We start from the raw sequence: 70,676 nt of genomic DNA, 5'->3' as shown, positions 1-70,676 counted from the left end.
TGTGCCATCCTCTAACCAACACTACCATCCCAATTCCTTCTCTCTACAGTTGTATCTGATTTTAGCAATGTTGGGAAAGTGCAATTTTTCTGCAAGGTTTCGTAGAAGAACAAGTTGTCTTACCTGAACCTGTCAAATATTAAAATGCCGCTTTATTTTGCTTTTATGGGTAAGAAAATGTCTATTCCACCTGCCAGTTCCTGCCACAGAAATAATAACTGACAAACCTCAATGCTCATGTCTGCTATCAAAAGACCTGGTCACTGAAAAGATGAAAAATGTGGTTTAGAATGGAAAAAACATTCAGCAATTATGACAAATATAATCGAGGTAGACTTTCTTTCTGAGTCCCCTGATGAAGCCTTTAAAATGTTATTTGTTAACTAAACTAAATTTGTCTTGTTGGTGTACACATTCAAAGGTAGCACCTAGGTCTGGCCTAAGGAGGAAGAGGTTGGTTCAGGAGGGTAAGGCCCAGCTACAAGAAGCAACAATGGAGATTATTACTCCCTCTGAGGACAGGGGATGCCTGCAGAAGCCACAGAGATTTCTCCTTTTTGTCTCCAGACAGATGACGAGGACCAGGGTTCTTTCACACGCAGAAAGAAACAATTGCTGGGTGCTTGAAGGAAATTCAGCTGAGCCCCAGATACTGTAAACTACGGATCTTTTGTGAATGCAGCAAAAAAAATATGATGGTTGCAAGTCCCACATATATCAATATTGAGTTGTTGGGGCTTTTTTCAAATAATCAGGCAAAAGTTTTCTCTTTTTTTGTGGGGTTCCTCCCACGAAATGCCTTGGGAACTTGCTGCAGATCCCAACTGCCAAGCAGTTGCCCTTTTTTTTCGGTCTAAAATACATCTATATTTTTCTCCTCCCCAATTAGATTATCTTTACTTCTCCATTCACCTCGGGCCTAGCTGCATCACTTTGACCTCTCTGTGAGGCCTGGGTAAATCCTGGAGGTGCTGGGCCACAATTCTTAAGAAGGAAACTTCAAGTTCTTTCCGCTTCAGTTGCCCTTCACATGTGTGAGGCAGTTAGGGCTGCTGGCCCACAGTCTGCGTGGCAGGGGCTGTGTGCTGGCTGTGGCACCCATTGTCTGCATTTTTCCTCTCGTTAGTCCCCTTGACCTTTCATTGTCTTACTCCTGCAGTGTCAGGTCAGACTTACTGTAGGTCTGCCTTCACTAAGGACCCCTTTCCTTTCGTGGATCACTAAGCAGGACAATTGCTCTATCCATCTTTTCAGGGCCTATTGTCGGGCCCCCCCTGAGCTGAGAAAAGTTTGATTCACTGGGAAACCATTTTGGTCAAAGGGAAACCTGACTATGTGTCCTTTTAGGAACTCTGTCTTAATCACTGACTTTTTTATCTGGGATATGAAGAGGATTCAGGAGATCAAAAGGTTTGGGAGTACATGGGTTTGACCACATTTTTCCTGGAAATAATGGGAAACCTCCACTGAAAAATGAGCTCTGTTACAATGGGCAAACAAGAAGGAAAGCCACATAGTGTTCCCAGAGCATTCTGAATCGTCAGACCTTCAATAGCTTCCATAGAGAAGGGAAAAAGTAAACAGAAAATGTAAATGGAATGTAATAATTAATGGGCCTAAAGAAACAGACTCATTTGATTTGCGCATAATCGCTGCCTTTAAAAAAGAGATAAGTCAAAAGGGATCCCCAGAGCAGATGGAGGAGGCTGAGGACTGGAGGTCCAGCCTGGCTGGGTGTGCAGCGGGTGTGTGTGGGGCTGCTCAGGATTAGCAGCTTGTCTCACCTCCACCAGTGGTTCCACATCCAACAGTCCCACATCCTTCCCAGGATGGAGATCCTGCTGGAACATCACTATGGAACCGTGATGGGTTTGAAGGGCCTGCCCTTGGTACCAGGCATTCAGCCAAAAATCCTTCAAAAATGTTGGATGCCTCCAACATTTCCTCCTGTGTGGAAACCCTGACCATTACCAGCAATTATGAAGCCATATGATATGAGACAATCATGAAACTTCTACACTTTTCAAGATTAGCAGCTTGTCTCACCTCCACCAGTGGTTCCACATCCAAGAGCCCCACGTCCTTCCCAGGAAAAGCCCCGGAGATCCTGCTGGAACATCACCATGGAACTGTGCTGGCTTTGAAGGGCCTGCCCTTGGCAGTCCTGCTGATGCCTCCAACATTTCCTCCTGCGTGGAAACCCTGACCATTACCAGCAATTATGAAGCCAAATTATATGAGACAATCATGAAACTTCCACACTTCCAAGGAAGTTCACCAGCAGCGACCATTCCCATACAGGCAGTTCTTGAAACAGAGATGTAGGAGCCTCTTTATTTTCCAAATATCAAATCATGTACTTCAAGGACTTACTGAAAAACAGGAAGAATGAAAATGCCTGTTTTCCTGCAATGTGGCTGGAACTCTTTTACCTAATTGTGTGCCAAAATGCCTTTATTAATGAACATTTAGCTCTTCCTTCAAGCAGCCATTACCTCTGCACAGAGTCAGCTCAAGCCCCTTCAATAAGCAGAGCTGAAAGTTGCAGTGTAAGATAAAACAGAGGAAATGGACTGGTCTTGGGAAGGCAGGCAAGCAAAGAGAGGAACTCGGGCAGAAAACCTTGGAGAGCTGGACTTATATTCCTGATATCAATAAGATGAAAGAAAAAATGTAAGCAGAAGCCAGTGACTCACCTTTTCCCTTTGACCCAGGCAAAGTCAACAGGGAGCCAGGTTGTTTGCCTTTCTCCAGGGATCTACTTTTCCCAGCAATTTTCTGAGCTTCTCCTTACATTTTGTCCCCAAAATTTTTAGCAGGAGCTAAAATTTAGGATTTTGCTTTGGAAAGTATCCCAATCTGAGCTAAAGTTTGTATTTATACTTCAGTACATGCTGAGACCTTTACCTGGATAAGAGAAAAAATGTCAGTTGGATATAGTGAGGACATCTGCACTGGCTTTTGGATGAGGAACTACTGCTGGCCCTAAACAAAGAGATTAAACAGATTAAACCTTTCTTCTCCAATTAAAAAAAAAAAGAGAGGAAAAAAATCCTTTCAGAAAGACAGAAAAGTCAAAATAATAAAAAAACCTTTCTGCCATAAAGAGTAAAAAGTGGCAAGACCTACATCTGTGGTATTTCAGGTGTACATAAGTGTAGAATTCAATGGATATGAACTGTTCTGGTTTTCTACACTGAAACTGCTGAAGCTGGCATTTCTTGGATGAAACACAGACATAATCCTTATGATATTTACATGAGGTATGATGAGGAGAATTATTTTTTTTCTTTACTGGCACATATTGCCATGGAAGGAATGACAATATTTACAGTAACTTCAGTGTCACCCTTATTTGCTGCTGCCATTTGATTTCCCAGTGTCAAGCGATCACTTGAGGTCAGCAGTGTCACTTTCTGCCAACATTACCAAGTGGAAGTGTCCAGGATATTAAATATGCTTGCATTTACATATGAGAGGAAGGGGAAAAGTGATACAAGCATTTCCTGTGCTGTAGAAACACTAAAACATCATTTCAGTTGAGCTGTGACTGGCTCACTGACAAAATTCTGCTCCACAAATATCTTTAGTCCTGATCCTTAATGACACTAAATATCAATTTTCTATTAATGAGGTCACAAATATAAGAGAGAAAATAAGTGATTGGTGAAGGAAAACACAAGTATTTCTGCTGATCTGGTGGAATCAGTGTAGCTGCAGCTTCAAATTCCCAAAATCAAAGAGAAATACTGTGGGATATACTCCAGCCATTCCAGGGAAGTCCTTGGCAAAATGGAAGTGCCAAGGTGGTTAAGATAATCTGGAAATAGTTAAGATTATCTGGAAAACTGTTGAGTTTTATTGCACACTTTAAGCTTGATCAAGAGAGCTTTGCTAAACAGCTCTGAGGATCTAATGACTGCCTTGTGTATTTACAGAAACTTTGTCCAAGAACATCCTGGAGGAAATACCTTTAAGTGGGCATGAGGAACTGTTTTCCATTTTCCGGGTGACTGCCCCTCTTTGCCTGTGGAAACAGCAAGTTGTCACAGGTACCCTCACAGCTTGGTCTTTCCTGATGACCTAGCTTGGGGAAAATTTGTTGCAGCTCCCAGGAGAAATTAATTCCCCTAATTAGACTGAGAATTTAACTTCACAGAGCAAAGTAATTTGCAAAGTTTCATTTAACTCAGAACAGCTAAGTAATTTCAAAGTTTCAATTCATAGATTGGTGGAGGCAGGACCTCCAACAAAGCCGTGGCAAAAGGAGGAGGGTCACCTTTTCCATTTGCTCAGTTGGGTCAGGAAGAGGATGATTTACCCTCCCCATCCTAAACTCCTATGGAATTGAACAGTCCTGTTCCTCACAAAGGACTGCTGCACATTGAAGTGGAATGGCAATAGGGTCACTTGCAGAGCTGAAGACACAAGGTTTGTAATACGATTGAGCTAATTGCTTCCAGAGGGAAAGAAACAGAAAGAAGCTATAAAAAGGTGTCCAATATTTGAAAATCAGATTTCCCCAGCTCAAACCCCCAGCTAATTATGTTTGCAGAGCTTTAAATGTCAGGTGGAACACAAATTATTAACTATTTTTCTTGTCATCACATGCACTTTTTGTCTTTTTAAAAATCTTTTCTCTGCTATTGGCTTATGCTAATAACTCCAATAGTAAGATACACTACAGACAGGTGGGCAAATTATTTTTAAAAATCTTTTAAAAAGCTATTGGCTTATGAATAGCTCCAATGGTAAAATACCCTACAGACAGGTGGGCAAAATGAGTGTGCACTCTGACTAATTAGATTCAATAAGCAATAAACTACTGGTGTTTTATTAAACCTTACGATCTCCTAAATGAGACACTGAGTAAGTGCAAACTTATATTAATTCCTCTTTGGTAACAGCAGGGCCAGTAGCTGGTTAAAGTCACAGGAAAGATTCCCATTAAATTCAGTGTCTGTGAATCAAGCTCTTGATATATATAGAAGGCCCCTGAAAACAGAGTTTGTTTTTTAATGTATTGTCTCATTTGTTGAATAGCATGGCTTGCTGCCCAGTGTTATGGCAGTTCACAATGACTATTCTTCCCACCCATTCTCCTTCTCCTCCTTCCATTAATCAGTGATGGGTCAAATTCAAATGTTTTGGAAGTTCTGTCTGGTTTTGATGTGACGGTACATAAAAATATGCACAAAGTGGTTATTAGGGTGCTTGGTGTGGCTGCATTTGTCCCGGAGAAACCTCCCCCTCCTCTCTGAGGGCACCAGCCCATTTTGTGGCAAGGTTGGCAGCTCTACAAGGTCTTCTTTGAGGCAGGCTCCACTCCCTCTGCCCCAGTGGTACATCCATCATTTTTGGTTTTCCTTTCCAAAAATGCTTTTCACAAAAGTCACTTCCTCGTTTCGCATTACTGCACGCTCTGTGAATTCAGACTGAGACATGCTGAGAACCAGATCCGTATCTGGGGTAAATCAGCATCATCCTGCTGCTCTCAGTGCAGCTGCAAAATCCTGCACCCATGGAGCATCTTGCCCATGAACTTTCTGCCCAAAGGGGCAGTTGTGGTGGAGTGAAAATGGGTTTGTGTGTTTTGCAGGGAGATGTTGGCAGGAACACCAAATTGCAAATCTCACCTAAACCATAGGGTGTTGAACTTCACAACAGATTTTGACATCTCTGTTCTGCCTAATGAGATGATTTTTTTTTCTCTGAAAAAAAAAAAATGTCCTTTTCTGGATACTAGAAATTGGTGCAAAGCAAAAAAAAAAAAAAAGAAAAAATAAAAAAGGACCATGCTGATGAGAGGTCAAGTAGCATCATAAAAGAACCCTGTATAAAAAGATATTTTGCACTCCCTTTTCCCTATATAACCCACCACCCCAAGCACCTTTTTTAAAAAGTTCCTCAAAGTTTATTCAAGGATGCATTTTGGTTAGGTTTACAGGATTTGCCACTAGCTGGCCAAAAGTGACAGAAGGGATTTCAGTGTGCTGCTCTTACCCTGGTGACACTGCCTTTAATTTGGAGTAAGTGATTATACATGTTTGACTGTCAAATCACTGCATGCAGCTTTTGTGGTCGGGGGCTTGTTTTATCAAAGAATTCTGCTGAACCTCTTCCAAACCAGAACTCCCATGTGTATAATTATATTGTATTTTCATTATATAAACTTTATTTTTAAGACTGAAAACATATGAAATGATTATGGGAATGTGCTTTCTACATGACACCACCACGTACTTGTGGGGAGAGAGGTTTGTAACAGAAACCAAATGTTGCCATTAATATACAGGTACAAGATACATCCTTGTGTCTCAGGAAACTGAGGGTGGGATAGAGAAAATATGGGCAATTGAACTTCAGATTGAGAGAAAATCCTTATTTCATGTTAAATAGCACCTGGTACTCTCTGGAAGTACATCTTAAGGATCCATAGCCTGCAGCTGAACAGTATTTGTGTAGCAAAATTAGGTTCTTCAAAAATACCTTTCAAACTGATCCTTCAAAAATTGTATACCTCCATTAATGTATTTGATTGGTGCAAACACTTCTCTGTTAGAGACCCGCTTTGTTCTGGGACAACTACTTTGGTGTTTTGCCCAAAAACTGTGCATTTGCAGTTACATCTTTAGTTTAATTTCATTGTCTCATGTCACAACCCAATGAGGACCTAATTTCAGTTTGAACAGGTACCACAGAGACCAACATTTTACAAGATCTTCAACAGAATATTGTTTAAGGCAGGATCCAAAATTATCTCCAGCAGCAAGGTCTGGCTGGGAGGGATAAACTGGGTAAGTTCTGAGTAAGTTGCCATCACCTTCATGTCCACAGTCCATATTCATTCGTATGGATTCATAGATTTTATTTTGTTAACAAGGCTGTTAAGCTTTGTCCTCCTCTCATAAACAAGGAACTGACTCATCACATAGATTAAACAATTTTACATACTGAGCATATCCACATGATTCAGCACTTGAATTTCCACTCTCCTGCACCCTTATCCCACTGTCCTAAATAATAAACTGCCCTCTATTTCAAATACTTTTGGTAGTTTATTTCTGTCTGCCTCAGTAGTTTTTGCTTGACAGTGGTTCTTTAAAACTGTCCTAAATAATAAACTGCCCTCTATTTCAAATACTTTTGGTAGTTTCTTTCTGTCTGCCTCAGTAGTTTTTGCTTAACAGTGGTTCTTTAAAAAACAATCCCCCACATAAATCGAAGGCTATGTCATGAAAGCAAACCAATTCTTTTGTGTATATATATTATATTTATGGGCATATATGCACATGGAGAGCAGGAGAGATGCACTAAGGACAAACCAAAGCACACCTCCATCATCAGAGCAATCTGTGAGTCACCTAAGACAAATGCTAACTCCTCCAAGGCAATCCTATACAATAGATCAGTAAACAATATCTTCAGGCTCTGGCTGGGAATTCCGACCCAGTCATTTACAAGCCAAAAAATAGGTCAAAGAATAATGGTGATAACTTGCCTTATCATCAGGCAGGGTGTGTGACAAGCTTGCTCACCTGGCCTCTGATTTGTCTGTCAGGGTGACAGCCCAGGAGCCATTGGTGTCACCTCAGTGCTGCAAACCTGAGTGGAAAATCGGAGACAGGTTTAAAAAAAAACCACCTCTTACAATCATGTATAATTTATAAGGTAAGATAAAACAAACTTTTAAAAGGACAGCAAAAGCAGAATAATACCTGAGTACAGGGCTTCTTAAGCACCAGAGAAGCCACCTGAAGAGAGTTTTGCAGCTCAGTGTGACAAATTCCTGCACAGCACTCTCCAAGTCCCCAGCCTGAGCCACTTTGGGCAGAGAGAATTGGGAAGCTGGGGAGTCACTGCTGAGCAGCAATGTATGTTTTCATAATCTTCGCTTTCAGGAATGTCCATTCAACATCCCAGCTATTGACCAGTTGATAAGGGTGCAGATGGAATGTGGTTTCCACATTTGGAAGCAGGCAGGGGGAATCTGCTCCTGAAGTGTGTTTATGTTTGAGGGACTTTGCATGCAGGCTATCTCCTCAGCAGCCTGTTAAACTCTGCTCCCCAAAGGCAAGAGTGCAAGAGGCAGTGTGGAGGGGGAGAAGAATCCAAGAGGATGGAAAAGCTGCAAGACACATTCATTTTGGAACACTGAAACTGCATTTTCAAGATTTGAAGAGCCTTTCTCATTTAAAGGAAAAACAACAAAACTCCAATAAACTTGCCACAAGTGATGAAGTGCTGGGGGGGTCTGGAGCTGTAAAACAAGACACTGTATATTCAGCTATCTCCACAATGAACATAATTTGACAGAACATCACATGTTCAAACACTGGAGTCTCTCAAAATGTTTGCAGGTGATTTTTGCAGTTTTCAAAGCTCTCCTAAATTTACACCATCTCCTTCCCTCTTTCCATACCTGCGTGTGGATGCTGTCACTTAAAATTTGTCTCTCACAGCCTCATTTTTGAGGCAATCATTTTTGGTGTAAGGGAAGGGCTTGCCAGCATTCTGTGGCATGGCATTTAGGCTTGGCTCCCACTGTGTGCCTATTTCCACTGAAGTCAATCAGTTCACATCAGGTGTTCTGCAGACCCAGCACTGCAGTTTCTTATCGTCTGTCGGGAGATTAGAGATAGAAACTTAACCACTGGCTTGAAGATGACACAGAATTATCCCCGGATTTGCTCCCAGACTCATGTAAATACCTTCCCCACTCCCAAAATAACTCCCGAGATACCTTTCACCCGCCTCGCACTCCTGCATCCCCCCGCACTTCCCGAGCGGCGCAGGGGCGTTTCAGAAATAGCCATCACAATGGTGTTTCCACTCCGAAAGAGGAAACGCGGGGTGGGAGGAGTTTTGAGAGGAACAGAGGAAGCGGAGCTGTTTCCACATCACGCCAGGCTGCGCTTTTGCAGCAAAGGGCTGGGAAAGCCTTTGGGCCAGCGGAGCCCCGAGGATGCACAGCCGGGATGCGCCCGCCGGGAATGCGGCCGGCCCGGAGCTCGCGTGTGGCTCCCGCATCACCCAGCCCAGCTGAGGCTGACAGGCAGCTCCGAGCTGCTGAACAAACTGAATGAAGCGAGGTCAGCCCCCGGCATCCCTCCCTCCCGCCCCGACTCGCTGAGACATGAAAGGTGCTGCGCGGCTCCTCCTCAGCCGGGGCTGCTCCGTCACACGTCCTGTCAGCCGGCCAAGGTTTTCAGCTCTGCACTCCTCCGTGGAGCCAATGGCGATGTTTTCCGGCTGGCTCGGCCGGGGCTGTGGGAATGCGGTGTCGAGGCAGGCTGTCCGTGCTCGGGGATTGCTTTCATGCGTCTCCACCTGCTGGCTGGCATTCCGCTCATTGCAGCCGCCGGGATGACAGCGGGGACCGGGCTGACGTGGGAAATGTCGCTCGCTCTCGCAAGGAGATGGGCGGACAAGAGCGACAGGAGAGCATCGCTTTCTTAATTTGGCAGCGAGCGACATCCTGCATAGCAGGTGACAGGTAGAAGGCCACTGAGATATTTCACTCCAAGCTTTTGAACTTCTTCAGCCCCACTTGAAGGCTTACTGCTTATAACCAGTAAGAAAGATTTTTGGGGGGAAGGAATTCATAAAGTGTAGAACCATCAGAGTTTTGTTTCCCAACCAAAACCAGATGCTGAGAATGTTAACGTGCTTTCATTGACACAGTGAAGGAGGGAAATTGTTTATTAATATCTGGAAGCATGAGCATTCTGGGGCCCACAACTTAGTTGCTGTGTGGTTAGAAAAAGCAGTTACTTAGCAAATGCAGGCAGGCAGCTGTTTCAAATGGAAAGGAATAGAAATGATTAATGACTTCTATGCTTTAAAGAAACGAACCCACAGGATTTCTTTCTTTTACTGTGCTGTCCCACTTGGCCATTTCTGTCATGTGCCCTGGGACTTCCTTTGGAAGTTTTCAATGGTCTGTCGTGAGCTACTCTTTAGAAACTTACTGGACCAGATCTGGAGCCAGACAGATGCCAGCTGTGGATGTGACCCATTTGTACATACATTTACAGACTCTGAGCACAGATTATCAACACTTGATATTCCATGAACTTTGTCCTGCAGCAGCAATGGGTTGTCCTGCTTTCAGGCACTGCAGTGATGAGCACAGCACTGACTCCTGTTCAGAGTAGGATCAGTGTCACCTTTTCCCTCTTGCAGCTGCATTTTATCCGGGCTATATTGTACAAGGGAGCAGGCAAGGGGCACTCTCAGGAACCCAGACAATACAAGGAATGAGCCTTTCCTTTGTTAGCCATGTCAGATATCAGCATGGATTATTGGTATTTCACCATCTTCTGCACTTCCAGCAGTGGCTTTTTTTATCCTTCATCACTCTGCCTTACTCTGGTTCTTAGGTCTTCACTGTGTGGCATCACAAGGCAGAAAAGGCTAAAAAGGGGATGAGGAAGAGAAAGAGGAATATGGAGAAAAGAAAAAGGAAGGGCATACAAAACAGATAATATTTTCACTGAACTGTTCACAGTGAATCATCAAGTCAATTTTATGATGTTACTTATTAGGGAGAGTAAGTTCTCCCCTGACTTGACTTAATGGAATTATTTTGAATTTACTTCTGTTCAAAAGGGAACATACCTTGGTCCACTAATTGTTCTGTTGCCATATTTTTGACTGAGTATGTGTTCAGAAATTTGAATGTTTGCTCTTCCAAAGTATTATCCCCTGTCAAAAGGGACATGGCTAAGCACTGAGAACAGGACAGGTACTGCAGAGGGTGGTAAAGGTGCCCACTGCATATCTGTATGATTAAACACATCCAAGCAAATTTATTACATACCTACACAGGCAACACTCCTGGCAGGTCCAGTATATCCCATTTTTGTTAGCACCAGAGGTATCACTAAATCAGCTGGCTGTGTGAGCTCAAACCCACCCAGTAGTTTAGAAGCTGTATGAGCTTAATGCATCCTGAATGTGCCTAATAACCTGGCTGAGCACAGGCAGTCAGCTGAGGGGGGTTCTCACAGATTAGTCTGAGAGCCAGCAGGACTGGAAGGTGATATTTCCTTGTCCACGAGGATATCGCTCTCAGGTCATCGCTTCAACACAGGAAGTCATCTGCAACCTGGGGCAACAATGTGCACCAGGACACAATTAGCCTGCTGTCTGATGATATTTAAGAATTAGCCACATAAGGCTTTCTTACAAAGCTGTCAGAAAGGCTCAACTGATTGTTTTAACTAAGCCTGTTTAAAATAACTGAATAAACCAATGCAAAACAAAAGCAACTTTTTGCATGTTTGAACTGCAGGCTTCCTTTACATCATTTATTTTTGGTGTAGGAATAAAGACCAGCTCAAGTGAATGGTGTTTTTCTTTCTATATCTCTCTGGAGATCTCTGTCAGGTACCCAGGTGAATTAGCACTGATGCCATTCAGAGCTGACAGCAGAAGGATGAGCTTTATCCATGTGGGTACCTCAAATCCCACATGGAGGTATAAATTCAGCTCCATGCTTCAGTCCACTTTGCTGAAAGCAGAAGTTGCTCCAATAGCCTGAATCTTCTTTCACGGGCTATTTTTGAAACTGATATAACTCAGGCAGGAAGTGTGTATCTGTGCTGCTGAACACCACATGAGGGCCAGATCTGTTTTCTGAAGTTGATTCTTGCTCCTGGTTTTGCTTCGTTGTTTTTTTGTTGTTGATTTTGGGTTTTTTTTAACTGCAAAATACTTCCTGAAAACTTATCCCTGGTAATCCTACAGGGTTTAATAACAAGGTCTTATTCCTAACTGGATCATCTAGCTGTTGTGTATATGGATAAATTTCTCTCTTGTTTTCCTGGCCCCTTTTATCTCGCAGCATTTAGCCTGTGCTCTCAGTTGACGCTATCTCAGTTACCACAGTATTTTACTGCCACATTAAAAATTCTTTTTAAACAATGCTCAGTTGAAGATCCCTCCATAGCACAGCATTTCTGCCATTCAGGAAGAAGCACATTTAAAAGAGGCTGTGAATTCTTTGATTGTTGTTATTTTTATTTTATGTTTTTCTCCAGAGCACGGTGATGCTGAGCAGAATGTCAGGCAGGTGAAAGAGTCACGTGCATCGTTTGCAAACAGATCCTGCATCACTGGATGTCCTCAGGCCTCAGAGCTGCACTATCAGTGAGGAAATGCTGATTTTGAACATTTTCACCAGGAATGCCCCAATCAGTGTTTCTGTTTTTTATCCCTCTTCTTTCTGTCCTGCAAGCTGAGGCTTGTGAGCACCAGGGGAGAAGCAAGCTTCAGCCTAGCAGCTCAAACCCCAAAGTAACTTACTTCCCTGGCTGGAACAAGGAGGAAATGTGGAAGGAATTGCAGTTCTCTGAGTCATACTTCCTCTTTGGAGTTTCTCTTGGAGTAGTGCAGCCCTGCACCATGCCTTAGGCTGACTCCAGAATCAAGCTTGTCCATCACAAAGTGATAGAGAACAGGAAAGACAGTGAGGCACTGGGTTATCATACCCTCACATCTCCCAATTGCAGCTCTAAATATAGCCAAACATGTAAAAATCTGTTTCTGGAAATGGTACAACTATTTAGTTCTCAACCCTTCAAACAACATACACACACACACAAAAAAAACCAAAAAACCCAAAAAACCAAAACAAAAGCGCCACCCCAAAACCCAAACCCCAAAAAGCCCCAGCCACTTCTCTCCCCCAACCAAGATCCTGTGTGTGGAGCCATGTTAAGCACATTCTGATCTCCAGCCAGCAAGTGAAAAATTCCCAAATGCCACACCTATCCAGGGTGTGACTAGAGACTATCAACCAGTTTATATTTGCACTTTGATATAGAGCACATGCTTAATATCCTATGGTGTATCCTTGGAAAAAAAGTAGCAACAAGTTTCAACACAGAAATGGTGTTAGATTAGGAGGCCAGAATAAATAAGAGCCAATGAGTTGTACAATGACTTGTGGTGGTGTATAAGTTCTCATCTTAAAAAATAACATGAGGGCAGTACCTTGCAGATGAAACACAGAATGAAAAAAAAAAAACATTCCAAACTCCTCATTTGAGAATAGATTACAAATAAAATAGGCTCGGGCATGCCAAGGGTAAAATCTTTGATATGGAAATGCAGTAATGGTTAAATGAAATAGGCTGAAAATCTATTTATCAACAGTGTGTAATGCCTACTTGGATCGTCCCATGAGAAAAGCAAATAAGGAGTAGTAGGAGAATATACAGACACTGTTAAAAAGTTTACATACCTCCTGCCTTCAAATCTCACAACACAGCCCTTCACCTGGAATGGAGATTTTGAGAAGTTACAAAGTTGGTATGAGACCACACCTCAAAGGATTCAGGAAATATGCCCTGAGACCCAGATTTCTGGGATTCACCCACTAGGTTCAGGGCATTTAAAAAGACGTGCTCTCTCCACAATGAAAAGGAGCCCTCTGGCATCAGGCACCCCATGAGCATCATTCCCAAAAGCCTCAACCCAGGCCAGGGCGCTCCACAAGGTTGTCATTGATGGAAACTGTGAGAGGGACCAGCAGCCCGTGCTCCCAGTGACACCACCCGACTTCAAGGGGCTCCTTCCTGTCCCTGCTACCTCGGGATCCTTTCCCTTTGTGTCCCTTTGTGCTGGCCCTTTGCTCCATTATTGCCAATGGGCATGTAAGTCATTACTGCGCCTGACATGTGAATCACAAACGCCAGTGCCATGGAAATTAAACTCCCTGACCTGCTTGCATTTTTCTCTTTGATGTCAGCCTGAATAGGCATTTTTGACTGGAACATAGTTTTAATTTTGAGAGCTGGCAAGGCAACCACAACCTTTTCTACAAGGGAGAATTCTTTGTTGTTCTTCCCCAATTGCTTTCCTAAAGAAAGAGTGTCTGGGCGAGCGGCGCTGCAGAAGGCCCCGGATCGTGCTTGCACTGCTCTCAAACACAGGAAACAGAAAACAGCTCCTGTGTTCCTGTTCAAATGCACAGCCCCACACTGCACCAGCCTGAGCAAGTTGCATAATTTCCATTCATATGACACGGAGCTGGAAATGGAAAGTATCTCTCATTCATGGCTCTTCGCAGTGGCCCCCAGTGGGTTTAGGGTTATCGTGGGCAGCTGCATGCTCCAGGTCTGAGCACCAAACCACTGGCACAGGCAGAGGTGTTGGGACCTGAAGGAATTTTGCAAGGGCTCCAGAAGCAGTGCTAGATTTCCCTTTGCAATCACAGGCTGCTCTGCTGAGAGCACTGTGTGGTGGGCGCCTGTTTTGAAATCGCAATTTCCCACCGCGCTCTCACTGACCTGTCTGAAAGGATAAAACCAGAAGGGTTTCCAGGATGGGTGACACTGGGGCCAGGGACCAAAACTTCACTTGAGCCTCTAAAGGCTTTTCCATGGTTGGAAACCTCGTTCTTACTTCAGAGAACTGGTTTGTCCTTCACTCTCTCAGCCAGGAGACCACCTTTGTCTTCAGTTCACAGCAGGATTTCAGGTAAATAAATATTCCAGAACTAGGAAATAAGCATGCATTCAAATATATATCCATGATATCCAAATGAAAATTTTGTTTCAGACATGTGACTATCTGGGAAAAAAAATATTGCTTGATGCACTGTTGTGTAATTTGTCCGTTGGAACTTTCCTAGAACTTTCAGCCTGGCAAAGAGGCAGAAAATAATTTTATGGCCAGGAAGATGGCATGGACATTGACTTGTTGAAGTTCCAGATGGACTCAGTGATTCACATGAAGTCATATTTTATAGCTAAACTGCTGGAAACAGAAATATGCATTACAGAATCACTACAAATACTCCATAGTTAAGATTACAAGAAGAACAGATTATTTATTTCAAGCCAATTTTTCAAACCTCCTCAGACCCAAACGATAATTGATTGACTGCAACATGAATCTATCAAAGTCTGGAATACAGATCTGAGGTTAAAGAATAGTACTTTTGAAACCTCAGATTTTCAGCTTTCTTGTCAGGTTTTTTTCTCTGCAGAAAAAGGGGGAAAGAAACATTGAGAACCATGCACTGCTTTTCTGGAGAAGAAGATGAAATTCTATATTAAATTAAAGCCATCACAATTTTATCATTGATTTTGAAAGAACCAAGGTTGAGAGACAGTAGAGGGAGAAACACAAAATTCTGTAACACCTGAAGATGCCACTATAAGGTTTACAAGACACGTTTGCTCCCCTTGCAGTGAGATTTGCCAAGATTTCTCTACAGAGCTGATTTCCAAGTGTACACAAAGGAGGCAAAGCTGGACTCCTGGGTTTAAGGAAGAATATGCAGGAGCTCTTGAACCAAGTGAAAGCAGTCAGCAGAGATGTGGCAGATCATGGATTTCTGCATTTGAGGCCTTGAAATTTTGCTGAAAAACATAATTTTAATAGGGAGCAGAGGTGTGTTTCACTCTGGTGAGGTGGACAGGACACAGGCTCATCAAAGACCTCAGAAACCAAAAGCTCCTGTTGTGCTTGAAAAGAGTAGTAATGGAATGTAAAGAAACAAGAGTCCAGAGCTGTTTTATGCCTAAGCAGCCTCCTGGATATAAAAAAAAAAAAAAGAGTTTGTGCTAGAGAAAGGGAGGGCAGACCCGTGAAGTGGATACTGATGTTCCCCATTTGCTTCTCATTCCTGCCAAATAATTCTTATACAGTGTTGGGCAAGACAATTCAATTTTTCTGGGCCAGTTTTTCTGACATGGAGGCAATAAAGAATGATTTCTGTCCCCAGTCCTTTGTTCCTTTTGTCTATATGAGCAGCAAGCTGTTCAGGATCAGGGGCTGTGTCTGGCTGGATGTATTTTCAGGGCTTAGCATAGATGTCTCTCAGTCTCAGATGTGACCTCTAGGCACCATGGTGCTACAAAATTAATTACCTGAGCCTGTATGTTTATGTAGCTAATTGTAATAACTTCCATGGGGATACTGGGTCTAATTTTAGCTCAGTGTAAATCAGTTCATATCCATTGATTGGCCTGTCTCTCCAAGCCTATTGCTTGTGAAAATATTGGTTCACAAGCAGGATGTCAACACACACAGGGACCTTTCTATTGTTTGGGGCTTTTGGTTTTGTTTTTTTTTTCCCTGTGAAATGAGCAGGTGAGGATGCCTTACTGCCTGAAAGTTAACAGACTTAGGACATATTTCAAATACACCTGATGCTAGTCAATTTGTGAAGATGCAGAAGGGTACAACACAACTAAACAACTTCAGAAAGCATGCCTGAATTGCTGGAAGGTATGTTGGATATGTGCTGAATCACCTCCTGTGCCTCACCTCACTGTCCCTCTGTCTGCCCTACTGGCACAAAACCACCCTTTATCATCCCAGAGAAAATCGGGTCAAAGTGCAAAGCATTCAGCACCCAGCGAGGCCAAGCAGATTTACTTCCTTGATGACAAGAAGCACAAGGATTTTGAAGACCTTTCCCATGGCTGCTGAGCACTTTCTCTGGAGTCCTGAGCATCATCAGACTCAGCTGTGGTTTTGTGTCTTAAGGTGTGCTCAGTTCTCACTCCTGACATGCATCGAACTTTTTTGTCTAGTTCAGAGGGATCACTGAAATGTTTGATCAGAGAGAGCTTGATATCAGCACTGTTGTCCAGAATGATGCCTGTGAAACTGAAAGAATATAGAAGCTTCAAGAGCAAATTATCAACATGATTAACAGTAGGTTTATTACACGGTTGGTTCCTCACAGCGTTCCAATTTGATGTTGCATCAGACTTGCTTCTTTTTTGGGGAAAAAAAAAAATTCCCAATGGATTTTCCTCTCCAACATTGTTCAGCAAGCTACAAGTTCCACAGAGACATCAGAAGTCTTTAATGCAGGGTAAATGAAACCTTTTTTTCGGTGTGGTTGCCTTTGTAATAACAGTCTTCTTATTTGTTGGATACTTATGTAACATAAGATGAAAAGACATTTTATAGCCTTCTGGCAAGAGGACTGAAAATTAACAGCATACCTGTGGCTGCCCTAAGCCAGGGAGGGAGTCATTTTCAGGCCATGGGAAAACTGCAGGTTTGCATCCTTCCCTTCTCCTGCCTCACCGGTGTTCAGTATTTCCATGGACTCGGTTCTCAATGGAAGCATCACTTTAAAGAGAAATTAAGTAGTTGGTTGTGATGCAAGAGCAGAATACCAAGGTGGCAAGAGACAAGAGTCACCCAGCAGCGCTCCCCCGAGGAATGTGGTGCTTTAACTCATGTTTTGTCTCCTGGCTGGGCTCTCTGCTAGCTCTGATTTCCCCTGGCAGCAAAGCCCGGCAGATGCAGCCCATCCAGAGGGAGGAATCCTCGCCATCCCTGTGCCTTTATGGGCCATATCCTGCAGGCAGGCAGACCCCCTGGATCCAAGGGATGCTTTACAAAACAATCAATGGCTTTTCGCACCGACTCCCTCTCCGCGTGCGGAAAGGAAAACCACAGGAAGATAATGATCTGGGGTTTGATCTCACCCATACCGGGCTGACAGTAGGGTAATCCCATCGACTCCAGCTGATTTATTCCAAATGACTTTCACAGGCTTTGGGCTGGGCCTTTAAACAAATGTAAACTTGATCAGAACCAAGCCCAATCACATTCATGCCCATTCTTGCTTTGAATATTTGTCTCCCCTAGCGCGTTTTCACCTGGAACCCGAATGACCTCAGCGCAAAGCCTCCTTATTCAACATTAAGTTGACAACTTATTTTCAAACAAGTTAATTACTCTCATTATGAACGCGGGGCGCTTTTAATCCTCAAAGCAGCGATGCTGGGAGATACACTTTGCTGCAATCCCCATTGATTACCAACAAATAGATCCCAAAGAAAGGCAGGCGTGGGTGGGGCGGACTGTGGCCAGCAAAACCAGCCAGACTCCCGGAAAAATCCTCGGGATCCTGGCATGTCCCGAGCTCTGGTGGTGCTGCTGTAGAGCCCTGTGCTGGCATTGGAGAAGTCCTCACCTCTGGGCAGATAAAGGCAGGGTTCAGAAGAGTGGCTGAGGGTGATCTTTGGCTTCATCCCAGTGCTCCTGGGGTTAGCAGAGCAAGGGTTGTGCTCTTCCTGCCCAAAACTCTGGAGGTGAGGGATGCTGCAGCCAGCAGAGCATGGACAGAGCATCAGGAGGAGGCTGTGATCCTGCCTGGAAAACCAGCTCTGCTCCCACCAAAGCCCCGTGAAAGCTGTGCATACCCCAGGAGGCCAAGCCCCCGGCATTCCCAGCTTGGGGAATGTTGCCTGGCATCTCCTGGTGATGGGGATCACCCTCAGACAGGCCAGCACTCCTGGCTCTGCAGCTCTGGGGCTGCTGAACTGCTCCTCTGGGCAGCACCATTGCCCACATCCCCGGGATGGCAGCACCATTAGATCAGAACGTGACTCACTATGGAGCGAGCCCTGTCAAGCAAGACAAACACAATTTTGGTTGTTAGCTAATCTATTTCTGTTTGTGTTCCCAATGCATCCAAGGCACTGATTGCATTGCAGTCTGCCATGCTGGCAGGAGGCATGTGCTGCCACAAAGCTCTTTGCTCTGTAAGGAGAGCATTTGTGAACACAATTGCTGTATTTGTCTATCAATATTACATCACTGCTGACGTACCCTGCGCCAGATCTCTGGGTGCAATAATGTTTTTTGGGTTTCCAGGAGTTACGTTATGGAAAGGCAATATTAAGGTGAACTAAGTAACTAGAATTCTCATCTAAGGAGCACTTCTACTATCTGTCACCTTCATCTGCCAGCCCTTTCTTCCTTCCTGCATCTCTGTGACTGAAGTTTTGTGGCTTGATAAAGTGAAGCTTTGGACTTTGATCTAAGAAAGCAGGCTTGACGGGGGCTGTTTCAAAGAGGCCTTGTAGGATGCTTCTGCACCTCCACTGCTCAACTTCATCAATGCAAGCAGCTCTCAGGGGTGCTCAGCTCCTCCTGAAAGAATACAAGCTCTGCATTTGGGTTATTTCTGCACATTGTACTTCCTCTCTGTTTTTTAGTTTTGTAGTTTTGTTTAGCGTTCACTTAGACTTCAGGATGGCTATTTATGGAAATTTAAAATTTTCATGATAAAGAAAGCAGTTTGCAATTAGAATGAGGAGAAACCAGTGGTTTTAAGAACAGACAGGGAAACTTTCTAGCTTGCATGGTTGGCATATCCATTACCAATTGCCAAACTTTGCAAAGGAGTATACAGGCAAAGGTGTATGGCAAAAAGGAGGCGAAAAGCACCATAAAACCAACACGCTGTCTTTCTCCAGGTGATCTTAATGTAAAGTAAGTTGGCATACCATGTAAGGCATTATCTGTCACATTTTATAGAAGTCTTTCCAGACTCAAGTAAAAGACCTCACTGCAATCACTTCATGATCGAGTCTTTTTCTGAGAATGACAGAGAGATAACTGATTATTTGTGGAAAGAGAAAAAACTGTGGCTTTGCAAAGCTATACACATAATAGGACTACAATTATCAAGATTTCTGCTGCTTTTCCTAAGCCTGACTGCAATATATGTGAAAAAGATTGAAACTAAAATATTAGCAATGAATTTACAGCACTTTGGAACCCAGATAGCTGTGGGTAGCTTTTCAGGAGAGCCATGAGCAGGCACTGAGGGTCCATCACTGTGTTTGCCCTCACAGTGGTCATTCAGGCCTTCCACTGCATTTTTACTGATTGTGGGAAATTCCTGTAGAGCCTGCTGGTTAATCATGACAGGTTAAACAAGCTGTTAAGTGATGTGGGAAACCATTGCAAGGATCCTCAGCTGAGGCTGCAAGGCTGAGCCAGGCTGTGTATCACCCCTCTCCATCTGATAGTGCTCTCCTGGTGCTGTGGGCTGTGTGGGAGCCTGCAGCTCCTGTCAGCCCAGCCCGGGGCTTCCTGCCACATTTCTCATGCAGATGGTTCTGCCTCCCGGATTTAAGCCCTAGGCTGGGATGGAAATGAGTGAAGTAACTTGTATTCTCCCTCCTGAGTATGTAATACTGCATTGTGCTGCCTGTCAGCCACCTTCTGAGACAATAGCTAATTTTCCTCACATATAGCATAAGATATTATCACCATTATCGTTACTATTATTGTGTGATATCATTTAAACTAGTCCAAAATTGCATACCTGGGTGTAATTGCATCTTTCTCCTGATCAGCTGAGCCAGACATATGAGATAACCACACCATGAATGGAGCCAGAGCTGGTTGGGCTCCCTCAGCTTGGGAGCAAAGGTGCCAGAGAGGGTTTCTAAACACTGTTCTGTCAGAATAGCAGGAAAGAAGATCCAGCCTGAGCTGAGAATCTGGTTTTCCTGCTAAGAAGATGCACTGGAGCAGAGGAGAGCTGTTTGTGACCATGTTTTCAGCCAAGTCCAATGGAGTGAGCACTGGAAGTTTGGCAGTGCTGTCTGAAAGAGCCCCACAAAATGCTGAGCTCAGAGAGGGGGACAGAGCTGGGCCCTGATCCCTGCCCTCCTCCACCTCCTGCCTTTCCAGTGGGGGAATCTTAGCAGTGACTTTTGCCCAGGGTGACTTGGTGGCTTGTAAAAGGGTGGATGTCTCAGGGGCTGCCTGCAAGACAAGCAGTGAAACCAACATCTGTCTTATCCTCCTTATCTTCAGGCTGATACCATCAAAGGTCTCAGTCTGTCCTGGCTGGGGACTGATTGTCCCTCCAGGCAGCGAATGACTTGTGAAAGTGGGTGAAGTTTGGGTTTTTAGGTGGGTTGAGGCACTGTGACGGCACCCAGTCCCTTTCCATCCCCCTGTCCCATGGCCATTCCTAACTGAGCCCAGCCACCAAATCCTCCTCAGGACAGAAGAACTGAGGCTCCCAGCAGCTCTGTGAGGAGCCCTCCTGAAGCACAGCACCCACCTTTCCTTCGGATCCCATGTTCAGAACTAAACTTCTCCCTTTGCCATTCTGCGTCTTGATCTTCCTAGGACACGTCTCAGCAGAGGTGGGACTGGCTCCTGTGGCTCAGGATGAAACTGTCCTGATCCACCACGCACTCTTGAGGGGGTGGTTTTGGTGAGTTTGTGAGGTGCAGTGGGATCCTGTGTGAGGAAGTTTACCATAAACTGCCTGGGCAGTAATCCTTACACTCAGCAGTTTTCTGTGGAAGAAAATCCCAAGATTTCAACCCAAACACATTTTTTCACCTGCATTTTTTTGCTTTACACTGAGGTCGTTCCAACTGTGGAAGCATCAGCAGGGAGTAATATGACTTAAATTCCTGGGAAGTCTTACAGCAAGGAGAAATCACTGCAAGACCTTTTTTAACAGCTGGACTTGATGATTTTTCCAGCCTAAATGATCCTATGGGTCTATAAAGTCACACCAGCAGAGCCACAATCAGGACATAGCCAAGTCCCCAGTCTTTAGCAATTACAAGCTTAATTAAAGGGTAATATAATCAAGCCAGTGATGAATCATAAACTTTTTATCAATGCAAAATGAAAGATTTTCTCCACTAGAGACTGCAGCTCACATTTTGCTATCACTGTAACTTCATCAAGCCCATGCACTGAATCATTTCCCACCTGAGTCAAAAGCAACTTCATGGAATTATACCAGGGCAAAACCAGCCCAAGGAGATAATGGCAAGGCAATAGAATCCCTTCTTTAAACCCCAATACCTACAGAGAGCCAAACAGATGGATCTGAACCCATATTCCTACCGGGTGATAAGGGATTTTTATGGCACAAGCAGTGCATTGCTTTGTAGATAAACTGCATGTTCCTTAAGGACACTGAATTCATAATCCCTGAGGCAAGGGAGTGCATTATCCTTGCTCCCAAAAGCACAGAGAGTGGCATGAAAGACACGGGGAACCTCATTCTGCAGAATAATGCTGTTGCTATAATAGGAGGGAAACGGAGGGGGGATGCTTTGCCACAGCCAGCAAGGATGAAATGGCCAGCAGTTTACATATCCAGCTTCCCATGAAAGGAAAACAACAGCCTGCCCAATCCCTTCCTACAGCTCTGCTTGTGCCACTGAAGCAACCCCACTGCCAAGCTAAGCCAGCCCCCGTGCAGGAACATAAACACAGCCAGAAATCAGACTTGGCAGCAAATAAAGCCTGGGGTGGGAAATACCTCTCACTTAAAGTATCTGCTGCTCTAAGAGGGTCTCTTTGTAACAAACTCCCACGCTGCAGCCTTAAAGCTTAATGGTCTGTGAAAGTTATTATGCAACATTTTTAGCATTTGATTCCGTTCTGACAGGACTTTATGATCTGTATTACAGGAGAGCACTGTTAAGCCAATCATGCCCATAATGAATCTTTGTAATAGAATAGCTTCTAACATTTTGACTTTTCAGAAATACAGAAACACAAAACTGTCACTGATGTTATTTTCCCCCTGCTTCCCCAAGCCCATCTGTTAGAGCTGCTAAAGATCAAGGGCCATCATTTCTTCTGCAGACTGAATGGTGGAAAAGGCACTTGGCTTCCAAGGGCCTAATTCTGCACTTTTTTATTCCCAGGCACAGACTCTTCAGGCACTATCAATTTGCCTTTTTCTTTTTAAAGCATGCCTGGTATAAGTCATGTCTGAAATATAATTCCTTATTTCTGCTACTGATGACAGCTTAAATGATTAAAAGGAATTTTTAAAGTTCTTTGTAGGTTTCTCATTTTCATATTATTGTTATTTTCCTTTCTGCATTTCATTCAGTTCTGGTAGCAGAACGAACCTTACTGGAGTCACTTTTTCCTTCTGTTCATTAAAACTAATTCCATACCGTTTGCTTTTGATGAGCAGTTAAAAGAAAAGGAAATAAAAACACAGGTCCTAAATAGACTAAAACACTCAACAACTGCACCCTACAATGCAAGAAGGGCCCTTTAAGCTTGAAACAGGAGCAGATTCTTTAAAACTTTCCCAGAGAATAGCAGTGACCTTGCAGATCAGATAACCCATGGTCTCCAAGAGTTCAAATATGTCATCAAGACTTTATTTTACTGCTTGATGTTCCTTGGCCTAGTTGCTTCAACCAGGCTAATTGCACCACTCCCCCACCCAAAAAAACCCCTACAACAGGAGTGCACAACCAGAACCAACGTCAGCAGAGCAGAGCTGGGCACATGGCAGGGACAAGGATAAATGGGACACTGTGTTGTGGAAGGCTGGAGTTCTGCTGAGTGACCCTAATCTGATGGGTGCAACATATTAAAGCCAATGGAAACATTTGATTAAAAACCTGCTAGATCTTTGCTCGGGGTCTAATCACAAAGCCCTCACAGGCAGGCAGGCAGCCAAGTGCTGAGCAGCAGCACAAATGGTCCATGGTGGAAATCCACAGGCCCCCAAGTCCTTCCACAGAAAACCTGCCTGAAGGATACCTGGGCTTCTCAGACCTCTGCTGCCTTTCAGGGTGTGCAGTGAGAGACTGAGGTGCGCTGTCACCACCCTTTAGAACACAGACAGCTCTGAGAGCATCATCTGCCCCAGCCCAGACCTCTTGGGCTGGGTCCAGGAAGCCTCAGCCTCTCCAAGAGGCCACGTGCCTTTGTGTCAGGCCAACACCCTTCAAACTCTGTGGTTTTATTCCAGAAAAATTCCAGTCAGGAATTTCAGGAGACGGGGGTGAGCATCCCAAAACTCCAGCATCTCCTGCATCCTGCTGAGAGGGGTGAGCATCCCAAAACTGCAGCACTTCCTGCATCCCACTGAGGGGTGAGCATCCCAAAACTCCAGCACCTCCTGCATCCTGCTGAGAGGGGCAAGCACCTCAAAGCACTGTCTGCTCTCACTTGATTTGCAGCCAGTTTGGTTTCACTGACACATTTTCCCTGCTGTTCCCTTCCCCCTGGGTATCCCTGGCAGGATGGAGGAGCCCAGGAGCACAGGAAATAAAAGCATGCCAGTCGGTGTGAGAACTGCTCCCCTCTGTTCTGTCTCCAACAGGCTGGAGCTTGTGAAATCAAACAGGGGCTGCGTGTGAGCACAAAAGCTGACTCCAGCCCATCTCCATAGACTTTAGCATTAACTGAGACTTTTACTTTCATTTTTATGAGAAATGGATGCTTTTCAAAGCCGTTGAGGAAGTAGCTGTTATTGTCAACAAGCTGCATTGGTTTTACTCCAGGATGGGCATTTCAGAGAAATCAGCCAGGAGAAGAATAATCACTTTCAGCAACAGCTACTGTCTAGACTAGTTTAGACTTAACTTTAAACTGTACCCCTAGGCTCCAGTTTAGCAATGTATTTAAACATATATTTAACTTTTTAGGCACATGTAAATTCCAGTGTACTTACTTATTTAAATTTAGGCACATGTTTCAGTCTTTTCCTGAATTAGCTTCTAAAACATTCACAATTTAGCCTCACTTCCATCAGTGCAAGTCACTGTGCTACATCATTTGATTACTGCAGAAGTAAGAAAAAATATTCTTGGCAATTTCTTGAGAAAAATTTCCTGCTTTTATAACAATATTCTGCTGGGGGGTTCAGCTTTTTTAACCAGTTTCCTTCTTCAGCCTGAACTCAAAAGCAAAGGTGGGATTTGATGAAATACTTCGGTTGTGAAGGGAATATGCTCCAAGTATACCCAGATTTTAAAGAGGAGAGATAAAGTGGGGGCACAGCTTTATTGGGCATTTCAAGCAAAAATGCAGCCACTCCTCTTTTCCAGACCCTCCTTTTTCCCAGCTCAGTGTTCTGGGATGTTACCTGTTCATTTCAAGGCACGCTGTGGTCAGCACTCACACCATGACACCACCAGCTTGCGGTGCAGAAGACCTCTGTGTGTATTTTGGGTTGATGTAGTTGCTGATCAAAACTGAAATTCATATTTTATTTTCATAAATTTTTTTTTTTACTTTAATTCCTTTGAAATGGAATGTACAGTCAGAAAGATGATTCTTCTTTATATTTTTCTTCTCTGAAAAGAAAAGCATTCACAGTCCAAGGTTGCAAATCTGAGCAGTCTGGTCAATGATGTAAACACAAATGAAAATTAGCCAATAATGAAATTCACTTGAGTTAAATAGGAGGTTGTTATCATACCTTGCATCCTCTTCTGTAACTAAATGGAGAGTGAGTCAGGTAAAGAATCAACCAGAGGGGACAAAGCAGCTACTGCTGGCACTGTGCAGTGTACACTGACACAGCAAAAAGAATATAAAATAAATAGGATACAAAGATGTAATTCTAGGATTATGTGTTTCCCCAAAAATATGCTGTTCCACACTCATTTTTAACCAAATCAGACTGCACCTCAAGTAAATAACAAAATACCTGTTGCCACAAACAGCCCAAATTAAGTATAAATATTTCTGAAGGCTTCGCTAAGACTATCATCTCACCCCTCAAGGTTCTCAATTCTTCACTTCCTTTACTGATTCCTGGAAACAAAGTGCAGCAGATTCCCCAAATCTTGTCACCCTGCACCATTATTTATATTTTCACCAATCTAGCACAAGTGCTACAGATTTGAAATGGCAGCACCCTGAGTCCACTCCTTTGGCACACACAGAAAAGTGCACACACACACACACACACACACACACACACACACACACACACACAAGGCTAAAGGTGGTAGAAAGCCCAGGCAAAGTGAGTTTATTTGATTGCAGTCATTAGTGCTGTACATTAAGGGCTCAATCCTGCTCCCTTTGAAGTTGGTGGAATTACTCCCACTGAATTCATGTACTCTGAAAAATGCCTGAGTTTTGCAAATTTATCATTTTTGTCATCTACGCTTCAGGTCAAAACTACAACGGAGTGTTTTAGGCTTGGTTCTGAGTCAAATGATTTTTCCTAAAGGTTCCAAGAACACTTGTCCTTCAGAGAGGCGCCAATCCACCTTACAAGGAAGGAGCAGGGGGGCTGAGGATCTCAGAATGCTCTGAGGGATGCAAACATCTCGCAGTGACCACAGCAAGCCCAGCTCCCAGGGTCTGCCCAACAGCAGCACCTCACTTTAACTCAACAGGAAGGATGAGAGACCATCCTTTGAGAGAGCACTTCTGCAGTGGGTGTGATGATCCACACTGATTTACTGCCATTTATGGGGAATTACACCTAAAATCACTACAAAGCATCTCCCTGTGGTTTTGTTGCTGTTTCTTCTTGTTCGGTTGTTGATTTTTTAAAGAAAAAAAATAACATTGTGCTTCAAAACCTTCTAAATAAGCAATTCAACAACAAATTTCCAATGGTATTTATTTATTTATGTGCCTCTGGGGTGACAAGGAGCGAGTGCCAGTCTAGGGAATAGAGAAAATGTTTCTTTACATTGTAAATCAAATGTAAATGCTCTGTGTGGTCAAGACGTGCTTTTTCCTACCTCACATATCCATATCAAACCCCGGTGTCTGTGCTGGCCATTTTCATGCTGATATATTACCAAAACATACTGCCAGCTGAGCAAAACAGCAACTGTAGCTGCTGGGTACAGAATCAAAATATTCTTCACTCTAAAACACTTTCGCTTTAGGGATGCTGGTGCTTAAATACATTGTTTATTTCACCTTGTTACTGTCTGCCAGGCTTCCTGTGGCACCTCTCCCCCCACTGGCCCACTTCTGGCACGGCCTAACAGGAGGTTTTCCTTGAAAGAAAGAAACAAAACCTTGCTCCCTGCTTCTTTTTTCCCCCCCTTTTGCGTTTTCTTACTCCCCCAGTATAAATTTGGGCTGAATTCCATTAGCTCGGGGTCTGTCCCTGCTTTTTTGGTCCCATCAGTGACAGCTCCTCATCTCAGGTCCCTCCAACCATCTCTCTATCCTCCTTGCATCCCCAGCTTGGGGATGGTTCCCCTACAGAAAACATCTGTAAGCTTTGCTCCATCAAATTCCTCATTTCACAGAGGAATTCCATGGAATGAGGAACCCCACGGCTGCTCTGGGGTTTTGGGCACCGCAGATGACACTGAACTCCTCCAGGTGGGTTTGGGATGTATCTAGAGACACTGAACACCTCCAGGTGGGTTTGGGATGTATCTAGAGACACTGAACACCTCCAGGTGGGTTTGGGATGTCCCCATAGACAGTGAACCCCTCCAGGTGGGTTTGGGATGTCCCCATAGAGACACTGAACCCCTCCAGGTGGGTTTGGGATGTCCCCATAGACAGTGAACCCCTCCAGGTGGGTTTGGGATGTCCCCATAGAGACACTGAACCCCTCCAGGTGGGTTTGGGATGTCCCCAGAGAGACACTGAACCCCTCCAGGTGGGTTTGGGATGTCCCCAGAGAGGGAGACCCTGCCCTCCTTGGGCAGCTGTCCCGGAGCTTTGCCACCCTCGCTGTGAAGAAGTTATTGAGGTGACGCTTCTCGTGTTTTGTGTTTAGGGCCATTGCTCCTCAGCCTGCTGCTGGGCACCCACTGAAGAGGCTGGCACCTTCCTCTTGGCACCGCTTGGAGGTTTTTGGAGTCACGGATGAGATGCCCTTGCAGTCAGTCTTTCTCAGCCTCTCCTCTCAGGAGAACTGCTCAGACCCATCTCCATCTGCCGGACCCTCTCCATCCGCTCCTTCTCCTTCGGGTCCGGAGGAGTCCGGAGCAGGAGCGGGTTTATTTTTGGGGGGGAGGTGTTCCCTTTGGCGGCCGCCCTCCCGCCCTCCTCGGCGGCGTTCCGGGGGCAGCGGCGGCACGCCAGGAATGCGCGCTCCCGCGGCGGGGCGCGGCGGCGCGCAGCGGCGGGGGCGGGATGACATCATGAGAAAGTGGCGGCGGCGGCCGGGCCCAGCGCCGCGGGGAGGGGAGCGCCGCCAGGCAGCGAGGGGGAGAGAGAGAGAGCCGGGGAGGGAGAGCGGGCAGGAAGGAAGCGCCGTCGGAAGCCCCCGGGGCCCAGAGCGGCGGAAGCGCCCGCATCCCGCATCATCCCGCATCCAAGGACGGGCGGCAGGGAGCGCGCCCCGCGGCTCCGGGCAGGCAGCAGCGGGCGGTGCCGGCGGCTCGGGGGTGCTGCCCGCACCGGGGCGAGCGGGGGCGGCCCGGCTCTGGCGCTGCCGCCCGGCCCGTCCCCTTTGTGTCGGCGGGAGCGGCGAGATCTGCCCGTCCCGCCCGGTAACAGCCCCGCGCCGCCATTGGCTCCCGCGCCGCCGCTTCCTGCGGCCGCGCCGCCCCCGGGGGCTCCCCGGGCCCCGCGCCAGCCCCGCCCGCCGCCGCCGGCACCGCCCGCCCGCCGCGCTGCCCGCGCCCCGCCGCGCCGCTTTTATGAATGGAGCGGCGGCCGCGTGCTCCGAGCGCGGACAGGCTCCGCCGAGAGCCCGCTCCGACCGGCACGCACCGGGAGCGCGGGACCCGTGTGCCCGGGCGGCGGGGCCGGGAGAAAATGATCAGGAGGAAGGAGCTGGCGCGGTCCAGGGGAATGCAGCCCTGCTCACCAGAAAGGCGTTGGGGGTGCAGGGTTGGTACTAAATAGGGTCCCCCTGGATGTGCATGGAGGCACGTCCCGTTTCGACCCAAGAGCGCGGGGTGGTCCGTGCTTCTTCATTTAATGTTAAAACCTTCCCGGCCAGCTAAAGTTGTGGAAACAGAAGTGGAAGTCCTGTGCGTGAGGCACAATAGACAGACAGATGGACAGGGGGACAGGGGACAGCTTCCTCACTGAGGGACCCTCCAGAGTCGCCCCATGGGCTGTGGCGTGCAAAGGGAACTGAGAGCGCGGGGCCTCCAACATCTTCCTCCTCCTCCTGACAGAGGACACAAAATGGAGACAAATGGTCAAGCAAACGAGTAAATGAGAAAAGATGGGCAGACAGTCTGTGCAAAGAGATTACATAAACACACAACTGTGCAACAACATGCCCTGTGATCTTTGGCACTGCTCTCCCAGCAGGAGAGATGCTGTGTCCTCCATGGCCAGCAGCCCCTGCCACTAGCTGGAGTTTCTGCCATCAGTGTTGCACCCCTGGCAGGTATTCAACACCCAGGTGATCCTAAAGCACCGAGGCTGAGGTTAATCCATGCACCCCAATTTACAGCCTTCCTGCTTCTCCCAACACCACTTTGGGGCAGGACAAGGCACTTCTCCCAGGCGTCAGCCTCACCTCCAGTGCTCCCCAGCAGGCCTCAAGCTGTGCTGCCAGCCCCTGGCAAAGTGAGGCTTTCAGAGATGCCCTTTTTTAACACAAACAGCACCAAGCAGCTCAGGTACAGGAGGCTCGGCCAGGGAGCGGGAGCTATTTACAGCAGGGCCCCATCACGAGTGGACAGAATGTCCTGGAGACGCAGATGATGCCCCTGCAGGCTCGAGCACTTCCCTCCCTCCCTCCCCACCAGCTCGTGTCCCCAGAGGTGCTGGAGGGAGCCCTGGCCTCCACTGTGCTGCTCCGCAGGGATATTTTTCCTGGGTGGCGTGCCGAGTGTGGCCTTCCCAAGTGTGCAGGATTAGCTCTCGCCCTGTCCTCTGCCACCTCCGTGCCCCTCTGGGAAGGTGAAACCTTTAAAGTGAATGGAAAAACAAAAAAAAAAAAAAAAAAAGAAAAAAAAAAGAAAAAAAAAAGAGAAAGGTTGGGAAAAGAACCATCTTGGCAGAGCGGTGGGCACCCCAATTGTTTAAAAAATTTGGTGTGCAGTAAAACCATCCTGGCTGGGAAAAAACAGGGCTGAGGAAATGGGAGAAAGGTTTTCCCTTGGGATCAGCTACAAAGAGGAGTCGGCGTTCAGGCTGGGAGTGCACCTTTTTAAAGGACAGCACGGCAGCTTCGTGCCAGTGACAGCACTAATAATAATAATAATAATAATAATAATAATAATAATAATAATAATAATAATAATAATAATATTGATAGCAAACAGCGAGGCACTGGTGCTGCTCCACTCTGCTCCCCTCCCTGGCGCCCCCGTAAAATAATACAAAGTCTCCTTGCATTTCTCTCCCTGATGTCTGTGTGTGGCCTTAGCCCCATTCATCATTTGGCTCCCAGTGCAGAACTTGCTCCATTTTTAAAATTATGCATGATCCACTGAAGAGACAATTTGGGTTTCCCCCACTTCTGCCTTGCCCTTGAAGAAAGCGAGCCCTTGTCTCATTTGCATTAAAACCCTGCTCTCTATAAGCTAAGCAAAGGGGAAGGACTTGAAGCCTATGGGATGGCTTTAGGGCTCTGCCCCTTGCTTTTGGCTCTCTCCCTCTTTCTCATTCTCTCTCGTGCTTTGATCTCTGCTTAACAACAGTAACGTCACAGAGACTACACCAGGAGAGTTTTGTTGGAAGTTAGAAAGTTTTTCAGCCTCCAGAGGGCTGTAGCGGCAGTAGCAGAAGCAGCATCCAAGGGACTCCTGGAAGGGGAAGAGAGAGAGAGCGAGCGAGCGACTGACTCAGTCCTGCTGCAGAGAACTGACTCGAGGCGACGAAGGCAGACATGGAACATCAGCTGCTGTGCTGCGAGGTGGAGACCATCCGACGAGCCTACCTGGATGCCAGCCTCCTCAATGACAGGGTGCTGCAGACAATGCTCAAGGCGGAGGAGACCTGCTCGCCCTCCGTCTCCTACTTCAAGTGCGTGCAGAAAGAAATCTTGCCATATATGAGGAAAATAGTTGCCACTTGGATGCTGGAGGTTTGTATCTTTCGGCGACTTTTTTTCCTTGCAACCTCCGGCCACCGAAACGAATTAAGCCGGGGGAGCCGCTGCCCCATCTCCCGGCCCCCCTGCCTTTCCCCCGGGATCGCTTTCCCGGCTCGGCACACGTTGCCTGCCCTCGGAGACGCCCGCGTGGAGCGAGGGGACGCGGCCCGAGGTGGCGGCGGCCGCCGGCTCCGCGTCCCCGCTGCGGCCGCCGGGTCCCGGCGCTGAGAGGCGGCGGATGAGCCCCCCCCCGATCCCTGCCCGGTGCCCCCGGGGCTCGGGGGCTGCCCGGCGCCTTTCCCGGCCGTCGGGGCTCGGCGGAGCCGGGGCAGAGCCGGCTCGGGGCTCCCCGGGCCCGGCGGGGAGCGGCTCCGGCCCGGCCGCCGAACCCCCGGCCGCGCTGCCGGCCCCTGCTGCCAGCCCGTGTTTTCTGGGGGATTTTTATTTTAAATTAATATCCTTGTACACGTATGCAAGCGGCTGCCCGTGCCAGTATTATGCGCCATCTTTGTTCTTTTATTTGCAAAGCAAAAAGTGTTTATTAATCGGGAGAAAAACGAAGAAAGTCCCGGGGAGCAAAGCCAAGGGTGTGTGTGTGTGTGTGTGGCGGGGGGAGCGGGGGAAGGGGCCGGGGGAGGAAGGTCGGGGGCCGGGGGACCCCGCTGGGGCTGCGGGCAGGGGGACCGGCCCGAGGGGCTCCGGCCTTTCTGGGGGGAGCTGCAGGGTGAAAGTTTCTTTGTTCAGCGTGAAGACAGGCTGGAGCTGCGGTCACCCCTCAAAGGCACGCTTGTGCTGCGGCAGCAAGCGGCAAGGTCGCCTGGGAAAACACAGTTGGAAAGGGCCCGGTCCCTGGCGAGACACGTCTGGGGGGGGTCCCAGAGGGAGCCCCAGGAGCTGGGCTACATTTTCATGCCTTTTCGGAAGCCGTGGGTGCCCGCGATGTATTTTTAATTAATTTTTGAAACCGCAGCGCCCTGCCTTGCTCAGGGAAATGTCGCGCCCGGCTGTGCTGCAGGGCGAGAGAGGGAGGCGGTGGATTTCACTTCGGGGGATCCTCCTGGAGCCCCCCAGCAGCACCAGAGGCACGGGGCTCGGTAAAGGACCCCTGCCGCTTCATTTTCAGCCTTTTTTGAGAGGTCGAATAATTTTTTAAATATTTTTAAATATTTTTTGAAAAGATGACGTCTGGGGAAATGAGGCTGGACGCCACCTTTGTGTCTCGACCGGAGGGGAATCGGCAGCACAACGGCAAATAAGATGAAAAAATAAAAGCGAAATAAATAAACCCGGGGCCGAGCCCGGCTCTGCACCCCGTTACCGACCACGGGGGTTAGCATTTTCCTCCGCTTTCCGTCTTCTTCCCTTTTTAAAAATTTGTTCTTAGGGGCTGAAAAACTGGGCACAGACCTCTTCTTCGATTACCCTCCTCCCCTTTTGCCATGAATCGCCTGCGGGTTTCTAACGCAACATTTCCCCCCACTTTGTCACTCGTGACTTTCGTTTTCTTTGATGCCTCTGCTTTTCCCATATTTATCCATTTTCCCCCAACTGCGTTTCCTCCTCGTCTCCTTCAACCTTGCCCTTCAAAGCCTGGGGGTGAGGGAGGAGGGAGGGCGAGAGCAGCGGGACAAGCCTGTCTTTCGCCTCAATTAAATTATTCTTCAACGATCTCTCTCCTTCTTGCAGGTTTGCGAGGAGCAGAAGTGCGAAGAGGAAGTTTTCCCCTTGGCTATGAATTATTTGGACAGATTTTTGTCGTTCGAACCCCTCAAGAAAAGCCGATTGCAATTGCTCGGAGCTACCTGCATGTTTGTGGCTTCAAAAATGAAGGAAACTATTCCTCTGACCGCAGAAAAACTGTGCATTTATACAGATAACTCCATTAGACCCGACGAATTACTGGTAATTTCACGTTCAGTCGCTTCAGGAATAAAAAAAAAAAAAAAATCGATGCAAAAAATTTAAGAAAAATATAAAAAAAAAAAAGCAGGGGAAAATGACGGCAACGCCGCACGTTGGGAAGCGGCGGGCGGGAGCTGCGGATGCGGCGCGGGCCGGGATGGGGCCGGGATGGGATCGGGAGCGGGAGCGGCACCGGCGGCCGGCCCGGCGCTGGGCGGCCCGCGGGCTCCCCCTGGCGGCCGCGGCGGGCGCTGCCCCGGCGCGGGGGGACCCGGTGCCGCTCCCGGCCCGGCGCTGCCGCTGCTGCTGCTGCCGAGCCCCGGCACCACCGTGTGCGAGCGGCTCTAACCACGCTCCCCCCACCCCACCCCCTGCTCCTTCCGCTTCTCTCCTTCCCCCTTCCCGTCCCTCTCTCTTCTCTTTGCAGCAAATGGAGCTGCTGCTGGTGAATAAGCTGAAATGGAATCTGGCCGCAATGACGCCCCACGATTTCATTGAACATTTCCTCACTAAAATGCCTCTGGCAGAGGACACCAAGCAGATCATCCGTAAACATGCTCAGACTTTTGTGGCTCTGTGCGCTACAGGTATGAGCCCTGCACGTTGCGCAAAGCGCGTTGCTCCCCGACACCATGCGCCCACCCCCTGGCTTGTAAAGCTTCCCATAGCTGTTGGTCTCAGAGCTGCGGGGAGGTAGTTTAAGCCCCGATTATTGCCCCTTGTTTGCAGAAGGTGGATTACCTTGCCAGAGGTAAGTATTTTTTATTTTCAGAAGATATTTCGCCTCTGAGTCGGAGTTTTGTGTGAATATCAGGGAGGGGGACCCCCCATCACTGTCTGTAGCTCAGCACGGTGTGATTTCATGATTTCATGATTTCCTCGCCTCCCCACACTGGGTTTATGTGGGTGCTGCAAAAGGCTCACTGCCCGTGCAGGGAATCCCTCCCTGTGTGGATTCATTCTCTAGGATGAGGCAGAGGGAGATTTTGCCTGTGAATGGCACTGCGTGGGGGTTTTAAACCTTCCCTCTTCAAGCTGCCTCTTCCCCCCTCCCTTCCGTCCTCGGTGGCCGGTGGATTGGAGGAGGGCCACGCGGCACGGAGGCTTTTCCTGGCACAGGACCGAGCCGCTGCCATCTGCACCCTCGTGACCACGTGCTGTGCTGGAGCCATGAGCAGGGCCAGCCTCCAAAGACGCCCAGGAGCCGTGGTATCCACGCTCCAAAACCTCGGCGGGACGGACGCGCGCGGCCGGTGGCACCCGCTAGTGCCGTCTGGCTTGTTCTCCAGAGGTTGGATTTGGTGTGAAAAAAGTGGAAGGAAGATGGCAGGAGCTCAGAAGGAACAAAAAAAAAAAAAAACCCCACAAAGTTTAAAAAAAAAAAAAAAAAGTTTTATTTCACAGAACCAGCCCCGCTGCGAGGCCTTAAAGGTAGAACGACCAAGCCATAAAAGAGAAGTTTATAAACAGTGGCGTTGCTCTTCATCTTGGGCCTAAAATCAGCGTAAGGGGCAGCTCATAGGTGAGGTTGCCTGGAGTAATGCTTGGTGCTGGGAGCGCCACAACCTTCAAACCACCAGCAGGAACGTTTTGGGAAAGTCCAGTGTTGTCCCTCCATGCCAGGTTCTGCCAGATCCGAGGCTGCTGCGACTCTGGAGGCATGATTTGCTAAGTTTGGAGCTAAAAAGAACGGCCACCCGGGCTCCCCTTTGGATGTGGGGATGTTTAACCTAGGTTGTTGTGTTGGCAATGACAGGGATGAAAGCAAGAGTAGTTCAAAGGTTGGAGACTTGCTAAGAGTCCAGTACTTTGATCTACTGTCGGTGTTGTTATGTTTCTTTTAGGAAGCACATCCAGAGCCTTTATTTAACACTGCTGCACACCACAGCTGGAGAATGGATCAGTAAATGAGAACCATGTTCTGGGAGTTTTACTGAGCTTTTAAAAAAACCAGTGCTGAGCTCACCAGTTGGGGCCCTCTGCAGCTCCCTACTGGAGCTGGGAATATTGCCTGGGGAAGGAGCACTCAGGAAGGCTGCCACTAGGCTCTGTGTTTTTATTGTTATTTTTGGATGTCAGGCCTTTCTCTACCTTTTTGCTTTTCTCATGACTTCTTTGTTGGCTAGTGAAGATCACATGTGGCTTAAGCAGCATCTGGACTTTGCTTTGCTGTTGCTGGGTCGTGCTGCATTTCCCCTTGCCAAAATGAACCTAGATGGACTGCAAATGCCTTGTGCTGCCTGGATGCTGTGGGGCCCGATCCAAAGTCCACTGGGGACACTGACAGCTCGTTTAAGTGGCCTCAGGGGCAAGTGCAGTCTCTCCTCTGCCTGTGTCCTCTTCTGTAAAGGAGGTTCTCCTGTGAAGACACTGCAAAATAATGCTTGCTTAGAAAACAAACCCTTGGCCAGTTGGCTTACCAAGGTGAAGCCTGTGGAAGAGTTTGTAGATGAGTGTGTATGTGTTTGCTCCAGAAAAAGAATGTTACACTGCAAGGTGAAGTTGAGGGGAATTCCTCCTAGGCTCCCCCTCCAGTTGTCTGGTTAGTAGAAGCAGAAGTGGATTTGTTCGATTTGGTTTGGTTTTGAAAAATCCATTTTCACCAAAGGATGCCTTTGTGCTGTGGTAGGTTTGGGAGAAAAAGCGAAAAAGAAAGAAAAAAAGAAAAGAGAAAAGAAAAAAAAAATTACCAGGGCTTGTTTGAAGTTAACACATAATTGAGCTTAATGAATGGGACTTTGGCATGGCAGAGCAAGGCAGGGAGAGCTCAAAAGGAAGCAGGCCTCTTTTGGCCCAAGTTAAGACCGGTGTTGAGGGAGAACTGCAGCTCTATACAAGCATAACAATGAATAGCAACAAATATTGGAGCTTCAGCATTTCATTATGTTCCTCTGGTTATCAAAACATACCAGGCTCATTATTATTATTATTATTATTATTATTATTATTATTATTATTATTATTATTGCTGTTATTATTGCTATTGCTTTGGTCCTCTCCAAAGGAGAAAGAAAGATCTCCCTTTGAAATGAGCATGTTACAATTCTCCCATTCTCTGGCCTTTATAAAATTGGAAGTCTCAAGGTATGTGACCAGTTGGAACCTGTTGCATCTTGCAGCAAGTGATTTATGTTCACAGTTTTGATTTGCCTCAATGAAAAGATTTTCATTCATAGCCCCCAGCTCTCCAGACGGATGGAATTGCTGCTCCATTTAAAAAGGAAAAGGGGTGACTCGCCTTGTTAGGAATTTTTTTTTAAAGCGCTGCAGCGCCTATATGCCTGCTTTGTCCTCCCTTCAGGGTGGCTGGCATTCTTCTCTCTCCTCCCCCTCCTCTCTCTCTCCCTCTCTCTCTTTTTAACAACGCTGAAGTTGTTTATTCTTTTTGGATGAAGTCTCAGATAGGCTACTGGGGATGTGTGCTTCAATTGATGGGGCCCCCTACCCCATTGTGGCTGTGTCAGGTCTAATTCATCTCACCGAAGCCCCCTTGTTCCTGAGTGCTCAATAGCGCAAGATGAGGCGATGGAGGCTGACAATGATGCCACACTCTTCACTTGGGGGCATCCAATTACAGGCGAGAGGGGCCCCCTGATTAATATGCTGAAATTAGTGGCCTCTGCCACAAATAATTCCTTGTTGAGTTGCAACAAAAAGGCAGTCCATGCTGCTTGTCTGGAGTGGTTATAGGGACAGACACAAACTGGTCATTTAAACTTCATTATCACTTTTCCACCTTGGAAAGAATGAGGGTGTGACTACGAATTCATGTTCTTGTTTACTGCTCCATTTAAAAGAAGAACACAAATATTAATCCCAAACATGATCCTGTCAGGACAGGCTCATTACAGTGACACATTTTGGTCATGTCCCATTTGTGGAGCATCGTAAACAGTGTCGGGAAGGCACTGCCACTCTATCCCTCTGAGCAACCCCATCCTGGGGGGATCCCTGCTGGGAATCCCCCATTTCCAAAGTCCACCTGCAGTTCTGTGTCACTATTTCAGTTCAGGGCTGGCTTTGGAATGGCAGAGCTTTTAGGAGTTCTTTTGGGAATGACAGCAGCATGCTAGAAGGTGGATGTGTTTACATCTGCCTGGAAACAGGCAGGTTAGGAAAAAGGGGCAAGCCAAATTTATTTTGATGTGTTTATTTTAACATAAACGAGATGACTTTAGCTCAGGCTTGCCTTTTCGCTGGCAGTGCATCCCCAAAGCTTGGCCAGAATTTCGTGTATCAGTTCAGTTTTGGAGGTTTGCAGGATGCTGGGCCAAATGCCCCTTTGAAGGTGGGTATTGGTCAAGGCCACAGTGGAGTGTCAGAGGTGTCTGAATAAACAGATTCAGAGCCAGGACTTCCATGGAGTCCTGAAGGCTTTAGTTCCACTGGTAAAACATTTACACAAAAGTTATTTTATCATAATAAAGGAGATGCATGATTTAATACTTAAACAGTTCCACTGAGCCCTCTAAGCTGTCCATTCCTTTGATTTCATTCAGGGCTTTGACAGATGGTTTATATTTTTCCAACCCAGAGGAAGTTGTGTTCTGATAAAAGCTGAAGGAATGTATCTCAGGTTCTGGTGTACATTGCAGTGTTTCCCTTTCTCCCTCACAAAACTGGACCTTGACTTGTGCCACTTGCTTCCTTTGATCCTGATTCTCCTCCAAGGTGTTCACTGCCACAGATCAAATGCATTCCTGCTCAGCAGAAAAGAGTCTTATCATTAAAATGTAGACTATTATTATTATTAAAAAAAAAAAAACAAACTAGAAAAACCCAAACCAAATCAAACAAACCCAAAGGCAAAACATGCTAAATGGCAGAGATAGCCCCTTAAGGGATCCTGGGAGTGGCTTTGTGGAGAGACCTACAGCAATGCAGTCTGGAAGGGGGCCCAGCCTCTTGTCAGCATGGTGTCACATCAGAATGTAACTGATTGTCCGCCAATTCTTGGGACCCCCGTCACTTAGTTATGCCACATTTACATTAAATCCCTGTTGCCAGGATGGATGGCAGCCACTGACAAGAGACTAGGTTGAGACAAAGCATTTTTAAGATGAAACCTTAATTTAAATATGGATTATCTGCCTCCTGACAGGGTTAAGCAGTCTTTCTCTTTTCTTTCTTTTTGTTGATGTTGTTGTTCATTAAAGCAATATTCCTTTGTGTGTTAGAGCAAAAGTTTCTGCATTAAAGGGGCCCAGGACTCGTTGTTAGAGTGCACCTTGGGTCTGACCATGCAAAACACTGCAGGATGTGAACAGGTTTTCTCAGATGTGCAGTGCCATTGACCCCCCATGGCATTATTCACAGGAGCAAAGCATTTAAACCTGGACAAATGGGGGCCCTGCTTATGATAAAAGTGCCTCCGAGTGATGAATGGCCTCCCAGGCCCAGTGCTAGGAAGGGCCACTCTCTGCAGAGCAGTTGCTCATGTGGATAAGTGTTTGCAGGTTTGGACCTGTAAGAGTTTTACAGCAGGAGGCACCTTTCTGCTCACCGTTCTCACTGCCTTTTTGGATGCAATAGTTGGCAGCTGAAAGCCATGCTGGTACAAAGAGTGTATGTGTATGGACAGGCTTCTCCTAAAGCAATCATTTCAGTCTTCTTTTTTTTCTCTCTTTTTTTTTCTTTTTTTTTATTTTTTTTTTTTTGTTTCTCTCCTTTCTTCATACAGATATTAAATTTATTTCAAACCCACCCTCCATGATCGCAGCTGGCAGCGTGGTAGCAGCTGTGCAAGGCCTGCATCTGGGGAACACTAACACTTTCCTCTCCTATCAATGCCTCACACATTTCCTATCACAAGTTATCAAATGTGACCCGGTAAGTGACTCTTCCTCTCGGTTGATCTCCTGCATTAAGGGTTTTTTAAGAATGAATGCCTGCTTGCTGCATGGGAGCTAATCTGACAGTAAATCTTGGGAGAGGTCAAGCCTCAGAGTGGGGGTTCTCAATGTGTTCTCTTGCTTGTTTGGCTGTTGTGATGCCCACTGTGATAATCTGTGATGCCCAGTTGTTAATGGCACATCCAGCTCTGGTGTTTGGGACAGGAGGAAGCCCTGCCCCAATTTAGGATGTGTTTGGCTGGGAGTAATTAAACCAGAAGCCCCTGTAAAACAAAACTTGGGGAATAAGACCAGGAAACAGTTTGCTGAGACCTCGTGGTAACTCTGACCTTATCTTTGACCATTCTTGAGGCCTTTTATTGTGCCAAGTGGTGTGAAAAAGCTCTTCTTAAAAGAGTTCTAATGATCTAATTTGGTTTATTACGTGCTGGACCTTCACAGTAGCTGGTATTGAATTCCTTTTTGGAATGAGTGCTTGTCCCACGACTTTCTGACAAGGTAGATGGTCCTCACAGGACCCTTCATTTTGCTCTGCAGCTTCCAGGAGATGCACATCAGTAACTAGTGAGCAATAAACCTTTCATGAGTGAATGGGCCAGGAAGGGAGCCTACAAGGAAGACCTAAAGTCAATGATCCATGTCATAATGGTGTGTGAAGTTGGGGCAGAGTTGAGCTTTGTTTTGTAACAATGTGGAAGACCAATAAATGGATGCTTTAAAAAGATTCTTGTGAGGTCTCCAAGAGCTGGACAATGAGTCAAATAAAGACAACTCTGTGGTTAGGAGCAGAATCTTGGAGATGCTGTTAAATTATTTTACATGTTAATAATTTAAATGCATAGAAAAATGTCCCAGTCCATCCACTGCAAAACTGGGTTTCTGTAATTGGGCTTTGTTGATGGGATTGAGCAATTTCATTGCAATTAATTATTCTCAAATGAATATTTTACTTTATATAGACTGTGTGAAACAATTGTTGTAAATGCAGTATCTCAGCTTGTAATTTTATGTTATCACCTGAACGGTGCCTCAGTATTGAGCACGTTCTTTTTGCCACTTACCTCACTGCAGCTGAAGTAATGCAGTGTGGAAGTGTTAAATGCCCTAAGCACCTGAAATGCTGAATTCTCTAAGAAATGCTGAACTAATGGGCTGCTCAGTTTGGTACGCACGTGTGGTGCTTTTAGTCAGTTTGTGAACAATGCAGATAATTCCAGTGTGTGGTTGGCCTCTGTCCAGGGTGAGATGTTTGAAGCAGGTACTGAGGGAAAATGCTTGCTGTCTGTCCAGGCAGCATCTTGATTCAAGCAAGATGATTTAACCATTCCTGATACTGGGCACTGAAGTGGATTCTCTCACATCATGCAGAACAACTGCCTGTCCTTATGTGACTTGACTTAGTTGATGACAGAGCTCTTGAAAAAGAAAACAAAGTTGCTTTAGGAAGAAAAGAGAATTTTTAAAAATGATTTCATTTTAATTGTCCTGAGTCATTGCAAGGCCACAATCTGACCTGGACTTGGTTGACAGCTTGAAAAGGGAGTACCTCCCCTCCAGCTTCCAGTGTTAAATATATTCAAGTGTTAGGTAGAAATAAGGATTTTTGTATGGATTGCTACATAAAATTAGCATCACAAAGTTCTGTGTATGCACAGGTATATTGTTGTGTTTGGAATGGAATAAGGGAACAACAACTTCCACTGCAGCTGTTCTGGGAGAGGAATCTGCTTGGTTTCGTACAGAGCATGATTCCCCTGCAGGGAGACGTTGCCAAATACCTGTCTGTGTGACCCATGGTATCAAATGCCATTCCTGCTATCCCATTTCACTAGGATTTGTATGGAACCAGTGATGGTCCCCCTTGTCAGGGAACAGGTTTTATGTTGGATAGTCTTGGAATGTTAAGAGCAGGGCTGGTGTTCCCCCTGATGATCTGTTAGCTGGAGCACAGGTCTGTTGGATTTCAGGTTACATAATTACACTTTTTTACCTTCAGTCTCAAAGAGAGCTGAATCTAAAATAGAATGAATAAATGAATATCACCTGATTGGAATTCCTTTATGGTTCATGTTTATGTGTTGGTAGGAGTCCAATTTCCCATTTTGCCTTTGATCAGGGGTAATTAGAAGTCAGATAATCACAATTAGAAGTCTTGGGCTGTCTTCCATCATTCTATTCTTGACCCCATCACCCAAACAGATGGAATTTTACCTGACATTCATTTCCAGGCCAGAAATTTGCTGAACTAGATTAGATTGGGTCTCCATGCTGTCTGTTCGTGCACTGGAATTTGCCTCCTGCCTGCCCCTTCTCAGAGGCACCTTCAAACATGTGCTTGTTATCCACAATGGGTCAGGCAGGAACAAAGGATTTCCAGGCAGTTCCTTTTTTGTTGTTGTTTGTTTCCTTTACTGTGTGACCCTGGAGCCTGATCATGTCCACTGTGTCTTAAAGGTATTTGACCACATCAGTTAAGCTAGCAAGTTCTTTTTTTCTTTTTTTTTTTTTTTTTTTTTTTTTTTTTACTGAGGAGCTTAATTAATCCAGGAAGGGTTTATGACCTTGAACAAACTGTGGGCATTGAAAATTTGGGTAGTGAAGCAGAAAAGTTGTTGGGAGAAGTTATCAGAGTAATGCACAAGTTTTGTATTTGCTTTTCAGTGTTGGGAAGTACTGAGAATGAAAACAGCTTTGGTGAGGTCGTTCACAGTGAATTTTATGTTTTGCAGTTGTTTTTTTGCTAACTCTAATGCATTCCTACAGGCAAACTATTTATCTAATAGCCATGTTAATAAGACATGGACAAAATGCCTTAAAGAGTAAAAAAAAAGTTTTCATTCAACTGTAACTTATGGCAGTCTGTTCATAATATATTGTAAAGATTGTTTAAAAAAAAAAAACAGTTACAGCATGCTTCACTCTGAGAATTTTAAATGAAAAAAAAAATCTCTGGACAAAAAGTACCTTTAAATTACATAGTCCTATGTAATTATTCATAACTGGACTCCAGAGGGAGAAGAATAGGTATTTATAGAAATTCTTTTGAATGGTTTTAGTTTTCAGAGCTCAAACACGATATATGCAAATGGTCAGGACTAAAAAAAATCCCCACAAAGTTCCCATCAAAACTCACCATGAAATGTACTCCCACCTGAAAAAAAACCCCTAAAACAAAACCCAAGACGATTCATTCTGCTCTGAAAAGTTAAAATGCTTTCCGTTTGGGCCACTGAACGTGCTAAAAGAGAATTATCCCCAGAGGTGGCTTTGTAAAGCCAGGATCACCTAAAGCTGGTGTGGACTCTTTTACTGTGCCTGTGGTCCAAGGGGGAGCCTTACAGTCAGGATTGATCCATCATATCTGGAGGAGGGCTGGGTGCAGGGACTTCATAGAGACCTTATTGTGGAGGCCAGAGGTATGCAGGAGCCAAAGGCATGATGATGACTTTAGGATATGAGGCGTTTCTTTTTGTCATTTAAAACGCTGTGTGTCTCTGTCAAGAGGAAATATTACACTAGGCTTTAAACCAGGAAAGGTCATAGGTTATGTGTTTTCAGTGAGCTGTAACTGATGGTCTGATCTGCTTAGAGGTAGGATTAACCTCCCTCTCTCTCAGAAAGGACTTGCAGAGAATTGTTTGCTTGGGTTTCTAATCTTATTTTACCCCAAATGCCATGTGCCCTTATTGGTGGCAGAGGAGATTCTTGTGGTAGTGAAATCAGTGAAAAGCTGGTAGATCACACAAGAAGCCTCTGAATGAAGGCAGAATTGAAACTGGGAAATAAAGAAAACAGCAGGCAGGTCACCCTCTCAGGAAAACAACATTCATTCTCAGTCATGCACATCCTAACACTTTTGACGGCAATTTATCATGGAAGACTGGGTTCACCGCAAGGGCTAACACATGTCATAGGTTAAATCAGAAAAGGCAATGCTGAAAGGAAACTTCAAAGTCCTTCATGCACAGAGTTCGAGATGTTGGGGGGAAAAGCTTACCGTGTTTGTTATAAAGATAAGGGTAAACAGCACACTGGATGAGTTTTGGCAAAATGCTGAGGGATTGTTTGGGCTGTTTAGGGCACCATTTCTCTGCCTCTGCAGTGGGTGTGCAGGGCTCCACAGCCTGCAGGAAGCTGTGCAGGTTGAGCTAAAAGGCCTTCTCCAATTCTGCTGGCTGGGAATCTGATATCTCTCCTCATGGTGTGGCATAATGCCTGGGGGAAGTTGCCTTTCCCCACCACAGACAGGACCTTCCTTAGTTCTTTGCAGTTTTTTAATTCCCAGCGAGGCCTGTGCAGCCTCCTGAACCCTCAGGAGGAGTGTGTGCACATCCAGCTTGGAGAATGCGCTTTGGAAGTGAGGGGGAAATGTCTCACAAGCGGAAATGAGAGGAAAATGTCTCACCCTGGCTGAGATTTCCAGGTGGATGTGGTAGCTTGGATGGGCTATGTAGTGCATGGTTAGGGAGGCGCTTTGTGGTGCTCCTGAGAGACCTCTCCCTTTTGGGGTCTGGCAGTCCAGTCCAATCTCTGGAGATGCTTTCAGGGTTAGGAGTTTATCAGCTGCCCACAGCTGGACATTGCAGCAGCTGGCAGGCAATCTCAACATATAAATGGCATTTCTGTCATTGGAATTTAGCCCTGGGAGAAAAGTCAGTGCTGGTGAGCATCGCTTCTAGCAAACTCCACTGCTGAAGGGTTCCTGGGGTAAAAGCAGAAATCACAGTTGTGAGCAGTGGGCTTGTAGAGAGCTGTAAACAGCACAGGCAGAGAAGCAGCAGTGCAAGGTACAATCCGCAAAAAAACAGGCTTGCTTAGCCAGTCCTTTCACTGTCAGGTGCTTCTGCTCTTCCCACCGTCCTTTCCAGCCTGCTGCTCTCCCAGATAACCTGGTGACATTTCTCTTGCTTTGTCAAGAAACCAGTATTTTACCCTGTGATCTTTCTAAAGGACTCTTGGGTCTCTCTCTCTCTTTTTTTCCCCTTTCCATTGCACCCTCCTGCAGGATTGTTTACGAGCCTGCCAAGAACAGATTGAGTCCCTCCTGGAGTCCAGTCTACGCCAGGCACAGCAGCACAACGTATCCTCAGAAACAAAGACTGTAGAGGACGAAGCAGACCTCTCCTGCACGCCTACTGATGTGCGAGACGTGAACATTTAAAGAGGACTTCCTAAATGGATTTGCTTGGCAAGAAAAGCAGACAAAGAAAGGGCATCTGAGATGGAATCGGCGTCAGGATCTCCCCCCCAGAAACCCTTTTCTCCAGGACGTTTTTATACCAGAAGGGAAAACCAGTCTTGTTATATTTTTTTCCTCGCTCTGTCTCCCTTCCATCTGTGACTTCAAACAAACAAATAAACAAAAAATACCCCAAAAACTGTCTTAAAAAAAGAAAAAATAGTATTTGCATTACCCCCAGGGGTTTGTGCTACAAAAATAGAGGATTTTATACAATAATAATCAACTAGTTTTTATATTGAAGTGTTCTTGTCTGTATGTTGTGAAAATAGGCATTAACACACAAAATGTCTCCAGGGGAGGTATTAGATTTGATTTCTTACATATAAAACAAACCAACCAACCATTTTTAAAGTAGAAGAGGGTGTTTTTTTTTTTTTAGATAGTAAATGAAATATTCTTTTTCTTTAAAAAGCATAGCTTTAATGCAGTTCTAGGCTTTTCTGTATCTTGCTTGCTTATGCATTTAGTCACTTTATAATTCATCTGTAAATGTTTATTTTATTTCCTTAGGTTTTTTTTTATCCTCTTCACCTTATAAATGGTTAACGTAACCCATAAGTTAGTGTATATTAGTATGCAGCATTATTATATGTTAATCTTTTTTTTTTTTTTTTGTGCCTGTGGATTGCCTGTGCATTGAGGCATTTGTAGGGTTCCAGCTTAGCGTGGTTGGGAAAGGCCAATGTACTACTCATACAGGACCCTATTATAAAGAGAAACCGAAATAGTGACATAATATATTATATTTTTGTAATCTTCCTATTTTTGTAGTTACCTGTGTAAAAATGCTGTTCTGACCCCACAGATATTCAGCCTAATTATGGTCAGGTTCAATCCACAGTTCAGTCTTTTTTTTTTTTTTTTCTTTGTTTGTTTGTAATATTCTAAAACCATTCCATTCAAAGCACTTTCAGTCCATTAGATATAGGAAATACATTCTTTTATTGTGTGGGAATTTTTTTTTTTGTTTGTTTGTTATTTTTAATGGAATGGTTTGGAAATATATAAAGTGCTTGTTGGCAAACTTGGAATTGCAAAGCAAGTGCATTTAACTATGGTGTTAGAGGAGAGGTGATTCTTTTTTTCCGAAGGTTGTGTTCCAGTGAGAGAAAATTGCATTCACAAATTGCCAGGATATCTTTCTTTCCTTTTCTATAGAAAAGTTTGGAGTTTAGAATCCTTTGGTGCCAACTCATCTTTATAAATTAGGGGCCTTAAAGGTTCACATATAGGACACATAGTTTTAAGGATTATCACTAGATGTTTTTACAACTGAAGGTTTTTAAACACTAAAATATATAATTTATAGTTAAGGCTAAAAAGAATATTTATTGCAGAGGATGTTCGTAAGGCCAGTATGATTTGTAAATTAATGCAATTGCCCCTTTTGAAAAAGAAAATCTTTCTACCCTTGATGTTGCAGTTTTAACCCAGCTTATTAAAGCAAAAAAAAAGGACACGCTTCAAAGAACAAACCCAAAACCAGGCAGTCTATTTGGCCCCTTCCTATACATTTTCAAAAGCAGTCTAACCATGAAAAACGCCATAGTTAATAGATATGAAAATTGGAGTACTTGAAAGAAGATTTTATTCCAGAATATGCCCCATTTTTGGTTGGTTTTTTTTTTTTAATTTAGTACAAATAGAAAATTTGCACATCTTGGCTATGTATCGTTTTATTATTATTTTAGAAAGTAGCTGAAGGGACGTGGACATAGCTGTTGAAGTTGATGCTCGAGGAGAATGTGATGGTGAGATGTATGTGAGAAAACTGCCGCTAAGGTGTTGATTGTAAAAAAAAAAACAACAACAACAACAACAAAAAAGAACAAAAAAAGGAAAAAATGTAAAAAATTCAAAAGATAAAAAAAAGAGAAAAAGACAAAAGAAAAGGAGTGGATGCTCCGTTTTTATTGAGCTGCTATGGATAAATTCCCAGCATGGTTTGAAAAAAAATTAACATTGCTTTTCTGTATCTTTGTCATTGTGTTTTGCTGCTATTTTGTGGATCAGTTTTTTTTTTTTTTTTGTTATACAATGTCATATACTGCCATGTAATAGGTTTTAATTTTCTCATAGAAAATTATATTATTGACATCATTTTTTTGTAGATTTTTTTTATGTGATCAATTTTTACTTAATGTGATTACTGCTCTATTCCAAAAAAGGTTCCTGTTTCACAATACCTCATACTTCAGTTACCCGTGTCTAGACCAGGTTTTGATGTTCTTACAGTGCCTCATAGTTCTACTGCAAACAGAAATGCATCAAACATTGCTCTGAATGGGTCTCTGCATTAATTTAAAAACTAGCAGACATTTCAGAAGATCAATTTATGTCAAGGGTTGGGGGTTTTTTGGTTTGGTTTTTTTTTTTTTTTTTTGTTTTTTTGTTTTTTTGTTTTTTGTTATGCATTTTATAAAGCTGGATACTTTGTCTGATCTGGGGTTTATTATCATAGTAGTTTTAAGTTGTGTTACTAGCCACATTGATATATGAAAGGTGCAGTATAATATAACTCTTGTGTGCCACCTGATGTGGTTCTCCCTCAGCTAGGACACATCATTTGGTATGATAGGTTATCTTCTGGAGCTCTAAGTATTTTGTGTGTTTAATCTGTTATGATATACTAGGGTTTTTTTGTTTGTTTTGTTGTTTTTTTTTTTTTTTTTAATAATTATAGCATAATGCTAATTTAAAAAAAGCCTGTAAATCTCATAAATAAGCCAGCTAACAGAGTTGTATGCTGAAGAATAATCTAGCTGTTGCCTGTATGCTGCTAAACCAAAACAGAATTAGAACTCATTTTGAGGCAAATGCAGTTAAGATCCTACATAGTGCATAAATAAGCATTGCAATGCTACTAGCAGTCGCAGGACCCAGGAGGACTGGATACATTCTGTCCAAATTTCAGGAACATTTCTTACTGCTTACCTCATAAAACACTTCTGTTTGTGGCATCTCTGTGTCCCTGAACCAAACATGATTATTGAGTTTAGTGCTTGTTGGTTTTATTATGTGTTACACTGAGTGGTAGTGTGTACTGCAAATTTTTTTTGAAATATTGTATGTACTGAAAAAGGCCAAATCCAGATAAGTGGGTTCACGTGCCAACAGAGATGCTTTATTTGTCACGTTATTATAACAATCTGTAGTAAACAAAAGCAATTCAGATTTGTACATTTTTATATTGTACTTATTGGCATCACTGGTCTGAAATGCACATTTTCACCAACAGACCTGTAACAGACAAGTTTCCAGCAAAAAAATCTAAAGTCTAGAAATAAAATTGGTAAAACCCAACTGTTGTCGTCTTTTAATTTACATTTATCTTTAACTGCCTTGAAAATGCTGAATGGTTGTAACTCCCTGGTGCTGTGAGTAAAGCACGTGACATTTTCTAGGTTTGACACATTTGAAAAGCTGAAGACCTTTTGTTGATATTTTAGGAAACCGTGGGTGTTTCGAGCCATGGGTAGGTAACTGCCTGCCTGTCACACCAACGTGTCTTTTTAATGAAGCAAATTTTTTTTTCCCTGCCTGAAGACTTTATTTTTTTCACATTAAAGGAAATTAGTCATAGTAAAATGCCCTTTGGTGGTTCATGTGAATAAAGGGTAAAACACAGTAGGTGTTGGATGGTACAGAGTGCTTGCTGGTATTTTCTCATCAGGGGAAGGTTTTGTGTCCCACAAGACCTTTACAGAAGACAGTTGGTTTTAAAAGCCAGTTGGTTAAGCTGCCTTCTTCTCTGTGCCTTCCCTCAGACAGCTTTTACAGCTAAGAGAATATGGAATAAACCTGAAAAACATTAAAGCCAACTAAAAGAATGTAAAAAAAGAACTGGACCCAGGACAGGAATTAGATACTAATACAAAATAAAATGAGAAAAAAAATTATAATCTCTGTTCTAATACACAGTCCAAAATATCTCTTAAAATAAGGGCTGCACATTATCAATTATTACTATTACTATTACTATTATTATTACTATTATTTTCAGAGCTGAACACAGCAGAAGCAGCTTCTTTTCAGTGAAGACGGTCAAGCTTATAACCTATGTATTTGATTATTATCCTGTGAATTTTTATCCTGTAAAATATGTCCTGCATTTCCTTAAAAAATTATGCAAAAGGCCAAGTGCTTGTCCTCCCTGTCACAAATTAGAAATTTGGTATTTGCCTTCTGAGTTTCCCACTGACTAAACTTCACATTACAACTGATTCTGTGCAGCACAGGAAATGAAAAATGAAACTGCAGAGCTAACTTCTAACGTGTTAATTGTTGTCTAGTGCAGAAAAAGCTCCTTTCAGGGCAGTTACCACTAGATGGGAAACCACCTGCATCAGAAGAATCCCAGATGAGTCTCTGTGAGCTCGGTGGTTTCCCAGTCATTTCAGCCAGAAACCTGAAGCCTGTGCGGCCTGCTGCAAAATCCCAGGTCAGGTGGGTGAAGTAAAACCAGTACAAACGGCGTTTGGTTTGTTCCTTTTGAAATGGGCAGCTCCTCTGTACAGTCAGTTACACTGGGAGGCATAAAACACTGAGAGATGACCTGAACTAAACTCACAGGGACTTCAAAAACACATCAAGCAAAAGCTTAAATTGGTCTGGGCCAAAAATGATTCCTTTTTCCCAGCATAAAAAAACCCCAAAAGCCCAGAAAGAACAAATATCTTTCTTTTGTATGGCTGATGGCTCATCTCTCTGACCTCAAGTGTTTGAAAACCAAGTGAGGACACACTTAGGGGATCTCGACTTCTGACAAAAATCTTGTGCTGATAAAAACATTACAGTGAATCAGTGAGAAATGTAAACCTGTGTTTGGTTGAATGTGTTAAGTGCGTTTTGCTATTCCCATCTCTTATAAATGCTGTTAAACTGACTAAGTGTTTGTGACTTAAGTAGGTTTAAGCCCACATAGTCAGCTCTGTTATTTACATTTTCCTTCTCCTGAACATCATCTCTCCTAAACTCCTAAACTTGAATGCTGGGTGAACTGTGCCAGTATTACTCACATTGCAAAGGGCAGAAAGACAAGAATGTAGCAAGAAAAACAATTTACTATAGGCTGTAAAAAATATGCATGTTCAGCTAGACTATGTTGTAGCTTATTAAAGGGAAAACTACTGTATGTTTTTGTATCAAATTGAGACATGTACAAAGAAAAACCTCCAACAGATCTCCCAAAAACCTTCCCAGTTCCATTGCTGAATTCAGGCCATTTGACAATCTTGGACCTTTTATGAACATTTAAATTCAAATGCTCTTTATTAAACAATAAACAAGAACTAGCAAATGAAAAAAAAATTTAATCCACTTGCATTCAAGCACAGCTGGCATTTTAAGTGATAGAAAACTCCAGAAGATAGAGGAGAAAGAGAAGGTTGGAGCTGGTTTTAAGAGTCACAAGAATGACCCATGCACACACGCTGAGATTCCTACAATGGGACAATGGCAGTAAAGCTGTAAATGATGGCATTTTAATGAATTTTAATGAATTCCTGTTGGCATCATTTTATGAGAAATGTATCTCTTCAGACAAACAAGGTATTTTTATGATCCCAAAAATATAATTTCTCATAGTAATTGCATTGGCATGGCCAGCATAGATTCCCATGTGTCTTCTGACTGAGTCCCACACCATATTCCAATAAAGTGATGAGAAGGGGAATGCAAATTAGTCAGTGGGATTGCACTGATAATGGGACATTTGCCAGACTTCTGATTTTGTTCTTTATGGCCAAGCAGGACCAAATGCAGGAGGAAGGCAAAAGTTACCCATTTGCTTTTTGATTGTCATAAACATTTAAGAGTGAAACCAGAAACAGTTCCTTGCTGATCCTATAGCACCGGCAGAGCCCTACCTAAACCTGTCCTCCTTTCTGCCTGTGAAAACCAGGTATTAAAAAGTCTCCTATTTCAGGGAATTCACAGGTACAGATCTCCACCAGCACCAGGAATGTTGAACCAAAGGAGGAATTGTCACATGCAGGGGCCAAGCTCCAAGGCAGGACCTGCCACACGGACTGGCCAGAGAAGGAATCCTCCTCTGGACTGTGTGGGGAACAGAGGTCTAGAGCTCTGAGTCGTGCTTGTAGTGTGTGCATCACAGAAAGGAAATTGCCATCCACTTGCCCTTCCCTGCTTTAGATTCTACATTGCTGAGTGGTTTTGTTTCATCCATCCCACGTGGCAGCAGCTCTGTGACACGGCTTAATTGCCCCGGTCTCCTCTGACAGCCACCACGTTTGTGGCTGGGATGTGATGGGACAGATCCTCACCCAAGGCCCACGAAAGCACCAGCAGGGCACTGTGACAGCACCCCTGAGCCAGCCCGAGGCAGTGACCTGGTGTCCTGAGCCACTCTCTGATGGCAAACTGTCTGCAACGGGCAATTGAGCTTTTTGATGTTTCATCTCTCCCCTTTATTAGATTGTATCACTCCAGATTGTTCAAATACAGGGCATTATTTTTGAACAGCTTTCTTTCCTCCCTGAACATCCACAGACCAAAGTTCTTTACATTTGGCTATTTTAAATATGAAGAGCAAAGCTTCAGCCAATGGATGCTGTTAAATTTCCAGAAGACATCATAAATTATTTACTCATTAGTAAACATTATTTCTTCTAAATGTAATACATTTATTTTGTGGGTTTGACTTAATATTTCAGTAGCCATTTCAGTCACTCACTCTGACCATTTAATTCCTTTTAAACACATCCATTACCCACATATTTTTTCGGTTTCTCTTTCCATGGAGACCCTTGGACTGCAAAGGATCAGAAGGGTTCTTCCATTATGGATATGACTTTCCAATGTCAGGGAAAGAAGTTTCATCTGCCTTCACTTCTGCATGACAGTGCTCAACAGTGCTGCAGAGCCAGACAATGCAAAGCCTCATGTTTGTGGATCGTTTCTCTCCTTCACAAACAGCTCTCCAGACACCACAATTCAGCCCTCCCAAGGTTTTAAATCCCTCTGTAAAACTGCTCAACATGTCTTCAGGAATCTCTTTCCTCCATGTTTCTGCTGAAGGAGTATTTCAGGCAAATCACAAGGCAAGGCTCCTTGAAAAAGTGTCTCCATACTTGCTAACACCATTTCTTTCTTTCTCATTGAGGAATAATGATGCTGGAATTTTCTGAAATTTGTCCTCCTCCTAATGCATAAGAGAGCTTAAAAGAAGACCAAGACATAAAACTGTAAAAAGCGAGGTTCTCAAAATGTGGTTCTAACAATGTACTTATGCTGAAGGAGGTTAATGCAGTCCCAAACTGTGCTCCAATCATTCTCTACCCTACTCAGGTGTTCTGGCTGTGACACATAAAATGATGCCATAATCCATGTGGGTTTAGGTTTCCAGTGTCCTTGACTACCTGCCCCACAACCAAGGTCTCCTCAAGAAGGAAATGCACTGCAGATATAACTCCTAGCTCTGCTAAGAAATGACATTCTGTTCTGTCTTGCTCTTAGTCTCAGAGTAATTTGCTTTTTAACTTGTATTTCAGAAACTGTCAAGTGCTTATTAACAATAACTTCTGTATGTGTGTGTGTTTTTAACAGAGGTAAATGGGGTCTCAAAAATTCAATGTCTGCACATACATTGCAAAAAAAAAAAAAAAAAAAAAAAACAGGCCAGTTTAGAGAACAATGTAGGCATGTGTTTTTAAACTACTGTTCGTGCAGTCTGGTCAGGGCTGTGTGACACAGTATACAGTGTTTTGTCATCCAAGGAATGTCTTTGATCAAGAGTTTATGCAAGAAGAAAAAAAAAGCCATGAAACCCTAATCCGTTCCCACAGTCCAGTAAACGTGAGCTGGACAAACAGTGGACAATAGCAGCAAAGCTTGCTGCTGGAACAATGGCTGCAACTAAAAAAATTAAAGGGTTGCTGACTCACAGTTCCTACTATCAGGAAAGATTCCACACAGTGTTGATTATTCCCCAGAATCCTGAAGATGCTGAAAGTTAAAAAGTGTTGAGCTAAAGCAGCAAAACAGGGAGTTAAAATCAGAAATGGAACAGTGACAAATGCTGAGTTGATTCTGTCTGATGCACAGTCAGGATGCAGGGACTGAATAATCAATCTCCTTTCTGCTGAACATTTTGCTAAAATAAAACTCCATGATTTTATTAGGAACAAGCATCAGTTAAACTCTATCAGACAGGAGGCCACTATTTCAGATGTCATCCTAATAAATTCTGCACAACTAGAATTGTGTAGCTTTCTAATTTTTCCAAGGCAAAAGGTTTATGCCATTTCTCATTCCTATTCAGAAATCTCCCCAAAACCAGATACACAGAATGCTGCACTAGTGCTCAATTAGTTATGGTTATAGAATAGGATAAAATAATTTAAAACATTGTGCAGCAAGCTGCTTTGGAATCAAGTTAAACAATGCCTGAGATTTTTTTACTTTTCATATATTCCATGGATTTAGGAAGTCTCCCACATTTCAGATGAGCTTAATGACCACGTCTCCTTCCACACAGTAGTGCAGCATTTGACAAGTAGTACTACAGAATTCTAGCACCAAAAATGCTGAAAAAATTTAATTACCACACTTAGAGAATAAACACTCCAGTGATTAAGGTGAGAGCATTCTCAGTGCAATGTCAGATATTCAGCTACAAACGAACTGACTGTGCAAGCCAACAAAACAGCACACAGAGCTTTTATTATTATTTTTATTATCACCCCAGGCTAGGCTGGTCCTGCAGTTCCAAACCCTGGGACACACTGAAGTGCTTCAGCAGTGCTTTGCTCCAGTTGGCTTTTACACATCGGTCCCAGACACCACAACTTGCAACTGGGAACCTGCTGAACGCCTCTCACACCTCCCAAATCCCCTTTTTCCTTGGTGATACATCCACTTCTGTGGGAATGTGTACTGTCACAACTTTATCCATTAAAAAAACAACTCTGGCAGACTGTAAAATGAGAATCTTCATGGTTACTTGCCAAACTATGAAAGCTGAAGTTTTAAGCTGCAATTAGACCAGAAGCCATCGTTGTAAGAAGTTGCAAAGGGCACTATTCAAAAGGCACCAAGAATAGAAAGAATTTGAAAACAATACCAGAAATATTAAGTTCTTACTCTAAAGCACTGTGGGATATTAGGGTGCAGGCAGACTTTTGACAGATGGATTTCCCTTTATTCCAGTGCAGAAGTTGCATTTCCAGCCAAAGTGTAAATAAGCATTCATAAACACAGGGCAGGCTCAAACTCTCTCTTGCATCTCTTCAAAAACCAAAACCTACATAAACCTTGAAACTGATTTAGTTGGCAAATTAAAACTCAAAATGTAATTTCACATTGAAATTATCACAACCTTGTTTCAGAAAAACAGATCAGGATTCAAATGAGCCAGAGTACCTCTACAGGGCTGGTTTTGAAACAATCAATTGCATACCCAGGTTCTTTTTTATCTGATTTATTTCACTTGTTTCTGTCAATTATAGATATTCACTCAAAGCTGGAATTTATCACCTTTATTACAGCTGACAAGGAATGGAAAGGAAGTTGCTTCATGAAGACAGAACAAGAATTGTGCTTGGGAACTTTACCAAATGGTATTCAAAGTTTACCACTCTGCTGCTGCCTCAAAATTCACTATTTCTTGTACTCATCACACGTTGCAAAAAGGAAAATTACAACTCTTCTGGATTGCCATGACTTCAGCAGCTAGCAGTAATGAGCTGTGTATCCACCTTTTAATAAAATTCCATATTCCACAGGCTCAGCTGACAGATGATCACAAAGAGACAAAACAAGCTAGAACTCAGTCCAGGCAAGTCAGAAATTGGTGAGTGAAATGTTTCAAACATTCCTCCCTAACTAGTGAGCTGTAAGCAGGGCTGGTGAATGAGTACAGAGATATATTCTGAAGTCTTACTTCTGCGAAATTTCAAACTTCGTGGACAATCAGCACCAAGCCACAATCTCAGTGTCCTGCTTTATTAATAACAAGTATCATAATGTACAAGGTTGCATGTTTTTCTATGTCTTTGTGACTCTAAGACAAAGACAAATGAATATTCTTGATGTAACCTGGGCTATAAATCAGGCATACCCAAAACCTCAGCTGTAAATCAGGCCTAAAAACACCTCTTCAGAATGCTGGGAATGTTCCACTGCCACAGCACTGAACGTGACACAAACCCCCACAAATCACTGCAGAAAACAAAAAAAACGGCACTGAAGAAAGCACACAACGGCACATCCAACAGAATTTTGAATTGTACCTCATTTAATAAACTAAATCAGGCCCACACAAGGTGTGAAACAGAAGATATGCAGAAAAATACAGACTCATGGAAGAAGAGACTCCATCAGTGTGTCCACACAAATGAAACTTAATTAAAGACCTAATTAAAAAGAATAAAGACCTAATAGATAACCCTAAACTTGGTATATCCCAAACTTGAAAACCCTGGTTGATACAATACTTATAGTATAGTATATACTCATGTATTTATATAATAATTTATTATGTATTTTTTTAAATAGAACTAAAGCAATACAAGAAAATTAGCCACCAAACCAATTTTCCAAATAAAGTCACCACCTGAGTTCCAGAGACATTTTCTCTCCTGAGCTGAACAAAAATAATTGTGTTTGATACAATCTCTGGAGCAGCACCTTGGCTTGTCACCCACATGTCACACACTTCTATTAAACAAATGCTCCACCTGGAGCTCTCACAACCCTGCCCTTGCTTTTACAGACATTTTAGCAAATGAGGAAACAAGTAAAAATTCATTCCTGCCTCAGTGTTACTTCAGTGCAAAGATATTCTCCACATAATCAGATTCATCATGAGTGTGTACACTCTGTACTATTTTAACCACTTCACCTACACAAGTATTTGTGAGCTCCTACAATCCCACACATCCACTAGATGGCTCTGACACTGCCTGTGGGGATCAAAATTCACATGTAAGACAATTAAACAAACCAAAAACCTCAAATCTGTCTTTGATTTTCATATTTCATATCAAATTCATAAGGCTGAACCAAGCCATGCAGGCAGAGCCAGACACACACAGGGTACAGGTGGTAAAAGGAATTCTGGAATTTCTCACTGGAATGCAAAGACATGCAGCAGCCCAAGGCAAAGCCTTGGCACTCCTCTCAGCTAACACAACTGGCAGCATCCAGTGGTTTGGAATGAGACTGAAGCTGTCACTTTTCAAGGCTGGCACATAAAAAGCTGGTCTGTGTGAGAGGTACTGATAAATATAGTCAATGAGAATCACAACTCTCCTGGCAGTCATGTTCATCTCATCCATCATTTAAACTGGTAACTTGTAGGGAAGTGGTTGGATTTTGTGGAGTTTGCTTCCTTCCCCCATCAGTCTGCAAAACTATTGGAAAATCCAGGTGCAAATTCCATATTCTAAGCAGGTATGTTCATCCTTCTCCTCTGCATTCTGATCTCCTTTGTCATTCCATCTTCTCCCCACAAAAATGTTTCCTGCTGCAAAGTCTGCAGGGAGTTGATTTTACTTTCCTTCACCCACAGCATGTACACATTGTGTAAACTGAATCATCTGCATACACAGATTTTTAAGTTACAGACATCCTTTAAACAAGGAAAGTGTGCAAATGCTTGTTTTCCTTTTGAGGAATTATCAGTAAAAGACTAGCAAAGAACTAAAACAAATATTTCTATTTAACAGATTTACACACTAGTGTGGGTAATATCCTAAATAAAAGTTGGAGATAATAAATGTTAAATAATACTGCAAGTCCAGTGATTTTTCACTTCCCCTTTAACATCTCTTCACTATTTTGATTTTTTTTTAATATAAAAGTAGATAGACAGTTTTCCAGTTCTGTTAATGTTTTTTTTCCTTTGGTCATCCACGATTATCTTCATCTGTTGCATTCAAAATGTCAGTGAAGATCTCTCATTACCGAGTCTAAAATCAGACTGAATATTTAGCATTGAACAAACCTAAAAAGGAATACACAGAAGTGGTTCAAAGGGTCTGTTTTTCAAGAAGAATGTTCAAAAAAACTCCCAATTGCTCCATTTATCTTCTTCTGATCCCACTTGTAATTCAAATTGTCAAAGATTATTTCCAACTTGCTTTTAAAAGATTTTTTCCCTTTATTTTGCATTTGCTATTGCTTGGGAAATTTTCAACTGTCAAGGATTTTCACTTCAAGTATTTTGCTATGATTGCAGAATGGGAATAATAACTGCTCCACAAAACTTTGGAGTGGCTTTAGAAACAAAGTTTCTCAAAAATTAATTTATGTGCTAAAATTACAACTTAATCCTACAAACCTGTTTAAATTTTCCTCTGATTTTTTCCAGATCTTCTTGCAGCTTATTATAAGTGGGGTCTTCATATGGGAATTTCTGAATCATCCCTATTAATGAATCCAGAGCCCTTAGCTTCTTGCTAGAAAAAACAAAATTAATCTAATTAAAAGAAAACACAATGATCCTTACACAGGAGTTTTTTGAAACAGTATCACTATGAAAATTACACTGATATGTAATAATCCAGAGCACAAAACCCAGCCCTCCATCCTTCTTTAATTCAACTTTCAGCCCACTGTCAGGTGTGTTCCATATTCTTAAATAAGAAATTATGCAAACTAGCAATTATTCCAAATTGGGAATCAAGCACAACTGACAGATTTAAGGCTTCCATTTCAACTTACCAGTCCAAAGTTGAAAAATATTCAAGAATCAACAAATTGATTACATGACCGGGCAAAATAAAGAAATGCAACCAAAAAGGCAATTCTGGCAGACAGATTAATCAGAATGGGACAGAAAAAAAAGATGTGAAGAGAAGAATGGAAGTCACAGTGAGATGACTTTAAGCCTTTTTAACTTCACCTGTTCTTTGGATCTGTGCATTTCTGGAGCAGACAGTGCCACGTCAGTGCAAACCCAAGGTAGCAGCCAATCTGAAATTAATTTTAAAGAGTCATGAGGGAAAGAAAAAACCACAAAGGACACAGAGCATAGACAGGGGAACAAAAATAAAGCACTACACTGTATCTCACTCTTTGGGAAAATAAACCCTGGGTACACAAACGTGTTTCCAAGCTGGAAAGGCTGGCAAGTACAAGGTAACCCAAGCCATCCTCTCAGTTGATGTGTTTAATCCTGCCTGCCTCTAGGGCTTTCCCAGTATGAGGAGATCACAGCAATTCTCTCTTATGGTTTGTCCAGGACCATTTTGTACAAACCATCCAGCTCTGACTGCTGTTTGGCATTCTCATCCTGTAGCTGTGACAAACTGGAGAGGACATATGGGACAAGCTGAGGTGCCTCCCCACCAGTGTCCAGCCCCTGAATTCCTAGGAATGGTTATTGATCCAGTTGTGCAGAAGAGGAGCAGTGCCACAAACCCTCACAGAATCACAATTAACAAAGAGTGCAGGAGACACACACACCTGCCTCTGTGGCTCCAGATTCCATGATTTTCCCTATGCTGGGCCACAGCAGATGGTACTGGGGGGTCAGCAGAACCATAGCTTTAGCCATAAATCTGGGAAAAAATATTACCAAAGCTCCATGCAGCAAATAAGCTGAGAAAACACAAGTGCATCTACTGAGCTCTCCAGCTCAAAACAGCTTTATGGGTCCTCCTGGACACAGACATAGCAGTGAAACACAGCAGGCCTCAGCCTGGAAACTTCTGTGTGGCTGTCATTTTCTCATGACATGTGCTGAAGAGTTTCCCCACTTACCTCTGAGCCCATCCTGGCTCCGTGCAGTGCTCCGTGCCTCCTGCCCTCAGCCATGCCAGCGTGGCTGCCCTCTGCAAGCCCCTCCTGGTAGCCCTCCCCGTGGAACCTGGGAGAGCAGAACCACAGCTTGGTTAATCTCCCCATGGAACCTGGGAGTGCAGAACCACAGCTTGGTTAATCTCCCCATGGAACCTGGGAGTGCACAACCACAGCTTGGTTAATCTCCCCATGGAACCTGGGAGTGCAGAACCACAGCTTGGTTAATCTCCCCATGGAACCTGGGAGTGCAGAACCACAGCTTGGTTAATCTCCCCATGGAACCTGGGAGTGCAGAACCACAGCTTGGTTAATCTCCCCATGAAACCTGGGAGTGCACAACCACAGCTTGGTTAATCTCCTGTCCAGTCACACTGCACACAAGTGGCTCCTGGCAACAGAAACATGCATCGCCTCCAAATCGTAGGAATACCACATAAAATCAATTTAAATCCCAGAATCACAGGCTTGTTTTGGGTGGGAAAGACCTCTGAAATCATTCAGTCCAACTTTTGAATGATCATCACTGTGTCAAGCAGCCCAGAGCCCTAAGTGTCACATCCAGCTGCTCCTTGGGCACCTCCCGAAGTGGTGACTCCAGCAGCTCCCTGGGCTGCCCCTTCCAAGGCCTGGCAACCTTTTTCATGAAGAAATTCCTCCTTATGTCCAACTTAAACCTCCTCTGGTGCAGCTCAAGGCCACTTCTTTTTGTCCTGTCACTTGTAACCAGGGAGTGAAGTCTGGCCCCACATGGGGGGCTCCTGTCAGGGAGTTGTAGAGAGAGAAGGTTCTCCCCGAGCCTCTTTTTCTCCAGGCTGAGCCTCCCCAGCCATTTCTCATCCAACTCATGCTCCAGAGCCTGCCCCAGCTCAATTCCCTTCTCTGGACACTCTCCAGCACCTCAAAGTCTTTCTTGTAGCATGGGACCCACAACTGACCCCACAATTCAATGTGGGGCCTCAGCGGTGCCCAGAACAGGGGGATGGTCACTGCCATGCTCCTGCTGACAATGCCAGGATGCCATCGTCCTTCTTGGCCACCTGGGCTCGTGTTCAGCAGCTCTCTGCCAGCACCCCCAGGCCCTTTCCCTCTGGGATGCTTTGCAGGGACTCTCTGGCTATCCTGGAAGGCTGCAGAGGGCTGAGGCGGCCCAAGGACCCGGCACTCGGCCTTGCTGACCCTCACCCCGCTGCTCTCAGCCCATCAACCCAGCCTGCCGGCGTGGGTCCCACTGTGTGCGGACACCAATTTCCCTGGCAGCCTGCCCCAGCGTCCGACCATCCCCTGCATGAAGAACCCACCCCTAATACCCAGCCCAAACCTCCCCGCCTCAGCTCCAGGTCGTTCGCGCCGATCGCTCCCTCAGAACGGGCAGGGAGGCGAATTTTCCCCGCCGTCCTCCTCGGGCTCAGCGCTCGCCCTCCTTTCCCTGACGCTCCCCTGGCAGCTCCCAGAGGGAAACGGAGCGCCGTGGGAGCCCCGTGCTGTAGAGAAGCCGCTGTGGGGCCGCTCCAGGCTGGCTCCGTGCCCCCACCTCTGCTCGGCCATCACGATCCCATCGAACAGGTCGGCCATAGCGGCGCGGGGCACGCCGGGAGCGGACGGCGCGCGGGAGGGGGCGTGGCTCATGCGCATAGACCACGCCCCCATGGTAAGCCACGCCCCCCACACGCCACGATGGCGTGCGGCCACCAGGGGGCGCCCGAGCGCCGCCACAGATCCCGGGCCCGGCCGTCCGCGGGGAAACGTCGGTGTCCCAGAAATCCCACCCAGTGTTCCAAAAATCCCGCCCAGTGTGCCAAAAAGCCCACTGTGCCTCCCAGAAATCCCACCCTGTGCCTCAAAGCGGTGTCCAGACGCTCCCTGAGTTCCGCCCTGCCGTGCGGAGCCGAGTCCAGTGCCCCGGCTCGCTGTGGGTGAGGAGCCTTGTCCCGGTATCCAGCCTGAGCCTGAGGCAGCTCCAGGCCGTTGTCCCGGCTGCTGTCGCTGGTCACGGAATGATAGAGTTTGCACATCTCTCTCATGTAACATTGGTGTCTGTGGCTTTCAAGAAGTGTATTTTTGGTGTGTCCCCACAATTGTTCCCTGTGAGGGTGGTGCGGCCCTGGCACAGGCTGCCCAGAGAAGCTGTGGATGCGCCATCCCTGGGAAGTGTCCGAGGCCAGTCTGGATGGGGCTCTGAGCAACGTGGAAAGGTGTCCCTGTCCCTGGAATTAAATGATCTTTGAAGTCCCTTCCGACCCAAACCAGTCTATGATTCTAAAACATAAATATTTTTTGTGTTATTACCCACCCAAACTGTAGTGTGTCCTTCTAGGCTGCTCTATTTAAATACTTAGGAGTTGTTACAGATCAACACCAGTCAAAGGAAACATTTATACTCATTTACAAGCACGTGTTTTAAAGTTAACGTATTCTATTTTCCAGAGACTTAATAAAATGTGGCTCTTGGTCACAGTATTCTACCACCCTGCTGTTAGAATACATATATTTTTGAGGGGGGAAAAGGGGAATTTTTATTTAATTTATCAAGTTGCTCTCCATTCATATGAAAAGTACACTGGCAGAGTAGAAAGAGTGGCCCCCAAATTATCCACTAACAGGGTTTCAATGATTTGAGCAGAGGTAAAATGGACACTGTGACTTTGAATTGATTTATAGGTTTTCACACTTCCTCCCAGTGGAAATGAAGACGCTCAGTATCCCCTTTCCCGCTCCTCTAGCAACTCGTATTTGCACATCACAGCTTCCAGCTGAGACTTCCCAAGGAGACATTTGACACCTGAGCTTTAAAAACGTTTCGGGGCTGTAAAATGTTCTGTTGCAAATGAAAGCACCTCCATTGTCCCCCTGCCTTTGAGCAGCTCTGATGGGCAGGGGATGGGGTGTGCTGATGGGTGCTGCTGCTGGTGTTTACATTCCCACAGAACCAAAGGTGATTTTTGGAGGTTTTGCACGCCCGGTTCCTGACCGAGTCAGGTGTCGCAGGGCAGGCGTTTCCCAGCAATCCTCCAACCTCAAGCCGAGATCTTGTCAGATTTTATAAGCAAAACAGCCAGGTTTGGTCAGAGCTGGGATGGGAAAACTCCAACGAAAACTGGAGCTCTCCAGGAAGTGGTGTGGGTTAATTTAGCTCCTGGCATTCTTCCCTCTGTCTGAATAAATATTGAACCAACCTCTAACCGTGCTGTTGCCGGAAAAATCATCGTGCTGCCGCTGGAAGAATGTAAGCCAAAGGTGTCAGCAAATAGGGTCACAAGAGAGCTCAAGATGATCTTCCCAAAATGTAAGGTTGCCTGTCTTTGCACCCTTGAGAAATTTTCACAATGTTACACCCACTTAAAAAATCTCTCACTGGGTCAATTAAACTGTGTACCCTCCAAACTCCATTATTTGCCATGTTTCCTGTCAAATCTGTGCAAGTTTTTAGCAGAAAAGTGATTTTTCTTTTCTTGCCCCAACTTCAAAAGTTCATTCTTATATTGTTTCCTGGCTTTTTGTGTTTTGTTTGTTGGGTTTTTGGTTTTTTTGGGTTTTTTTTGTTTCTTAAGAAAGGTTTTGAAAGGCGTTCAAAGAAAATATAGTGACTGATCAAAGCTGGAAATGAAACCCCCTGAAATCTGAAAAGTTTTGGAATAAAACAACCTGGAAATCAGAACTATGTCTTCCAGCAAACGAGGAGTAGGAGCCCTCCGGATGTGTGGCAGTGGCTCAGCACAAAAGAGAATGGGAAAACACCATGGGAGGTGTTTGCCGGCCAAGAAATCTGCTGTTCCTGTGTCTCACAGCATTTCCAAATGGAAACATTCAGGCTCTTTTCCTGCCAGAAACTGACATCTTTTTCAGGCAAAACTCACACCACTTTTCTCCCTGGCAGCACTGGTTAGAATGGTTCCCATTTTTAAATGGGAGCAGCCTTCTACCCAGAGGATTTTTTTTGTCAAGGGAAGTGGTTGAGTCACCATCTCTGGAGGTATTTAAAAGATGTGTGGATGTGGCACTTGTGGAGAGACAGAAGAGTCAAGCAGATTTCAGTGTTGAGATGATTTTCTCTTTTATTGCAAATGTACACATTACACTAATGATAATGCACAGAAATTTTGAAATTAGCTAAAATTACAGCTATTTAAAAATTGGCTATTTTTGGCTAAAATTCTGTTGATTACAAAACTGCACAAGATTTGTTACAACTAAATAACCTATATTCAGAAGTATATAAATAGAATCTTGAGCATAAATAACAGTAACAAAATAAACAGATGTATGTATTCAATAAATTAATTATAAATATTGCATTGGCAATGAAGTGCTAGGTCAGAAAAACATCGGTATTTCCAGTAAAGCTTTTTTTTTTCTTCTTTTTTTTCTTTTTTTTTTTTCTTTTTTTTTTGTTACAGAAATCTCTCTTATAAATGAACCTTTGGAAACAAGTATAATCCCTGAACCATCCTTTTTTTTTTCCCCCTTTGCCTTCACCTTGGCTATTCCTTCACTGAATCTTTTCAGAGGGAGAACAGAACTTGAAGACATTGGGTGCCTTGGCCAGAAGTCCTCACAATCCCTTCTTGCAAAGAGAATCCTGACCCAGTTCTGCAGCTTTTATCTCACTAAACCATCTCTCCACTGATTCCCATGGATGCTGAATCAAGCCTGGAAATGACTTGAAAGAATTCCTGGTGGTTAAAGGTTGAACACAAAAACCTATTTTACAACTGATTTGACCTATACATCCGTTCTCAGTGTTCTTCTCTATTTGCTAATGACATATACATGCTTATATACAACACAATCTTCATTTAACATTCATTTGAGCTGCTCATTCCCTACCTGATGAACATCAATTCTAGCCCTGGGCACCCTTCCAACCGCACACTGAATCCTCACTGATTTTGATGAGAACTCTCTGCTGGATAATTCTGATGCCACAGAGAACATAATTTAGCCTACAAAAGAAATCAATTATCAAGTTTCCCAAAGTACCTCTTAGCAGTAAGGGAAGGGAGAAATTTTTCCCTTTCTTCTCTTATTTTCTAAGGGAAGAAAAAGCTCAATGTACAAGCAGATTTGTTTTTTCAGCTGTATGCTTTCCATAGGAGATCTTCCCCAGAATGTTGTTAGCAGCTCTTTAAAGAAGCAGCATTAACTCAAGTTACATCTGGTAGGATGTTTTCCTTCATCTAGTTTTGGTCCAAGTGTTTGAGTTGGGATCTCTGAAGAGGAAAAAGTTTTCTGCATTTGCTTGTATGAGCAGCTATAACAGGTGAATATATGTGGAAGTGTAGCTGGTGTAGAAAAATTACAGTTATTTTATCACCACCTATGGAGGAATTCTGGTAAGGTCGCTAAAGTTTTCGCATTTAATCCTGCTTTTCCAAACAAAACTATGGACAGGCAATTCTTTAGACTATAGAACAGGCACTCATCTCTTGCAGGTACAACAAGGACGAGGCTGGCTCCATTCTCAAACACACAAAAAAGTTCCCAAATATCACTACACAGAAAGCTACAAACCCTACAGTCCTCTTCAATATTTCTGTGAAAACATGTGTGGGAGCACAGTCAGTTCTGGAAGCTGGGGCTCTTCACTGGGGACAGTTTGGAGGCGATGCCAAAGGGATCCATGCTGTCCGTCTCCAGGGGCGAGGAGAACGCCTCTGGCTCAAAGGCCTGGCTGTAATCACCATATTCACCAAAGTCTGCTGACTCCATGGGCACCGTGTTGATCATGGGCAAGAAGTGAGACAGGGGAAGGAAATCCTTCCCCTTGAACTGCTGTCTTTGTTTGGCACTGCTCAAAGACACTGATATTCCATGTTTTTTTGATCGATACACATTGTAGCCGTCTGGGCGAATCTCCTCCTCAAAGGAACAGTCTTCAGTGGAATACCTGAGCTGAAAAGCAAGGAATAGTGAGAATGATAAATATGCCCACCAGGCTGGGTGTATTCAACCACAAAACAAACCTTGGATGGGAAAAGTCCTAGTCCCTCAGTGGTGGTATCCTGGCTTTCCCAATCCCAATCCCTATCCCTGTCCTATTCTGTTATATTCCTATTCTATTCTATTCTATTCTATTCTATTCTATTCTATTCTATTCTATTCTATTCTATTCTATTCTATTCTATTCTATTCTATTCTATTCCATTCCATTCCATTCCATTCCATTCCATTCCATTCCATTCCAGAACCTCTGAAGTTCTTTCCATGCCCATCCCATCAAATAAGCTTTGAATCCCGGGATGTGCTTCTCCACAGCCACCACACTTATCCTGATTGAGCACTGGGAAAAAGGTCTCAGATGCCAGAGCAGATTTAGATGAATTTGTCCTTAATTGCAGTCTTAAGTCCTAATCCAAGTATATAACTCCTGCTCTGTTAGAGATCTGCCTGTGCAAAGGCTTCAGGATAGAAAGGCAGTGTGGCCAATCAGTAAAACAATGCTAAAAGGTAATTTACACCTTTTTCCACTCAGAATTTACTGAAATTGCCAAGGACCCTTTTACAAAGTGTCATTTTCTTGTTAACATGAGAACTGTTGAATTAATACCAGCAAAAGTTAGGACTTGGTAGAGAAGAATGTATTTTCTTAGGCATGAATTTGTAGGATTACATTTGCAATGGCCTGTACAAATATTATATACCTGTAACATCTTAAGTTATAAATACGAATATATATATATATATATATATAAATAAATAATATATGATATTTGTATCTTGAACCCATATCAGCAGGTCAGACCTCTCTAGATCTTTACACCAGCACTTGAGTTCTGCTTCTTACAACTCTGTTGCTATTTCAGTCTCAGCTACTGCAGGTGATTGAACCTTGGTCAATAAAAGAGAATTGCTGATTATGTCTCAGTCTGCAGACACAGAAGTGTCCTTACATGAATGTTCTGCCTGTCTGAACAGAGAGCATATTTAATATTTTTGGGCCTTTCTCAGACACCCTCAGTAACATGGAGTAAAATTAAGGATGTGCATTTGGTTATCTTTCAAAAGCACATTTTAAATTTAAAAAGTAATTTTAAAAAAAGTTTTCTTCAAATAAAATGGTGCAATGTTTATCCTTACACACACACATTATATCTCAGAAAAATATATGTATATGACAAAAAATTGGGGCTGGATTGTTGGCTGTCTTTATGAGTGCTCAGCCTCACTAAAAAGGATGATGAAATAAAAAAGATTCTTGCTCAAGAAGTGCACACTACAAACAACAGATATTGATTGACTCCCTGTGTCTCAGCTATACCTTTCCCTCTTCACTACACTGGGATGGTCTCTAGTCTGTCTTTTTAAACAAGTACCAAACAGACTTTTTAAAGTATTTCCAGGGGTTTTTTTTCCCCACAGGAGGGATTTTTTTCACAGGAGGAATCACACTATGCTAGTAGATTCAGCATTTCCCCTAAACTACTGACTACAGCACACAGCACATTCAAAAACCAACCCCAGTCATCATTTTTCCAGTGTCAAAACAGGCCAAGTTGCAGGAGCACAGGTTCAGCCCCCAGACACCGTGTCTGCCCTTTTGTTCTCCCAGTCCTGAGCGTGGTGCTGATAAGGCTGAGATCTACCTGCAGAGCTGCCTGCCTGGGCTGTGGGCACAGAGGTGACAGCAGGTGTCCCCAGCACAGAGATGGAACAACACAGCTACTTGCTGTTGTGTTTTCAGAATAAAAACGCGCTGTTGTGTTTTCAGAATAAAACTCCAGCCTGCATCTAACACTACACCAACAAATGCAGTTCCAGTCAACGTGTCTGCCTTCAAAATGGTGCTACAGGAAAACCATTTTAAAATTCTGTGATTGCTCAAGTTCAGCTGGTAGCTCCAACGGGAGCAGAATCCAGGTTCTGATTTGTTTTGGATATACATTAAAGAATTATATTAATGGATTTGGATATACATAAAATAAAGCTAATAATTGACCTGCCATATCATCTGAACCTATGCACCTCATCTCAGCCTCGACTGATTTAAGCCCAGAAAAGCAATGAAATCCAGAAAGATAAACTTAACTCTGTGTTCCGCATTCTTAATTTTATCCACATTCAGAAACATCAGTGTTGCTGTTATTAAAGATACCGGGAGTTTTGAAAAGTCCTTTCCTGATTAAAATCAGCAGAAATTTTGCTGGAGTAATCACAAAAGAATCAAGCTGTATCTTTACTGTGGCTTCATGAAAAGCCCTCACTCTGTGAAACTCAGGCTTCTGTACAGACTAAATCTGAACTGCACTTGTCAAATTCTAGAGTCAAGAATGTATTCACCTGCCTTAAAAACTAGAGTTTATGTCAATGACTAGTTTCTAAGCCTAGTGAAAAAGCTGATCTAGTGGCATCAGAGGGGCACGTAACTCTCCAAACCCTGAGTCCCGCAGCTGTGCTGTTATAGCAGGGCAGAAGTGAGGCAGTGGAGAAGCATCCTTTCTCCCTCAAAATCCTTTTCCTGTCTGCAGCTTCCTAAGAGATAGCAACCCATGCTCCTGGGAATTGTATGCCTGGCAGCCAGCTGGCTGCAACTCTTCTCCAAAGGAGCAATCTCTTTTTAACTTTTTTCTTCCAGAATACCTGACCTGAACAGTGAGGAATTACTCATACTCTACGGCAGAGCTTAATCTATTCCTGCAGCAGAATCACAGTCTCCCAGCGGTGAGAATTTTAAACCGAAATGCAATTTTGCCCTGGGCTGTACTTTCGGTATGTTTTGGCAGAGGACACGCAAAACATCATTTACTCTCTAAACGATATTTCCTTTCTGCCTTCTAACAATCCCCACAGCGACGGTGACAAGAACCGCAGCTCCTCGGGAGAACAGGCGGTGGGGGAGGGACTGCGGCGGACACCTGGAAGCTTTGTTACCCCGTTATTAAAACACGCCGTTATTAGAAGCTTTGTTACCCCCTTATTAGAACACGCCGCTGTTCCAGAGTGTAAAACCCCCCTGGGGACAGCATCGCGGGTCTCACCTGCCCGTGCAGCCGCCCCGCCTCGTCCATGCACAGGTACCGGGAGCTCTGCACGCCCTTGATGGCCACGGTGCGCACGGCCACGGCGCGGATCTCCAGCAGACCTGCGGGCAGACAGAGAGAGGGGACAGCAGTGTCACCCCCGTCGCCCCATCCCTGTCCCCATCCCCGTCCCCATGCCCATGCCCGCCGCCGCCACTCACTCTGCGCGCTCTGGCTGCCGGCCGCGTCCACCCGGCCGTCGGCGCCGATGCGCAGGAAGCAGCTGAAGAGGCCGTGCTTGCTGGCGGTGTAGAGGTGCCGCAGCCGGATGGGCTCTCCCCAGCCGTAGTTGAGGTGCGGGCCGGCGTCGGGCAGCGGCAGCGGCAGCGCGGAGGCGGCGGCGGCCGCCAGAGCGAGCAGCGCCAGCGCGGCGGGGCGCAGCCCCATCCCGGAGCGGCGCCTCGGGGCTGTAGCGCGGCCGCAGCCGCCCCCCAGCCTTTTATAGCTCGCCCTTATCAGCTCCATCGATCCGGCCGCATCCCATATAGAGCCCATTTCATAGCCGCGTTCGGTCACTCCCCCGAAAATATTAAGCGGGTGACACCCTAAGTCGCTTCCTCCGCATCCGCATCTCCGAGCTCTCCGCTCCTGCCGGGCTCCGGCCGCGCTCCCGGGGCACTGCACGTCCCGCAGCCCCGATGTGGGACGGGGAGCGCGGGTGGGCGTGTGTGTACCCAGCCCACCCAGTGGCAGGAGGCTGCCCCGCTCCCCGCCGCGGCTCAGCCCCTGCCTTCGGCCTGGCCCGTCCTGTGTTTCATTTCCCTTTGCAGAAATCAATAGAGTTGCTGCCTAAACCTGGGCTCGCCTCTCCAGGGGAGCGGGACAGCCGCTCCCGGTCCCGGCGCGGGTGCAGCCCGGTCCGGCCAGGTACCGGCGGCTGCAGCTGTCCCGGCGCGGCTCCCGGCTGCATCCCCGCCCGGCCATCCCCGCCCGGGTCACTAGATGGAGCCTGGCCCCTGGGATGCGGCTGCCTCGCCTCGGGGAGCCGCTCTGGGGGCGCTCTCCAGCTCCTGTTTGTCCCCACTTCTTACAAAAAGACTGGGGAGGAAAAAATTCTGGGTGAAGTTAAACTGCATCGCCCGATTTAAGCTTCAAACAGAAATTTTCTTCTGGTCTGCGCATGGATTTTTTTTTCTACGCGAGCTCCTCCCAGGGAGCTCGCTCAGAGAATGGCCCTGGAAAGAAGACGACACACAAATTTGGGGGTTTTCCACTGTATTTGTATCTCAGACATATTTAAAGGGATTGCTGCCGACTCTTCTGCTGTAGATACAAAGTGATCATTGAAGGAATTTTCTTAGATTCCCAAAAAGAAAACTGGTAATTTCATAAAGAAATTATCCCCCCCCCAACAATAAATGACAATTCAACAAGCCATAACCCCACCTCCCGACCATCTTCTCTGAAACACAAAGCTTCAGTCATACTGTTTTTATCTTTTCCTTCTTGTTCACTTTCATCATTTTGACCCTGCACTTGCATCTCCCTCCTGCAAACACTCCCACAAAAATCTTTGCTCCATAAGCAATCTTAGCTCAGTGGGGATAAGCACACAGACAAACCACACAAAAATACAGAGGCTTGTAGGATTATGTCTTGCACTTATTTTTATGTGCAATTTCAGGTGTATTTAACTGGAGTTAATGACATTGATCAGTCCGCATTTTGGTGAACAAGGTCTTGCATAACAAACTCATTGGAAGCAAGGGATTGAATCTCATCAATCCCTTCAAAAGCAGCTACAACTTTTGATTAGCTTTGGGCATTTTTTTGGTGACCAGTTTGAAACACCCAGAAAAGATCCTAGTTTTCCCTGCATGATTGCTGAATAATTAATAAGGATTAAGACCACTTTTCAGTCAGATGTCTCCTGCTGCATCCTCCAAATATTATGTGGGCTTTCCTACCAATTCTGGTCTTCCTTACATCACGGAAGTTCACAGTATTATAAGCCCAGTAAATAATACGAAGGCATGCAAGTCCCTAATTCTTTTTTTCCTCTGCAATGTTATTACATGGCTGCTACAAAGGCAGTTCCTGCCCTGCAACCCTGGGCCCCACAGCAGTTGTGCATGTAACTCATCCTGGCATTCTTCAAGGTACTGAGCACCCGCCACACACGCGGAGGTTATGGTCTGAAATTAATCTGGAGGGCTCCTTTAGTTCAATTTTTCTGTGCATCTCAGTGAATAGAAGCTGGTTTATGACCACTACTTCTGCTGTACTGCAGTGGGAACAACAATCATTATCGCAGGCTTTTTTTTCCTCATCAAGAAGTTCAGGCTTCTTTCAAGCAGTAAGGAATTGATGCTTGGAACTTGTTCATTCATCTCTGTGAGGATCAAAAATTGAGGCAGAAAGGACAAATCACTTGCACTAAATGATATTTCAAATCAGTGAAAAAGCTGGCTGTAAAAGAGAATTTCCCAAGAATTGAAGGAGAGCCTTTAAAAATTATTTTAGCTATTGCTGTTGCTGATGTTGCACAGGCTGATGTTAAAGGGTTCGTGTCTAATCAAATTAAAACAAACATTAAGCTCTTAACTAATTTTTTGGAATGGCCTTTCTTGTTAGGGGAAGGTTCCAACCTAAATAATTTGTCCAAGTCCCCCTGTAGTCCCTGACAGAGGTAAGTGTCTGCAAACACTTAACTAGGCTGAATGGTGCCAATCCTATCACAAAACAGCTGCTGAAATATGGCTTGAATATACCCAGGAAGTATTCATTTTCTTATTCAAGTAGAAGTATTCAATTTCTTATTGCCTCTGTAAAGAAAAAAAAAGAAGCCTAGATTATTAACTCAGATTCAGGTAACTTATTTTTAGCTAGAAACTGAAGAGAACTTATTTTTAGCTAGAGATAAATGAGCTAGTGAATGTCACTGAATTCAAAATACAAGAGTTGCAACACATTATTTTAATTTCAGTTCCTGTCTGTGTCACTGGACTTTATCATTTATTGGCATGTTTTCTCAAAGTTCAATAAAAAAGGCACATGCCTTTGCATGTTCCTACAAATGCACTTGCAGGAAAAAGTATATGGTTGCAGAACAAATGTATTGTAGGGTAAATTCCACATTCACTTCCAGTGCTGGACCTGCTTCCTGCAACAAGGAAACCTGGTAGTGTTAGATTTTCTGCTTTTATGAGGATAGGAAAAACAACCAAAAATCCAGGCAGAAAGTCTTATAGAACAAAAATACCTCCTAACTAAACAGTTCACAATTGCAAAAGCATTTTCACCTGTTGCAATGGATCATTTATTTCCACTGCACTTTCCAATGTCCCAGTGCAATTTCTGCAGAACGAGAAGTCCAGATTTTAGCAATAATGAAGTGAATGTGTTTTGGAAGAATAAAATTAGCTATAATTAAAAGTCAAACATCCAGAGATCCTGGAACACACCACAGAGGTAACAGAGGGCTTGTACCATACTGGATAACGACATGATTGAAACCAACTGAAAAGAAACTAAGGAAGGTGGCCTCAAAAATTGGTGAGGAAATAGGGCAAGAACCACCCATGAGTCAAAGTTGGTCATAGCAGCCTACTTGGTGGTGGAGATCAAAGAAGAATTATATAGGTGAGTCACTCAAGGCTATATGAGTGAGGGTCAAAAATGTGATAAACTGGAGGTGTTTAGGATGAAGAGACATTTTCTCAGTTACGGAATATGTTTGGAATATGATGGTGAAAGCTTTGGTTATACGAGTCACTGAAGGAAGAGGGAAAGACCACAGAAACATTGAAGACTTTCTGCTTCCTTTGGGCTGTCTTTGGGATCTCCTACAGATTTTGGAGTTGGGATTGCACCAGTGTGATCTAATATTACTTTTGTGAAGAGATCTGTCAGTCTTCCCCTCTTTTCTCTGAAGTCAGAGGTGAGAGAGTTACAGAGGCTGCAAATACTCTGAGGGCAGTGAGGTTCCAGGCAGGGCTGGAGATGTCAGTGCTAATGCCGCCGGTTTCTGGTTTCTGCTGTGGTTCCTGCCAGTCATCCCAGAAGTGACAGAGAAAAGAAAATTATTTTACCCATGGCAGAGAGCCAGCAGAGCAGTCCAGCCTTTTCTCTTGCTTCTGGTGGAGAAGAATATGTCAGGAGAATGAGGGAAGGCAGAAGTGAAGACACAGGACACTGCGATACGCAGCTACTCAAGCACGAGCTTGTTCTATAAAGAGCCTTATCAGCACAGCACCAGTTAAAAAATCTGCCTAAGAAGGAGAGGTTACTCCACCATATGTCAGGGACTGCTCTGCTTCCCAGCTGCTTCTGCAATCCAAGAGGCATGGAGGTGACAATATTTCTCCCTGGGCTGTGAATGAGTGCAGAATTGAGATTCCACAGCTCCCGCTGCGCGCACCCACTGACAGGATGTCATAGGATGGGACGAG

The 70,676-nt window shown here is 44.5% G+C and overlaps 3 protein-coding genes across 3 annotated transcripts; 1 reads left to right on the top strand and 2 right to left on the bottom strand.

The window, feature by feature from the left end:
- The first annotated feature begins 30,189 nt into the window (after positions 1–30,189).
- On the top strand, positions 30,190–46,810 carry CCND1 (cyclin D1). The gene is made up of 5 exons (XM_058027030.1): positions 30,190–30,502; positions 32,198–32,413; positions 32,841–33,000; positions 38,094–38,242; positions 43,271–46,810. The coding sequence occupies exons 1-5, from the start codon at positions 30,305–30,307 to the stop codon at positions 43,424–43,426; spliced, it is 879 nt and encodes a 292-aa protein (XP_057883013.1). The 5' UTR covers positions 30,190–30,304; the 3' UTR covers positions 43,427–46,810.
- Positions 46,811–52,607: 5,797 nt separating this feature from the next.
- On the bottom strand, positions 52,608–58,853 carry LTO1 (LTO1 maturation factor of ABCE1). The gene is made up of 5 exons (XM_058026116.1): positions 58,803–58,853; positions 57,233–57,338; positions 56,373–56,443; positions 55,809–55,926; positions 52,608–55,472 (listed from the first exon to the last, which is right to left on the bottom strand). Exons 1-5 carry the CDS (start codon positions 58,841–58,843, stop codon positions 55,404–55,406), a joined length of 405 nt encoding a protein of 134 aa, XP_057882099.1. The 5' UTR covers positions 58,844–58,853; the 3' UTR covers positions 52,608–55,403.
- Positions 58,854–61,692: 2,839 nt separating this feature from the next.
- Positions 61,693–67,192, bottom strand: FGF19 (fibroblast growth factor 19). Its single transcript, XM_058026561.1, has 3 exons — positions 66,447–67,192; positions 66,244–66,347; positions 61,693–63,160 (listed from the first exon to the last, which is right to left on the bottom strand). The coding sequence occupies exons 1-3, from the start codon at positions 66,778–66,780 to the stop codon at positions 62,828–62,830; spliced, it is 771 nt and encodes a 256-aa protein (XP_057882544.1). The 5' UTR covers positions 66,781–67,192; the 3' UTR covers positions 61,693–62,827.
- Between the last annotated feature and the right edge of the window lie 3,484 nt (positions 67,193–70,676).

The sequence above is a fragment of the Melospiza georgiana genome, chromosome 6 (genome assembly GCF_028018845.1).
Source record: "Melospiza georgiana isolate bMelGeo1 chromosome 6, bMelGeo1.pri, whole genome shotgun sequence".
Classification (NCBI taxonomy): domain Eukaryota; kingdom Metazoa; phylum Chordata; class Aves; order Passeriformes; family Passerellidae; genus Melospiza; species Melospiza georgiana.
Note: the sequence above shows the minus strand (reverse complement) of the source record. Positions and strands in the feature narration are given on the sequence as shown.

Excerpts from the sequence above, each read along its gene's own strand:
- CCND1 (XM_058027030.1), top strand. The coding sequence starts at position 30,305 with ATGGAACATCAGCTGCTGTGCTGCGAGGTGGAGACCATCCGACGAGCC. Across the intron at positions 30,503-32,197 it reads TTGCCACTTGGATGCTGGAG|GTTTGCGAGGAGCAGAAGTG; the intron begins GTTTGTATCTTT and ends TCCTTCTTGCAG. Across the intron at positions 32,414-32,840 it reads TTAGACCCGACGAATTACTG|CAAATGGAGCTGCTGCTGGT; the intron begins GTAATTTCACGT and ends TTCTCTTTGCAG.
- LTO1 (XM_058026116.1), bottom strand. The coding sequence starts at position 58,843 with ATGGCCGACCTGTTCGATGGGATCGTGATGGCCGAGCAGAG. Across the intron at positions 57,339-58,802 it reads ATCGTGATGGCCGAGCAGAG|GTTCCACGGGGAGGGCTACC; the intron begins GTGGGGGCACGG and ends CTGCTCTCCCAG. Across the intron at positions 56,444-57,232 it reads GAGCCAGGATGGGCTCAGAG|ATTGGCTGCTACCTTGGGTT; the intron begins GTAAGTGGGGAA and ends AATTAATTTCAG.
- FGF19 (XM_058026561.1), bottom strand. The coding sequence starts at position 66,780 with ATGGGCTCTATATGGGATGCGGCCGGATCGATGGAGCTGATAAGGGCG. Across the intron at positions 66,348-66,446 it reads CGGCAGCCAGAGCGCGCAGA|GTCTGCTGGAGATCCGCGCC; the intron begins GTGAGTGGCGGC and ends GTCTGCCCGCAG. Across the intron at positions 63,161-66,243 it reads CGGGGCGGCTGCACGGGCAG|CTCAGGTATTCCACTGAAGA; the intron begins GTGAGACCCGCG and ends CTTGCTTTTCAG.